Raw genomic sequence first — 68,276 nt, forward strand, 5'->3', positions numbered from 1 at the left:
ATGATAGCAGGAGGTTCAAGCCAGTCTCTGGCTCAGTACTGAATTGATGCTCCCTGTATGATGTCAGGGGCATCTGGGTTGCTGGAAGTGGACTCTTTTGGATGTTATGCATTATAAGAGCGCTACTGGTCATTAATAATTCCAGGCGGGAGGCATAAATTCCTGCGTCTTGACCAAATTACCTTCAACAGGGGTAATTACAGTCTGCCTTCCTAAAACTTCCCCTGTCATTTTTCAGTTGGGTAGAACAATCTTCACTTCCTGTCCTGTGTGGTATTGTCAAACAGCTCCACCCCAGAGGTGGCTGCATTTCAGAGGTTGATGATTCCCACTTGATTCTCTATTTATGAAAATATTTTGGGCTCTTCCTGGACACAAGGCATTATTGCCATCCCGTGGAGTGCTTTGTGATTAGTTGGATCAGGGGCTAGTTGGGAAATATTTAGTTCAGAGATGTTAAACAAATAAATGTTTAAACTCTTGCAAGGTGATCGTGGAGATGAGCATGATTTAAGTCTTAGACAGACTAGATAGGTAATTGTGTATTAAATTCCGTGATGACATTTTTGGATGATATGATTAAATTTAAAAAAAGGTTGCTTTTTTTTAAACAAAGTAATGAAATTACAACTTTATCAAGTTCCTCCACGACTAAAAGGCATCCGTAACAATAACAGCACCTCATCAGGAAAGGCAAGATAGGAAACTGTGTAACCCAGTGGGTAGAGCACCTACCTAGCTCTCCAGAGAGCTGGGTTCTGGTTCTGTTGTGTAGCCTCTTACAAGCTAGTTACTGCTCTGTGTCTTAGCTTTTCCCATCTGTGAAACGAGCAAAAAGATACTCTTCAAAATGCTTTACAAAGAAGAGAAGCACTACTAAACTAGGAATAAGAAAAGGAGGACTTGTGGCACCTTAGAGACTAACAAATTTATTTGAGCATAAGCTTTCGTCAGCCGGCTGCTACTCTTAAACTAGGAGTGTCCTTGTAACTCAAATAACCCCAAATAACCCCAACTGGGGAGGACCAGTTGGCAGCCAAAAATTGGGGTGGCAGCCCAGTTCCTAGTGAACAAATGTGTACGTTGACCAAACCAACTCCGGGCTGGAACTAACTGGGGTAGCAATGACCATAGTGGTGCTGTCTGTGCAATACCGTGGTGGGCACAGCATCTGGACATCCTTTTAGACTGTGAACTCCTTGGGGGCAGGGACAGCACCTAGAACAATGGGGCTCCTGGTCCATGAGTGGGACTCCAAGTCTATGATACAAATAATTGTGTAGCAGTCTCAGCAGAGAAGCTGAGGAAAGAGGAGAGGGCCTGATCCAGAGCTTGAAGCCAAGGAGAGTCCCAGTGACTTTGGGCTTTGGATCAGGCCCAGCATGGGCCTAGACACCATTAGAAATTGCTTTTCCGGATAAGGGACACTGTTCTCTGCAATCCTGTGTTTTATGGATAATTAAAGGCTCCTTGTCTGAAGTGCTCAGTGCCTGGGCTGCAAATTGCCTCTCTTGGTTTGAAGCTGCTTCTCTAACAGACCCTCATGTAGAACTGCTCCGAATGGTGCTCTGATAATGACAGACTGTTGTATGTGGAAATCCAATCAATGGTAATTAGGTGGAGACATGAATTAGTGCCTTGGAGACTGACTCTCTGAACTCTGATTGCAGTGGAGGTTGGGGGGAGGACGACGAAGCCCTGTAGAACAAGGCAGGTATTTAAATGCCGCTGGCTAGCTGCCCGCCCAGCTCCCTTGGTGGTTTGCCCAGTCAGAAGAGAGTTCATTGTGCACCTGAAACACACCACAAAAAGAAAGAGGCAGCTTCCGTTAACCGCTGGCCTGCTCCCTGGGAGCTGTTGAAGGACCACGCTTGCTGCTACCCACCCCCAACCGCACCTGTTCATGCACTGGCAGCAGCCTAGCACAGAAGGAAGAGGAGGTGTTTACAGCTTTGTAAGGGGACTCGAGGCTTTACTCCCAGTCCTGCCCGTCTTGATGGGGCGGGGGGGGAACCTTGGCCGTGTATAATAGGGGCAGGTTCTCAAGAGCTCAGCTGCCACAGTTGACCCTGGAATTTTTCCAAAGAGTTCAGCTTCCATTGTGAGGCTTATGGCCAGATTTTCATCACAGCTGTGCATCCAGCACACCGGGCTCCTCTGCAAACCTGGCCCTTCATCTCTCTGGGCTTGTCCTTCCCACTCTGTACATGGGGAGCATAACTTCCTACCTATCTTGTGGGGGAATTAGAGGGATAAATGAATTCATGGGGGAGGCTGCTCAGATATTCCAGTGGAGGTGGGGCTGTAGAAAAGCCTATCCCACTCCCCCAGCTTGACCTCCGGAAAACGCAACCCTCTACCTACATGAGGTGAAGGGGAGAAGACGGCAGTTGGCTTTTGAACCTCAGAGCAGCTGCTGCAGTTTTCTAACCAGTGCCTTCTGTTTGGGTTGGTGTGCTCTGCCCCCAAAGTCCAGAAAACCAGAGCAAGCCACTGAAATAGGAGGTGGTGGCTGCCATGCGTTAGTGGGCCGTGAAGCCTGAAGCAAGAGGTTCCCTGTAGGGCTTCCCATTCACTCTGCCTACTTGTGGAGGGACTGCAGGATCAGGGCCAGGACCTCTCGTGCTGCTGATTCCTTTTGAGATGTGCCCGTTACGTAGCAGCCTGCCAAGCCATTGCCAAGAGCTCCCAGGAGCCCTCGCTGCTGCAGTGGGGATGGGGGCAAACCATCACCAGGGAAACAAGAGTCTGACCGGATTAATAAAGTTAGAATTTTATTTCCTTACATTGTTGACATCACAAGTTTTTTTGGAAACTTATTACAGTGGAAAAAATCCCATGGGTCAGAGTCCCACTCACAACAAGATGGGGAGGAGAAGGACCTCCGTTAATATTTACAAGATGATGGAGTGGGGCTTACTAGGGACGGGGATCTTCCCCCTAGCAGCAGCCAGCTCTTTATACCACATGAGAGAGGACTGGGCCAGGTCACCCCAGTATACTGCTGGGCTGCAGGGAATGAAAAGTGGAACCAGCCCATGACCCACCCTGCAATCTCCAACTACAAAGCCATTCTGGGAACTGGGGTAGGAAAATGCTGTAAATCACCAGCCAGCTGCCTGTTGGCTCTCAGTATTGGGGACACAGAGTGAGACCCCTCTTGGACACTGTCTAGCATTCAGAGATGCCCCAGCAGCAGGGATCAAGCCTCTCCTAGTTTAAATCAGTGCCTCAAGGACTCCTACAAACTTTGATCCATGTTGGTCTTGCTCAGTCTCCCCTTGGCCTGCTCTCTGCCTTCTGCCTTGCTGTCCCCTTGAATTGCAAGTGATCTTTCCTATGGGCTTCCTTCCTCCCAGGCAGACCTGGCTGTTCTGCAAGGCCTGTCTGCACTATTGTCCAGATGCATTTCATGTGTGTTGATGGCTCTGTACCTGTTGGTACCTTGGAGAAGGACATGCAAGCCCTGAGATCCAAACTTGCCCACAGCTCGGGGATGACTGCACCCACAGCTTTGGCTCAGGCTCCACTCTAAGGATAAGCTCTCCAGGGCATGGACCGTCTCTTCTCCAGCTGTGTAGTTCTGACCACCGTAAAGCACTCTCTATAGAGCAGAAAGGGCCTGATCCTGAGAGGTGACAAGCAATTTCAGCTCCCATTGGCTTCAGAGTGGGTTGTAGGCACTCAGCACCTCTCAGGCCTTGTCCAGATGAGGATTTAGAAGGTGTTAACAGCCTAGTATGGTCAAGGCAGTGTGCTTTTAATACATGTTATACTGGTGCCTTGACCTAGGCTTTAACATGAGCCATGCAATATGTGTTAAAGGCACCCTGCCTTGTCTGCACCAGGCCATGAACACAAGTTAGCCAACACCTCCCAAATTCTGGTCTAGATAAGGCTGCAACGTCGAGCCCTGAGTACTTCCCCAGCACCCTGACCGGCTCCCCGACCTTCCTCTTACTTCCACTGTGGGATCCGACCAGTGTGAGGCAAACAAGCCTTTCCAACCCAACAGCTCAGGCTCTCAGCATGTCCTCACTCTACCCTCTCTCTCCCTCCTGCCCATGCACACGGCAATTATCTCCCCAGACTATCCTCCGCCGACAAGAACTGAAGGATATCAGCGGGAAAGTTGGCAGGCACTCATGGGAACCCAATTCGGAACATGTAACCCCATACCAAGAGTGATGCTTGTCCAGTCAGGGCCCCAAAACACCACCATGGGACCAATCAAAACAAATGAACATGACTCAATTTAAAGATTCTTCCCCCCACCCCCACCCAATGATGAATTGACTGCAAGTGGGCGACAGGCTGAGAATTTATTCGTAGGAATAATTTGATCATTTGTTCTGAGCCGCTGAATGAACCTGGGGAAATTGTGAGCTGCTGATGGACAAGTTGCAAATGGAAAGGGAAGAGAAACTCATCAAATCAATGTTCCCCTACAGAACAACTCACAGCAGCCTGTGGGGAACCTGTGCTGCTGGTTGTGGGGTGGGGGCTTGGCTCAGACAGCCCCACACCACCTCAGCGGACTTTCTAAAGGGCTGAAGGTGATCCAGTGGGGTAGAGATGAGATGACCGTAGCACCTTCTCTCCGGAGCTGTCCCCACTGCATCTTCTCACTCTCTGGAGATTGGGAGGGGAGGAGAAATACGAGAGAGTTTGTTTCCCACCTCTTAGCTCCACTGTGGTTATACATCAGTCAGCGTCCGTCTCTCCTTGGGTCTCACAGCCTGGGCTGCTCCCTAGTGAGCCAGCCGCAGCAAATATGCCCACTCTTTAGGGGTGCCAAGGGGCTGCTCCCTCTGTTCACAATTAAAAGATTTGCAGAAAGGTGCATTTCAGTTAAACCCCCTCTGGACAACAGAAATCCATTCGATCGGGATAAACCCGACATGTCTTTCCAGCGTTTGGCATCATCCCAGCCAGCAACAGAGCAAGGCCCCCTGGCCCAGGTGGTTCAGAGCAGAGACTTGCCAGGCCCTGCTGCAAGGAGACCGACCCACTGGGATGTGGACAGAGGGGCTGGCCCCTTTCCCCGGGAAGATGGTATACTGCTGCGGCAGCCAGGAGTGGAGGCACCAGGCTCGGGTCGTCAGCTGCTGCTGTCAGGAGACCTGGAGAAACAAAGCACACAGGGAGCCTGTGAATCCCCCCCCCCCCGTCATCCTTCTCTGCCTCCAACAGCCCTGGATGCTTTGGGGAAGGTCGGGGCCCTGGACAGGGGTTTTTGCACCCAGAGGCCCGTCTGCTGCCTCCTGCCTGGGGTGTCCCCACTCTTCAGTTAGCCCCTTCCCCTCCCCCCTCAGAGCATCGTCTCTGTGCTGTGAGCTTGACACTGTGGAAGGGTCTTTTTCAACTCTGTGATGGTGGGGATAGCCCAGTGCATAACAAAACCTCTGCCCCCTCTAGAAGGAAGACACCCCAAACCCAGATATCAGCAGATAAGAAGGGGGGGTGTCAGCCTACAGGGACAGGGGTGCAGGCTGCAGGGTCCGAACCAGAGGGGGACACTGAGCAGAGAGCCCTGGATAATGCGTGTGTGGAGTTTGAATGCCTGTGTCTAGCCACAGGGCAGATGCCACGGGGCAAGCTCGCCCCGCCACTCTGCTAAGGCGTCTCCACCCCGGCCCGGCAGGGTGAGAAGGGAGGTTGGCCTCCCTGCCCCGATCAGTCCTTGGCCTCGCTGAGGGCAGCTCCTGGGTCATGCACTTCACACTGGCCTGAGTGCAGCAAGGCCACCACATACTGCCCTTGGCTGGCCACCGCTCTGAGGCTGGGACTGTCGAAGGAGCCGCTGCCTCAGGGTGTTAGGTGCGCAAAGCCCAGGCTCTGGCACCAACTGCACCAGGCCAGATGTGAATGGGAAGCCAAGAGATGAGCGACTCTGTCTCATTCCCAGCGCCACAGGCCTACCAGCCCCCTCCTTCAGGCTGAATTTCTGAGGTGCTTTATGACTTGCACTGAGCACTGCTGGGTCCATGGAGCCAGGTGGTTCTGGGAGGCACAGAGCTGCCCACTGTATCCCCGTCACTGTATGGGCACTGGCAGGTATCCCGGGGTAGGGTGGTGATGGAGGGCAATGGGATGGTGGTGTGCTAGTGTCGAAGCTGCAGGAGGGGGCTGTGGGGCTCATTCCAGCCTTGCCATTTCAGCCAATGGCTGCTTGCATATTTTTGATGGTGAATCTGGCTCAGGATGAGTTTGGCTTTAGCTCTTTCTCGGTTATTGGAGGTTTTTAAGAACAGGTGAGACAAGCACCTGCCAGGGATGGTCTAGATAATACTTAGTCCTGCCATGAGTGCAGGGGACTGGACTAGATGACTCTCGAGGTCCCTTCCAGTCCTACAATTCTATGATTCTTTGTACAGAGGAAGGAAGATGGGAGCTGGGGAAAGAGAGGCATATGTTTACATGTACATACACACACACACACACTGGGAATTTTGGGGCCAGCTCTCCCCATGGGAGCAGCTCCCAGAGCAGACATGACTGGGGTGAGAGATGCCCTTTATTGAGCAGTCCCATAAGGTAGAATACGAAATGATCACTTTTCTATAGAGTTTCTTGACCCATCCTGGAGAATCTAATACAAGGTTCTGTCCCTTCAATGGGATGATGCCAAAAGCTATAGGAAGTGCCATTCTGTGCCCATTTCAATGGGGCTTTACAGCAATTTCTACAGAATCCTATTACATTTCTAAAAACCCCCACGGGTTTCACCCGATTAACATATCTAGGGTGTGGCCAGGCACCTCTGGAGAGCAAGGTCCCACATCTTTGGAACAGGTACAAGCATGGCTAAAACCCTGGCATGGCAACCCCATCTCCAGAGATGGGAGTTCAGTCTCCATCCAGTCAGTCCCCGGCACCTCTGCCGAGACCTGTCATTTGGTGTCAGTTATGACAGTGTGTGTCCACTAGGAACTAGAGTGAGACCCATCCGCTTATTGCACATAAACTTCTGATGGCAACGGCTCTTGGTGACGCACTCTCTGGACTGGAAATGAATATCAGCCCCCTGAGCCAAACAGCTCCCTGTTTCTTAAACGGTTGTAGACGACGTCATGCTTTTGGAAGCAAAGGTCTAGCGAGGAGTCTGGCTATGCTATACAATCAGCTCTATGCAGAGTCGCCCAGACAGACCTGCCAATGTAGCTCTCCCCTGACCTGCAATCTCATCTGCTATCTAGGTCGGGGCCTCCCCTGAGCTGGGGCTGCCAGCTGGCCCTCTCGACATGGTGGTATTGCATACAAATGTCTCCTGCAGATTAAGCCGGGAGCAGCAAATCAGTTTCACATGGGAACAAAGTGGCAATTTATCTCAGGTCCCCAAGAGCTGGCTGGTGCTTTACCCTGGTTGTCCTCTGAGAAACTTGTCTTTCAAGGCCCTGATCTTCTTGCTGAACTGAGACCCAGCCAACTCATCACACAGTCCACAGGCTTGTGCCAGAGTAGTTCTCTACCTTTTCCATATTGCAATCCCATTTTCAATAATCTAGCCTTGAGATTTACCAATAGGGGCAGGGCAAGGTGGTCATGACCCCCCTGACACCTGGTCATGACCTCCAATCAAGAACCTCTTCCCTAAGCCGGATGGTTAGAGCTTTGTCTAGCCAGTATCTTCCCTGTACCGATCTGCTTTTAGTTGGGCTTACTGAAGGAATTAGAGGCTCCTCCACAGGAATGAACTTTGAATCTCAAGGGGGTCAATAAGAAAGGCCCAGGACAAGAGGCACAGAGTTTGGAGGGAGAGCAGTGGGGCGTGCCACCCCTTTCAGACCTCCCGGAGAGAGGTTGTGGGTGTTTCTGTTTACTGTGATCCATTTGCTCCGGTGTGGTGGTTTCTCTGCTCCAGAAAGCAAGCAGGGTTCTGCGTTTCCCCCAACTCCTGGGGAGAAATGTGCAGATTCCACACCACCACCCAGGACATTTGAATATTTAAGTATACAAAACAGGGCTGTGCAAATGGGGCAGGAGGGCAGTTCTGAGACGGGGTCTGATCAGTATGAACGCGCCGCTCCTCTCCCCTGGCTCCCACTCCCAGTGTCCCAGGGCGGATTTATATTTCCTTTGCTTCCTGGAAATGGCACGCAGTTGGCTGTTCTCTGGAACAGTCAGGACCGTTTTACGCTGCACGCCAGGCTTTCACACCAGAGAGAGACACGCAGGGACCTGCAGGCTGAGTCAGAGGGATGGAAGGATGGGATCCTAGCCCAGCAGAGCCCCTAGCCATCCTAGACAAGGCCTGGGCTCCCCAAAAGTGAATCCACCCCCCATGAACAAGAGTCCTGATATTACAGACAGGGCTCCAGCCCTACCCAGACTTCTCCACCAGTCCCCAGTCTCTCAGAACAGCTTCAATCCTAAAACCAAACCCAGAGACAACTGCAGAAAAGACCCTGATCCAAACTCAGAGCTCAGCCTTATACAGAGACTCAGTCCTGACCATGCAGATAATGCCCTGACAATACAAAGGGTTCCATCCTTTTTAAACAGGACTCCATGGTCATAGGGGGATGGGGCTGGAAGGGATCTCCTGGGTCAAGTCCCCTGCTATCACCAGGGCTGGGGCTGGCAACCCAACCCTGCAAGGCAAAGCCCTGATAGCACACCCAGACCCAGACGGGACCCCAGCCCTGGATACAGAATCCTGAGGCTGCACATCAGGTCCTGACCACGCACTGATAGAGCTAATTAGATTCATGATTTTGCATGTCATTTGACGGTGGAACTCACTACCACATGAGGTCACTGAGGCTAAGAATTTAGCAGGATTAACAAAGGGATTGGACGTTTACAGAGATACCACGCATATCCCGATTTAGCGTACCGTAGTTATTGCTAACAGACGTTTTGGAAGGGCTAATCTCATGCTTCATGGCTTAAACTGATCTCAGGAGGAGACATAATGCAGGTTTCCCATAGCTGCCCACTACAGGGTTCTTGCACCTTCCTTTGAAGCAGCAGGTGCTGGTCACTGTTAGCAACAGGATACTGGGCTAGATGGGCACCTGGTTTGACCCAGTGTGGCCGTGTCTATGAAACTAAACAGGAAACTAAACTGTACTTCAAAGCCCAGAGGTCAGCCCTTCGCATGGGCATCTCATTCTAAACCAGCCAGAAGGCCGCGGTTTCTGCAAAGGCTCCGTCCAGCCCTAATTCCTCCCTGTGCAACAGAGGGTCCCTCCCACCAGGCCTTGAGACAAACCCGATAACGTGGAGATGGCTAGAGGCCAGGACAGCCGTGCTCACACGGCTGCCTTCCTGCCAGACAAACGGCCGTGGCCTGGCCATGCCTGTCTCCTCTGTGCTGCGGGGAGCGTAATTTGCTCTTTTCCAAACCTTAATGTCTCTGACATTAATAAAATATCCCGCTGCACTTCTGAGGCTCCCACCAGCAGCATCCAGCTCCCCGTTCATTGTCATGCACTGGCAAAGCTGACTGCAGAGCAGACTCCCGGGCCTCGCATGGAGGGAAGCTATGCAGCTGCTTCTGGAGCCAAGGGCTCGTTTGGGGGATGCGGCTACAGGAGTGTGCCACTTTGACAGCCTTCAGATGCAAGATACATAGACCCTCCTCCACCTGCATCCCCTCAGCCCTCCCCACAGCAGAGACCAGGGCTCCAGTCTTTCTCGGCTGCCTGTGAAGGGAAAGGCCGAGCAGCCTGACAGAATGGGCCCCAGCTCAAACCCTAGATCCGGACATCCCCAGATTTTTGGGAGGTGCCTGGAATCTGAACCTGGATCCAGATCTGAACCTCACAGCTGGCCCCATATCTAGAACAGGCCAGAACAGAACCACTGATCTCAACACCCCCAACGTGTGCGGTCAGAAAGGGTTCCAAATCTGGTTCCAGGTTTTACAGCTCGGGCTTGTCCATTCCCCACCAGCCTATAAAATATCCCCAAGTTCTGGTGGGCATTAGGAAAAGTATGCCCCCTTCCCTTCCCCCACGGCACTGCTGCTGTCCAGTGCCCTACAGCGCCCCCCTGCTGGGAATGGCAGGGACTGGGCGCTCCCCCACAGCCAGTGCTCTCGCCTTCTCCTTTACAGTTCCCGTGCTGAGAGAGGCTGGCACTAAACCAGCTGGGAACGAGTCTGCAGGTTTCAGACGTTTAAAATGACAGCATGTGTACCGGCCTATTCCAGGCTGCAGCCTGTGGCATGGGGGGGAGCCTGGCAGGCAGCCCCAATGGAGAAGAGGGCCTCTCCTTCGGGAAGACAAGGGAGCAGGTGCCAGAGCCGGTTGCCTGTGTTCCCTGCACTAGAAACAAAGCCGTGATGCATTTGTACTCGGACAAGGCAGAACCGAGCTGGGTCCATTCTATGATAATGCAGGGCCAGGGCTTGTACCAAAGGGACACCTCCCGTTTATCCCCTCCCTGGGGCAGAGATAGTGCTGAGTGGAGTCTGAGTGGGGGCTGGCAGGTGGGCACTAGACCTTCTCCTCTCCCTGGGGGATGGAGGTGTGTTCAAGAGCAGGGCCTGCAGGATCTGTTATTCTCTCCCTGGGTTAGCAAAGCTGATTCCCTTGGGTGTCAGCAGCTGCCTCCCTGTGCTCTCAGGGCAAGTGGAAGGAAAATACTGCGGGTTGGGATTTCATTGCAATTTCCATCAAAGCCCACTTTAGCCAGAGGTCTGTATTTCTTGGGGCTGTTTCTCCCATCGGGGTCTGTGCACGTTGCGTGGAGCAACCACAGTGCTCTGCCCACCTGTCTGGAGTAAGAGACAGCAAGCTCCCTTTCCCGCCATGCAAATATTCCCCCTTCCTGCCCTATACTTAAAGACTTGACCTTCCCCATACACACACGCATACTAGGAGAGGGATCATCTTGTGGTTAGCATTCAGGCCTAGGAGGCTGAAGTCTTGGCTCTCATTCTGACTGCCACTGAATCTGTGTGCGCAGGTCACATCCCCGCTCTGTGCCTCAGTTTCCCCATCACTCTAAGATGGGATAACAATTATGCAGACCTGTCCTACCCCTCACAGGCTCATTTGCGAGGTGCCTAGGTCCAGATCTTTAGGCTCCTAAATAGCTTTAACTCCATTCAAATCACTGGGAGTTGGGCTCCTAAATACTTTTGAGGATCCAGACCATCAATAATATGGTGCTTTTTAAGCCAGTCTTATGATTTTCGGGCGCCAGCCTCATGATCTTTGAATGCTTGGGGTTGACAGTGCAGGGAGAGGCCTGGAAATGCCCATCACCACTGAAGCGAAGGTCAGGCAATGGGAGTGACGGGAGGTGTAAAGAAATGGCAGTGAAATCAATTTCTCCAGCAAAGGAGCATCCAGCCCTACGGAGACATGTTTATAGCCTGTCCTAATTGGTTCCTGGAATAGCTCTCTGGGCAGAGCAGCTCAGGTTTTACTGGGAGTGCTCCCAAATGCATGAGCTGATGGGGGGGTGTCCTCACTCACCCATGGAGACAGACACCCCCCCCCCAGTGATTCACCTTCTTTCCCAGCTAACACCAATCCCCCCCTCTCCAGATACCTTCAAACCAAGACACCCTCCACCCCCACCCCCGGCTGGTTCCTTCTCCCATCTCAGTCGGGTTGGTTGCCAGGAGGCAGGAATTACTTACCGTGACAGTTTTTATTCGGCCCAATTGTCGAGTGCAGCTCCAGCCTGAACGATTTATTAACAAAGTGCACTGCTCCTCTTCGGCACAGGGCTCCATCCCGCACCACTGCTTACTGGCAATGAGCTGAGCTGCCACAGAGAGCGGGGGAGGTCACGGAGCATGGGGAGGGGAGGGAAAAATTAGAAGGGTTATGAAAAGAGGGAGGGAGAAAGAGAGGTAGGGTACAAAGGGGAAAAAGATGGGTGTATATAGGGATTGATAGAAAGGGATGGAGAGAGATGTGTATGGGGATGGATGGATAAATAGATGGGTTTATATAGAGATGGATGGATAGAAAGGTGTATATAGGGATGGATATAATATTGGAATGGAGAGACAGATGTGTATGGGGATGGATGAATAGACAGATGTGTATAGAGAGAGATGGATGGATAGATAGATGGGTGTATATAGAAATGGAGAGACAGATATGTATGGGGATGGATCGATAGATGGGTGTATATATAGCGACGGATGGATACATAAATCGGTATATATAGGGATGGATGGACAGAAAGGTGTATATAGAGATGGATGGATAGATAGGTAGGTGTGTGTGTATATAGACGTTGAGAGACAGATATGTATGGGGATGGATGGATAGATGGGTGTGTATAGGGAAAGAAAGATGGGTATATATAAGGATGGATGGATATGTATGGGGATGGGTGTATATATGGATCGATGGGTAGATATGTATGATGAGAGAGAGGGCACAAGATTAAACAAGAATAGGAACAAATAAGGAAAGTAAAATCAAAGGGTGTAGAAAGAAGGGTTGAGTTATCCAAAACAAGGAGATCAGGAGATAAAATAAGAGGAAAATAAAATGTGTCAAAGGGGCAGAGGACAAAGAGAGAAAATTGAGGCCATTAGGGACAGTTTATGCAGAAAGTTACAATCTGTATCACTGTAGCACCTACCAACACGAGATAACAGCCGACTGCAGGCCGGAGGCTTGGAGCAGCCTCTTGCGTTCCCCACGCATAGGGACACCTGCCACCTGTGAGGGACACATTCCCTACACACAGCAACCTGAGATGACATGTCCCTCCCTCACCAGGGCTGCCCGTGGCCCCTGACAGCTGCAGGGCATAACAACACTCCCACCTGGCAAGGCTTCCGGCAGGCACCGAAAGGATCAGTGGGGCTATCTTTGCAGAACTCTGCCCCAGCAGGGCCCCTGCACGGCTCATGCCTCCCTGCAATCGTGCAGTGCCTGGGAGTGGAGAGGAGTTTGCTTGTGAAGCTGGACTTCCCAGAGTTCAGAGCCAGATTTTCAAGGGCTCAGCACCCACAAACGGGCCAGATTTTCCAAAGAGCTTTGCACCCCCCCATCCCTAGGGGGTTCTTCCCCTCCCTTGCCCCCCATCTTGCTACCAACAGATATAAACCCTGATACAGCCGGACATTGCTGGACCATGAGTGTTCTCAATGAGCAGGCGCGTGTGTGTCACCATGGACCCCACCCAGGACAGTTTGACTGTGTGTCATGTCATCTGTATGGTTAGCTGCTCCCAGTGATGATAGGGGCCTGTGTTTCTGGGCCTGGAATGATTTGTAGAGTGGGGGGGGCTGAGAGTCATTGAACTAAACAGTAAACCCTGCATGTAACGGAAACCACTTCAAGACAGGGGGTGCGGCCCCGCCCCTAATTCCAGCACTTCTGGGAGCAGGAGGACCCGAGTTCTGTGGCTGCTGTCACCATAAAGTCCCAAGTGACCATGGAGAACCATGAAGCCACAGGTGGCCCCATGGCCCTGGCCCGTAGCTCTCTGGAGCAGTCAGAGCTCTCTTACCATCCACGCAGGCAGGTTTTGCCCTCATTGTGCCCGCAACTTGGCCTCTCCTGCAGGCACAGCGTGCTGTCTGCCGGGCGATCATCCTCCTGGGATGGCTGAGGTCTCTGTTCAGCGCTGTAATCTCACACATCCCCACCTCCAGCTCCTTGCCTGCAACGAGACAAGGGGACATCCAGCAGCCGCTGCGCAGCCAGAGCGTCGGGGCAGGGCACAGTCCTAGTAGCAAGAACAGGGAGGTGGGAGTCAGGGCGGCTGGGTCCTATGCTCAACTCTGTCACTGACTTGCTGTGTATTCTGGGCCAACAGAATCAAAAGAAGCCGCTGATTTTTGGATGCCTCTCTTTCTTGGGAGCCCAACCAGAGCCAGCTAGGGCCTGGTTTTCAGAGGGGCTAACAGCCTGATGCTGCCATGGTGAAAGGAACTAAACCCCACAGAAGTACAACTCCAGCAGTCGCTATTGAGTTCAGTGGGATCGGTTCCTCCATGGGACTGGAGCTTGAGTCAGGACAACTCTGGAGATGGCCCTTTCTAGAGAAAAGGCTTTTCACCTTCCCCCCGGCCAGACACTGAGCACCTTCCCTTAGCTCCTTTCCTGTCCCGTGGGGCCTGGGACTGGCTTACAACATAAGCAGGGTCCTTCTCCCAAGGGGAGGAGGGGGAGTCATTTGAACAGCTCTACGGTGATCCCTTAGCACCTCTGCGCAGGGGGAGGGCTGGTAACATGGGGACGGGAAGGCAAAGCCAGCAGGCGGGGTGCACACTGAGCCAAACTGCAGCAGCCGGCAAGGCTCAAAATCTCCAATCCAGCCCAGCGTAGGGCAAGGCCCAGTCTGCCTGGCCTGAGGAGACTCCTTGGTACCTAAAGCCGCCCTTCCTCCGCCCTTTGATCTGTAAAGGGAGCATGAGTGAATCCCACAGACAGGAAGGCTGGGCTGCATGCAAGACAGTCTGGGCTTCCTTGCTCTAAGGGGAAGGCTGCACTCAGCCGGAGCACACCTCCTCGTGCTCAGCCCGGAGCGTTCCCCTGCAGCTGGGCTCAGGGTCTGCGCTTGTCCTTGTTAAAATTTTGAATACCACCAGGCAGTTGGGCGAGAAGCAGCCGCACACGAGCGGCATCATCTCAGAGCCTTTTAAATACTCCGGCTGGCTCCCCTTGCGCTCTCCCTCTGCAGCCTGTCACAAGGGGCAGGCGCAGGCAGGCAGTTCAACATGACCCAATGCAGGGTGTTTAAAGGGTTCGGGTAGTTCTGCAGCACGCTGCCACCCGCAGCTCATGGCGGGAGCTGAAACCCTCAACTCTTGCTCTTCAGCCCAACACAACCCCCTGTTCTTTACCATTAAGTTCATACTTTCAGGGCCTGTTGCTGGAGGTGGATTGGAAATGTACTGTACGTGGCACATGCACAAGGCACCTTGGGTCTGTTTCCCCTCCCTGTTGCACTGGTGTAACTCTGTCTTCAGTGGGGTTACTCCTGGTTTACACTGGTGTAAGCAAGAAGAGAATCAAGTCCACTGTAAACCTGGGGCAGGATTCTGCTCTCGCATAGGGCTCAATTCAAAGCCCTGTGACCTAAACAGCCACTGGCTTCAGTGGGGTTTGGATCAGGGCTCAGAGATCCAGTGTACATTCACTGGGCCTGATCCTTCCCTCCTGCCACTTTTACGCCGCTGGAAGCCCACAAACTGCAGTGAAGTTACTCCAGATTTTCACCAGTGGATGTGAGAGGAGCATCAGGCCTTCAGTGGATTTACACTGCTGTACCTGAGATCAGAATCTGGCCCCTGGTATCCCACAGGCATAACAGGGTTCCCAAAACTCTTTCCGTTTCAGTGATCTAAGCTGTTCTGACTAACGCGGTATTAGGAAACCCCTTCCCTTTAAATGTATGGATGGTTACAAACAGGAGAACATGGCAAGATCTCTTACACAGCAATGTGAATGATTCCGCCAAGGCCTCTTTAACTCCTCGCAAGTACAGTCTGCAGCTGTGGTATCTCTCTATTTCTGACAGTCCTGCTCCTCTTTAACTCCTCGCAAGTACAGTCTGCAGCTGTGGTATCTCTCTATTTCTGACAGTCCTGCTCCTTCAAATGAGTGAAAAAACCCCGCCTGTTTGCTGTTTACCCTATTATCTGGATAAAAACATTTTTTGCTTCCCTTCATATTTTTTCCAAATTGCACAGATGAAAAGATATGAGGTCATTGGGATTTACATGGAAGGATTTGGCAGCCTTTTCCTATTTATTTGGCCTGTAATATATAAATTCAATCTGGACTCTCCCAGAGTAAGAGATTTATTATCTGAGTAAGTAGATGTGGGTGGGTCAGATGTTTCAATTAGAATGACATTCATTAGGTATGACTTGCCTCAGAGTGTGTTGTTTTATACCTTTGTTTTGATTAATTAGGGCCCAGTCCTTTATTCCTCATGACAGCCGTAGCACTGAAGTCAGTGGGGAATGGCCTGATGAGGAAGGATTCCAGGATCAGGCCCTTCATTTGGGCATGTCTACACAGCACACAAAAAAACCAACCAACCCTTCGGCAAGGAGTCTCAGAGCACGGATCAAACGACTCAGGCTCCCGAGGCTGGCACTGTGGGGCTAAAAATAGCCATGTAGATATCTGGGCTCAGGCTGGAGTTGCAGCTGTGAAACCTGGTGAACAGGGAGGGTCTCGGAGCCTGGGCTCTAGCCTGACCATCTACATGGCTATTTTTAGCCCTGCAGCGTCAGCCAGAGTCTGTTGATCTGGACTCTGAGACTCGGTGGGTTTATTTTTTGCTATGAGTAGATGGTTTGTTTGTGGGGAGGGTGTTGTGGGGTTTTCTGTTTGGCTTTTTAAACTTTGGGAAGCTAGCTATAAGGAGGAATGAGGAGGTGCAGTGGTCAGGGCTTTGTCCAGGGACCCAGGACACCTGGGACTTTGGGCAAGTCACTTAAGCCCAGATCCTCAAAGGTATTTAGGCACCTAATTCGCACTGATTTCAATGGGAGTTAGGCTCTGATCCTTATGTGTCTTAGTTTCTCTGTGCCTCGGTTCCCCATCTGTACAATGGGGATAGTAGCAGTGCCCTACCTCCCAGGGGCGTGAGGATAAACACATTAAAAATGGTGATGCACTTTGAGATCTACTGTTGAAAAGTGTGTGACAAAGTTCCTGCTCTACCTTGGTGGGTCTTGCGCTTATTGGTGGATTTGCTCACCTTGGAGCTTCACGGCAGCCCTCAGCTTGGCCATTTTTCTGAACCCACAGTCCACGTCGACAACTCCTCTGTCTGACCAGGAGTTGGGAGGTTTGGGGGGAACCCGGGCCCGCCCTCTGCTCCGGGTTCCAGCCCAGGGCCCTGTGGAATGCAGCTGTCTAGAGAGCCTCCCGGAACAGCTGTGCGACCTGATATTCTATGATATTCTATGATTCTGGCTACCTCCCCATGGCCTCCCCCCAACACCTTCTTTATCCTCCCCATAGGACCTTCCTCCTGGTGTCTGATAATGCTTGTACTCCTCAGTCCTCCAACAGTCCATGTTCTCACTCTCGGCTCCCAGTGCCTCTTGCTCCCAGCTCCTCACACGCACACCACAAACTGAAGTGAGCTCCTTTTTAAAACCCAGGTGCCCTGATTAGCCTGCCTTAATTGATTCTAGCAGCTTCTTGATTGGCTTCTGATGTTCTAATCAGCCTGTCTTAATTGTCTCCAGAAGGTTCCTGATTGTTCTGGAACCTTCCCTGTTACCTTACCCAGGAAAAAGGGACCTACTTAGCCTGGGGCTAATATGTCTGCCTTCTATTACTCTCCTATAGCCATCTGGCCCAACCCTGTCACAAGTGCTACAGAAGAGCAAGATATGATTATTCAAAGAGTGTGAGGCAGTTTGATGTTATGTTGATGCGGGCCATGTAAGTACCTACAATAGCTAGAGATGGGTCTCAATTGGGATTATTTAGCCTGCAGAAGAGAAGAATGAGGGGGGATTTGATAGCTGCTTTCAACTACCTGAAAGGGGGTTCCAAAGAGGATGGATCTAGGCAGTTCTCAGTGGTACCAGATGACAGAACGAGGAGTAATGGTCTCAAGTTGCTGTGGTGGAGCTTTAGGTTGGATATTAGGAAAAACTTTTTCACTAGGAGGGTGGTGAAGCACTGGAATGGGTTACCTAGGGAGGTGGTGGAATCTCCTTCCTTAGAAATGTTTAAGGTCAGGCTTGACAAAGCCCTGGCTGGGATGATTTAGTTGGGGATTGGTCCTGCTTTGAGCAGGGGGTTGGACTAGATGACCTCCTGAGGTCCCTTCCAATCCTAATATTCTATGATTCTATGATTCAATTCCCAAGCATTCGGGGCGACTGTGTAGAAAGCAAGAGCTAAACTCTGATCCAAATGGGCTGTCCGTGGAATGGACTGAACCAGTGAACTTTGTCAAATCTTAACACCTCCAAGCGCTGGAGCTGAATTTTAGCCCCAAAAGCAGATCTGCATTTGGTGGTGCGGGGTCATCAGGAAATACAAAAAAAAACATTGAAAATATTTTCTAAGTATGTTTACACTTCAATAATAAGCAAGGGGACCTATCCTACGAAGTGCTGAGCACCTTCAGCTCCTGCTCAAGTGAACAGGAGTTGGGCACTTGCCACATCACAGAATCAGGCCCTTAATTCATAGTAAACGGAGGGCAAAACATTACAAAGCTTTCAGAACTTCTTTGATCCTTAAATCTATGGTCCCCCTCTGGCCTCACATAACAATAGTATCTGAGCGTCTCACAGCCTTTTAATGTATTTATCCTTAGTCTTTTTTCTTTTTTTTAATTGATCTGAAAATATAGCCACTTCTTTCTTCAGCAACAGCTTTGGCCTGCAGTCATGCTGAGTAACTGGGATGCGACTGCTTTGTTAGTCTTGTGTGGCCTGCTGGCTCGAGCTTCCCTGTTATCCTGACGAATACTGAGGTGGCTCCTGCTCCCGCTAACAGGAGTAAAACAGGAGGGACTCCATTGAAGACAAGTGAGGAAGGCCTGGAAAGCTTGATTGGACTCACTGTCTGGTCTCTTCCAGCACCACCCAGCGCTTCTTCTGGATGAAAGCCAGCTGAAAACCTACAATGCTATGCCTGTGCCAGGCTCTCTGCACAAGGGTGAGTTTCCGGGATTCCCGGACAGCCTGTCTCACCAGCGCAGCCACATTTCCATGGACCGAGTGCCCTGCCCCTCAGGGCAGACTCTGGAGTGATGTGATCAGGCCTGACTCTCTTAAATGCTCCAGCTGGCCAGAAACCCCTGTGGGCCCGTGCTCTGCTCCACCTGCCTCTCCCTTGAACTGCAGGCTGCTTGGTTTCAATGCTGGGCCCAGTTTGAAACATGCCAGGGTCGGGAACTGTGGAATTCTCTGCTCGGAGCTCAGGATGAGCCTTGACGACATGAAGCAGCATCTCTTCGGACCTCATTCTCCTGCTCAAGGGAATAAGCCATCCAGCTCAGACTGTGTCTGTCTGTCCACTGCCTGGATGCTCAAGTGTTAGAGCAATTGCCATGGATGGACAGATAACTAGCTAGCATGGTTTTCAAACACACATTGATTCCATCCACTCCCTTCAGCTAAATCAGCTTAGAAACCAGTTTAGCTGGAACCATTATTCAAGCCAAGTTTACTCCCAGTTCCCTTTAACAGAGAGACAGTCTCATGGATGCCTCCCTTGCCATCTGTGCTTGAGGTCTGGACGGACACCCAGCCTTGTACCCAGCCCTGGGAGCTATGTACGTGCAGTTCCCCGTGCTGCGAAAGGCTTTCAGTACAGATGTGGGGTGAAATGGTGCTCCAGAGGGAAGTCAGTGGCAAAACACCCGCTGAGTTCAATGGACCCAGGCTATTGAACTTGGCATTTAAAGTGGAAGAGCGGGGGAATTCGTCCCCTGGAAGGTCTGGGTAACTGAGTCAACATAGATTTTAAATGCACATCAAAGGCAACATTGACGAATGCCAATGGACAGCTCCAGTTTGCACTTGGCTATGAATCCAAAGCCTCCGTTCCTCGGGGCAATTATTTAATTCACCGCTATCCCTCTCATTACATTGAGATGAATTGTGTGCCTGGCATTCAAAGTGTTCCTAGATTTAAAACAGCCACTCCTGCTTCTAGCTCCTCTCTCAATCAGCCCCTTGAAAATAGCACTGAAGAGACGGGGAGTTTTCTTCTCTCCTCTCCTTGGGTGATGAGAGCGAGACATCTTCAGGAGCCTCAGTCTGTATTAGACAGAGAAAAGCACCACGTGGAGAGAGACAGGAGCAGGAAAAATTCACTGGGCTGAGATGTGCACCCCATGGACCATTCCTAAGTGATGGGTCAATAACACTGACCGTCCCTCGTCATTACCAAATTTTTAAAAATGCCCGGACCAGTCACCGGGGAGAATCTGTTAGAAAGGGAGTCTGTGGATGAGTATTAGGGGCTTCGGCCATCATTCCCAGCCTCTGCTGGGTGCAGGCAGGGTCACTGCTGAAGATGCGACCCTACAGGGTGCTACAGGCAGTCACAAGTGTTTTATAGGCAGCTCCAGCGTAAGCCATGTTTGGCCTAGTGCTTGGTAGCTTTGAAGCCAATGCTGTTTGCTGTCCAGAGCCAGGCATCTTCTGGGCCAAATGCTGGCTCCAATAAAATCAGTGGGAGATTTGCCATTGATTCAGCAGGGATTATGGTTTGGTTTGGGATATGCCTTGGGAGTCTCTGGGATCTGCACCAGGGGGATGCACCATTTCCCCTTGCCCAGACATACGCTGCCAATTAGTTGTGACCATTTGGACAAAGGTTGATTTCAATAATGTCTGGAGGAGATATTATGAGTCACACGTTGCAAAATGCTCCAGCACAAGAATGAGGGCAGCTTGGAAAGCAGCTAATATGAATCCAAACTAAATCCTCCTCCTAAAGGAGCCGGCGCTGCCGGCTCTGCACTCATACACAACTGCACGCCACAAGGAATGCAAGAGAACTGCTCTGAGTTGTTTTATTCCATCAGAAGCAGTGTGAGAAGAAACTCTCAAGCAGGGCAAGGGCACTGAGAATCACGGCTCTGAACATGTTAGGGTCTCTCTGAAATTTTTCTGCTCAGGGGGTGTTCATTTCAAAATTTGCTCAGAGCCATTCAAATTCTATGCCCTCCAGTTACCCAGCCAGGACGGGGGGGTGTCTTTTTGTGCCACTGGTTTTTAAATGAGAACTCCCCCTTGAAATGACTGGAAACTACTTCCCTCTCCACTAGGGCACAGGCATGCACCCATCCACACGCACACACATCTGAGCATTATACTTAGCACTTGCCTAGAGAACATTAACTGATTAATCCTCCCAAACCACATCTGATGTAGCTAAGTGCAACTGTCCCCATTGTACAGATGGGAGCAACTAAAACACACACATGTCAAATTGAGAGAGGACCAAATTCTCACTTACTCCACTGTGAATCAGAAGTGACTCCACTTAAGTTACTCTGGATTTACACCTGTGTAACTCAGAGCATAAATTTGGCCCAGAAAGGTCACATGATTTCCTCAAACCCACCCAGTGAGTTAATGGCAGAGCTGAGATTTGAATTTAGGATTTCCTGGTTCAATCCGCTAGATTGTGCTGCCTCTCTGACGAGGCCTTCAATTTGCAATCTGGGGTGGCCCCTTACCTCTTAACAAGGATGAATAATGACAAGTAGTTCCCAGCTGCTTTACAAATTGCCCAGCAGGGGGTGCTGTGGAGTCAGGAGCATTGCACCCTCTAGCTGTTCTATCTTACAGCTCTGCCAACCCCAGCTGATGCTTTAGCAGTTCTAGCTTCTTCCATGCCCAAGGCCAGGCTTGAACTTGTCTCTTGCTTGGCTGAGTAATGCTGCATCATTTGAATTATTGCATAAATGTTTAGTCACAGTTGGTAATTGTGGCATTATTTATGGATCCACATGGCTCAGCAACGCTCCTCTCACGTCCTCATTTGCAAACGCAGCCTCTGGAGGGGCGGGAGACGCGGCGGGCTTGCTGAAGCACTCAATGTAACGGTGCCGATTCAGGGGGCGAGTAAGCGTCTTGGCATGGCTTATTCAGGTTGCTGCCAGCCCCGGCAGTCACGCGGCAAATTTAGCAGCAAGAAAGCGGAGGAGAAGATTGAACAGCAAATCAGTTACGTAGCACGGGGCCTGTCCTTTGAGGTGCCAAGCAACCTCAATTCATGCAGAATCATAGAATATTAGGGTTGGAAGAGACCTCAGGAGGTCATCTAGTCCAACCCCCTGCTCAGAGCAGGACCAATCCCCAACTAAATCATCCCAGCCAGGGCTTTGTCTAGCAGGCCTTAAAAACCTCTAAGGATGGAGATTCCACCACCTCTCTAGGTCAAGGGGCACAACACCCCCACAGGATTGAGCCCCACAAAAGGGGGGTGTTCTCAGCAATTTTTCACCCCAATTCCCATGCCATTTTAACAGCTTCTCTTCCAATTTCCCACTGTCTTTCCTTGGGTCATGTGTGAAACCCTCCTCCCCCATGTTGGCAGCAATTTGGGTACAGACCAAGCAGTGCGAGACATGAATTTCATTCAGCTATAAGAAGGATCAGTACTGCATGAGATACCATCAAAAGACAATGGAGAGAGAGATTCCAGCTCTCATTCAATATACATGCCTGGCCATCCCCAAGAGCCTTCTGGAAACCAGCTGGGACAACATTGGAAAGTGGGACACTGAACTAGACAAAGTTCAGTCACTGTGAAACATACAGCGCCCCCCAGTTTGAAGAAAAAGGGAAACTGACAATGCTGTTCAGGGTTGGTTGGTTTTTTAACCTGGCAGTTTTCCTTTCTCTGTCCTACTTTCACTTCTCTCCCTCCATCCCCCTTGTCTGGGAGAAGAGTCACCCTGGGAACCCAAGCTGCAATCCACACTATATGGGACTCTGTACAATTAAAGAGAGTTCATTCTCCAGGCAGCTTATTTTAATTTATCCCATGTAAATATAACAGTACCAGCCCCCATGGCAATAATATTTTGCACTTTGTAGTCCCTTTCACCTAAGTGCTTTACCCCTGTTAATAAAGAATCCTCAGTAAACAGAGGTACAATGATCTCCAGTTCACAGATGGGAAACCAAGGCAGAGAGGGACTAAGTGACTTGCCCAAGGTTCCACAGAAAGTCTGTGGCAGAGCCAAGGGTTGACTCCAGACTTCCTAACTCCCAGTCCTGTGCTTCAGACCCTAGAGCAGACTCTTCCCCAGGGTATCCTCACATCTTAAGGGAGAGATTGTCCTATGAGCACATCCCCACTCATGATGGCGCAGACTACTTCCCTTCCCACTGGATGACACCGCAATTGCCTTGCATGGAGAGGACTCATTAGGGTAGTACTGACTGTATCTCATGCTCTTTCTAATGTGATTTAGCAGCTGGTAACAGGGAGGAGAGGCAGCCCCATCTCTTGGGCCAGCTCTGACCTACCGGTATTTGACCCAGTGCATCACGCAGGCCCAGCAGACCCGGGAAGGAAGGGCAGCCCCAGTTTCCTTGCTGAACGTCTCAGCTCGCAAGGCTTATCAGTCCCCCAGACTCCCAGTTCACAGAGGTGAATCCTCCCCCTACCGCAGGCCAGCGCCTCTCAATTTGAAAACCAGTCCAGGCACCCGGCAGCCAAAGACTGAGTCCAGTGGGAGACTGAACCTCTTCCCCTCTGGGGAGCCCCTTGCTGAAAAGTTTTCCCCCAGCCCCTCCAGCAGGCGATGCTAACTCTGTGATGCAAAATCCCAGAGAGGAAGGGGATCCCTGCTGGTTGCATGGCACCAGATGGCTCTGATGCAGGCTCTCTGGGGTGGCATGTGGCAGAAGGGGACACAACCCCTTTAAACCCTCTCCCCCTGCCCCGGCTGGCACAAGCCAGCAGCCTTGGCAGGAGTATGATACGGCGGAGACTTTACCTTCCTTAGGTGGCTGAGAATACAAGAGCCAGAAGAAGAGGAGGAAGCAAAGCGTGGCACCAATCCCTGCAGAGAGCTCTCTCCAGCCGGCCAGCATCCTGAGTGGGCTGGGAGGGGGGCGGGGAGGCAGAGCTGGACCCCCCTCTCACGCTGCAGGGTCCCCTCTAAATCCAACTACCAGGGATGTTTCCACCTGGCACAGGGCAGCCCAGCATGGCTGGGGAGCAGCTGCATTCCCTTCAGAGCAGGAGGGCTGGAGCCATTTGTCGGGGGGGGGGGGGAAAGGGGGGGCTGAGAGCTGTTGAACCAAACTGTCAACCCTGGATATGATGGAAACCACGTCAGGCCAGGAGGGGCGGCAGCCCCCCTAGTCCCAGCCCCTCTGAGCAGGAGAAAAGCTGCAGCCGGGGAGCCCCCAGCTCCAGCCACGCAGGAAAGCTGCAGCTCCAGGGGGGCACAGGCTGGTTCCTTTAGTACCCGGGTCACCACATCCCAGCCTTGAAGGGGGACCCCACGTGCGGGGGGGGGGGGAATCTGCCCCTCTCGAGGGTGGCTCCTTGTCACAGCGGTCCTGTGCTCCTGGTCCAGGCAGGGTCAGACTCTCACCCACAGCGGGCTGGGTTTTTTTCCAAAGCCCAGTGTCTTGCAGCTGATGAAAGTAGCCAGAAGACGCAGCCCGTCCACCCGGCTTCTCTCTGGGGGCCAAACGCCTCTGCTGCCCGGCAGGGGCCGGAGGGAGCCCGGATCCCTGGGCAGCTCCTTTGCATTCAGCCCGCAGAGCGGCGGCTAATATCTCCCCCCGGCTGGGTGCAGTTTGCCAGGCGAAAGCCGAGCGGCAATTCCCTCTCCGGCACCGCACGCAGCAACTGTGCGCTTCCCTCCTGCAGCTGGGCAGGGAGCGAGGCAGGCAGCAGGAGGGTTCATGGTAGGGATGGGGAGGGCTAGCAGATCCCCCCCCCCGCCTGCACCGTGGCAATGTGACTTGCTCCGCTGGGCGGGTGGTCCTTCCCGGCCGGGGGGCGCCAAGCTCGCTGCCCGGGACTAGGCTCTCGAACCTGTGGGGGGTACCCAGGAGCCAACAGCCCCCGCCACCCCGGCTCAGCTCAACAAGCGGCAGGGGAATCCCGGGAAGCGCAGCTGGAGGGGGGGGAATCAGCCCCGGTAGGTCCCCCCCCCGGCCCTGCAAGCTGAGACTTGCCCCAAAGCCCCCCCCCTTCCCCCTCTCCTCTTGGGGTGTCAGCTCGCTGCAGTCTGTGGATTGCAACCCCCCGCCCCGGAGCTGCTGCAACCCCGCGCCCCACGGCTAGGAGCGGCGGCGTCTCCGCAGCCAGCTGCGGGTGGGGGGGACCCGCGGCCGCTCCCCCCTCCTCGGAGCATCCCCCGCGGCTCCGGCAGAGCCTCCGTCTCCCCCCCCCCGGCAGTGCAAGGGGCCCCCCCGGGGGCTGCCTCCCCTCCCCCTGCGGAGCCGCAGCCCGGGGGCAGGTGGCCCGGCGGCTCCCGGCGCAGGGGAAAGTTTCCCGGCGCGCGGCGGCGGCTCCCGGGAGCCCGAGCTCCCCCCCCCGCCCCGGGAAGGGCCCGCGCTGCAGCGCCCCCTGCAGCCGCCCGGCCCGAGCTGCCGCAGCCTGGCCGGGTCCGCCTGGGAAGGGGGGGGCGCCTCCTGAGCCGGGGGGGGCGCGCCCCCCGGCAGCATTTCTCCGCTCCAGCCCGGCCAGAGAGGGAGCCCGCGGCTGGGATGCAGCCTTGGACGGGTGAGCGGCGTGGGGCTGGGACGCCCAGCTCCGGGGGGGGGTGTCTGGGATGCCAAGTGCTGGGGGTGGGGGTCTGGGATGCCCAGGGGGAGGGACTGGGACGCCCAGCTCCGGGGGGGGGGCGTCTGGGATGCCCAGGGGGAGGGACTGGGATGCCCAGCTCCGGGGGGGGGGCGTCTGGGATCCCCAGGGGGAGGGATCTGGGATGCCAAGTGCTGGGGGTGGGGGTCTGGGATGCCCAGGGGGAGGGGCTGGAATGCCCAGCTCGGGGGTGGGGGCGTGGGATGCCCAGGGGAGGGGCTGGGATACCCAGCTCCCAGGGTGGGGGTCTGGGATGCCCAGTGCTGGGGGTGGAGGTCTGGGATGCCCAATGCTGTGGGGGGCATCGGGGATGCCCAGGGGGAGGGGCTGGGATGCCCAGGGGGAGGGGCGGGGGGTCTGGAATGCCCAGCTCTGGGGGGGGTCTGGGATGCCAGGGGGAGGGGCTGGGATGCCCAGCGCTGGGGGAGGGAAGGGGGGCTGGGACACCTCTGCTGGGGCTGCTGTTGTGGTGCCCAGGCTTCACGCAGGTGGAGACGCTGCACACCGGCAGCGATACCCGTCTAGTCCAGCTCTCTGGCTGTGGGGGGATGGCTGCTGTGTGACTGCTGCTGGGGCCCCTGTGGGTTTTTTTGTGTCTGAGAGCTCCAGACTACTTGGTCACGGTGCAGAGGGAGGCGGGATATGCTAGGATCCCGAACGGCAGGGCCTCTTGGCCGAGACCCCACACGCTCATCACAGCTGCCTGACTTAGGTTTCGATGGGATGTAAGGCCCCAGTTCCCAGAAAACAAGGCAAGAGAGAGAAAGGTACAAAACTGGAGATGGGCTTGAACAAAACTCCTGGCCCAGTCCCTAGCCCCCAAACCTGGATCTGAATCTGAATGGACTCCTATCTTTATAATGGTCTGGACCAATCCTCCAGGTCTGAACACCCCCCCAAAATGGGACCTGGATCTGGGCGGGGAAGGTGACGGGGAGTCCATCTCATCCCTGGCACCGATGGAGAACCGGCACCAGCCTCATGCCCTCTGTCTAGTGCCCCAGATTCTGTGCTCTCCCCATTCAAACACAGGGATGGGAGCTAGTTCATTACCTCGGGGAGCTCCAGTTTTTACCCCCGCTGACCTCCCCCCCCCACACACACCTTCTCAGCCCTCTCCTTTGATTTGGGGGAAATCGATACATGTTTTCCACCACAGCAGCACCTGTGACTAGTTTGTTAACTATGGGGACTCCTGAATGAATAGCGCTCAGGCAGGTAATTTACCAGAAGATCTGAGAGGGGATAAAGGGAAACCAATATAAATAGTCAGTAATACAACTGTTTACTGACACCGGGCCTTCTTTTAATGAGATTTGTATGCAGGGGAGGGCGCCTCTGATAAGCTCTCCAGTTTACAATTATTAACTCTTGTCCAGGGGAGCCACAAAGCAGGGAGAGACCATCTTCATAAAGCCCCTGATCCCATTAATCGGGAAGGGAGCTGGAACAGAGTTGAAAAGGAGCCAGGGCACGAGTCAGTGTTATTAGTGCTGCTCAGAGAGCAGCCCTTAGTGCTGCTAGGACGGGCCACCAGCAGCACTGAACTAGAATCATAGAAGATTAGGGTTGGAAGAGACCTCAGGAGGTCATCTAATCCCACCCCCTGCTCAAAGCAGGACCAACCCCAACTAAATCAACCCAGCCAGGGCTTTGTCAAGCCCTTAAAAACCTCTAAGGATGGAGATTTCACCACCTCCTTTGGCAACCCATTCCAGTGCTTCACCACCGTGCTAGGCTAGGCCACCTGATCCTTGCTCAGAGAAGTGCTTGCTGCATACATAACCCCTCACGCTGATTGCATTCCTTTCAGCTCTCAGTGGGGAAAAGAAATATGACAGCCCCTTCCCAAATAGCAGTGCCGAGATTGCTGGGTAGATGAGCATGGGGAAGACATAGACTGGCAGATGCCTTAAGCTGGCAGGATCTGGACAGCTGTCTTCACTAGAGCGGCTTTGTTATAGGTTGGACTAGACCTTAATGAATTGGAAAAGGGGGCGGGGATGTAACTGCTGCCCTTCATTTAAGATAGTTGGAGCTTAATTGTTTCTTACTTTTATGGAATCAGATAGCTGAAACATCAGCAGCCTCCACCCAAAACACAGGTACATGGAGGGGTTTCACTGGCTATTCTGTGCGGGTTTGTGGGTCTGTGTAAGAGAGACGGAAAGGCCAGAAGAGCAGAGAAAGAGGCAGGCGATAACACAAGACAGCAGGGGCCAAAAAGCCCCTGTACAAGTCCTGTGAATGTGGCCCTGAGAAAAGCTTTTGGGCTAGATGCTGGCTAGAAAGGGTTTTGGAGTTGGGTGACCATACGTCCTGTTTTGGCTGAGACAGTCCCCTTTTTAAGCCCTGTCCTGGCTGCCCAGACCTTTTCTGCATTTGTCCCGCTTTTGATCAGTTGGCAAGAGCAAATGGGGCAAGTGCCCACTTTTGTCAAAAAAGTGGAGTGTGGAGAAATGTGCGGGGGGTGAGCGGAGATGCCAGCCCTATGTGGGAGGGCAAGGCTGGGTGGGAGGGCAACGGTCCAGCATGCGAGGGGCTGGCAGGGTTCCGGCAACAGCCTCTGTGGTGGGGGCCTTAGGTGAGCAGCTGGGGGTGTCCCGTTTTCCCTTTGGGGAAATATAGTCACCCTGTCTTGGAACTGCAAGCACAGAAACTGTCTCCTGTTGTGTGATTTCTCCTGCATTCAGGGAAATAGGACTTTGTACATCCTTTGTAAATAATCACCATTGGATCAAAGAAAGCTGAGTCCCTCATCAATTTCTCCTGCTACCGGAAACCACCCTCAGCACCCCAGTTGGACTAACCGCTCGGATCAGAAAGGGATAACACTTTCATTTGCACTGAGGGCCCAGCCTTACGCTCGTTCAAGCTCAGAGTGTGGGTACCAGCAAGCAAAGAACAGGCTTTATAGTGAGTTGCTGCATCTCCAGGAGCAAAACCCCTTCTGAGCCCCACCATGAAGGGTTCTTGTCTGTGCAGTGGCTGCTGGTGCTAGCTGCAGAGATCTGTCCTTGTTGTCCGAAGCACCTGGAACTGGAGGAGCTTGTTTGAGCGGTCGTGGTGGGCGAACCTTGGGAAGCAAACTAAGTGGGCAGAAGGCGAGGGTTTCTTTTATAAAGTGCTTGTAGAGAGGACTAATGAGACCCTAATTAAAGTCAGTGGGGAGAAATTAAGAGGGGGAAGAATTACGGCAGCAGAGACACAAAGGGAAAAACACCCTCCTCTAAAAACCAGAGGAGAGGAGATCAAAGGAGAGCTGGGGAACGGCAGGAAAACATGTTTCCTAATTGTGCTTAGAGCTTTTTCTCTCTGAGGTATGCCCACCCCTCCCCAGCATCTGGCATGGAGGCAGGTCCTGCTGAGGCAGGCATGCAGCTGGGCGTCTCTGGCATGGAAGCGTTTCCCTTTGTAGACACTAGTTATCCATGGGAGCGCCCACAATCGATATCGACAGTGGTTCCCTTGAGCTCATCCTTCCCCAGGGCAAGATCAGGGCTTGAGCCACTCTCAGTCTGTCACCCGGCCTCACTGGTGGCGTCTGCCGACATACCAGCGAGGTGTCACTTTGCCCCCATCTCAGTCCCTGGGAGTTGGACTCCAAAGCAAAGCTAGGCCAGTGCTGAGCATGTATGAAAATCCTGCCCTCCAGGTGGAGCAGAGGCAGCCCCTTAATGGCCACACCTTCATCGCTCCCTCAAAGCTCGTGTTGCCTCTGGGACTTAAAGTGCGGTTCTGCTCCAGGACGTGACTGTGAAAATGGCACCACAGGGTTCCCTGACTGTCATCTCTGCATGGATTTCTGATCAAGTTTGCTCAGCTTACTAGCAAAGAAAAGGGTTTTTCCCCCCCTAACTGCCAGCCCTCCAAATTCATGGGATGCACCAGCATCAACTCAATTCCCCTTTTTGTTTTGAAACCCATTGGGATGCAGGACATCTCCACTTTCACTGGGGGAAATTCACCCTGGGCAGAGAGCCAGCACGGGCCCACACATGATTTAAAACCCTAGACTGCTTCAGGGTGTCAACCAAGCTGTAACGACAAAGGGATCTGGAGGAGATTTCCCTGTGGGACTGATTGTCCCACATCTGCCAACTATGTGGTTTCCTGCACCTTCCTCGGAAGCATCCGGTGCTGGCCACTGGATCCTGGGCTAAATAGTGCATCCAGTCTGACGATCTGTATTTTTTATTTTTTAAATGTCACCCCGTGATGGTGGTTATTTATTGCTGTTGTTGCCTCAAAGGCACAGAGGGGCAGGAGGCATGGTGATTGGATCTCTGTGAGAAGTCGCATGGGTATTTGATGACAGCGGGTTAGCATTCCAGGAGCGTCACATAGCACCATGCCCTGTAAAATACACCTTCTGGGAAAGAAGCCCCGATCAGGCGGTGACAAACCAATCCCCAAATAACTAGCTGCAGCCTCACATTCAGGGTACGTGTACACTAGGATGACCAGATAGCAAGTGTGAAAAATCAGGATAGGGGATGCGGGGTAATAGGTGCCTATATAAGAAAAAGCCCCAAATATCAGGATTATCCCTATAAAATCGGGACATCTGGTCACCCTAATCTATGTTGCAAAGTGAAGGTGTGACTGTAGTACAGGTAGTAACCTAGCTAGCACGGGTCACAACAGTAGTGATGATGTGATGGCACGCCAGGGATTCTGGGTATGCACTCAGGTTGCTAGTGTGCACTGAAGCCCAGGCTGCTAGGTCTTGACTACTGTGGTTAGCTCCACTAGCTAGCTGAAAGCTAGCCCGGGTTTGCTACAATCACACCTTCACTCTGCGTTGGCAATTGTGGGCACCCTCTTACTTAACCTTTCTTGAGCAAATCCCTTAATGCCTCTTTGGAACAGAACCCAAATCCCCGGTCAGTGCTCTAACCCCATGGCCGTTCTTCCTAGGCCAGCTCTTGGCTCTGCTATTGGCTTGGGCCTGGACCTAGCAAAGCACTTAAGCACATGCTTAATTTAAGCATGTGACTCATCCCCATGCCTTCAGTTGGATTACTCACAGACTTACTGTTAAGCAGGGCTTAAGTGTTTGGCTGGCTTGGTTCCATACTGCACGGAGGCCATTAAGTGAAACACAGGATGGGAACCTCAGACGTCGGTGGGTTCAGAATCTAGATGCAGCTGGCACCTGTTTTTATTGTGGGTTGAAGCGATGTAGCTCTGAACAACCCCAGAACCTTCGAGGCACGTGTCTGTTGTCACCTGGGTCCAAACAGTGCAGCTTGCGAGTGTCTGGGGAAATGTGATTGTGAAACCAGCTAACATTTAATCTAGGGAAAGGCCCAAAGTGTGGGGCGGGTAGTGGGAGAAATCTGAGCTCCAGACTTTGTGGCTCACTGAAAGCAGTCGCTCCACCTCCCAGAAAAGTCTAAGAAGGCACCTGCAAATATATTGTACATTATTTCGTATCATATCAGTTAGGCAGGAGGGGAAAAAACGTGCCTGACCTGTTAGACTGACAAGTATTTTGATGCTGGAGTATAATAGCCAACAGTTCAGTGGGAAAACTCATTAACCAAATTAGCCTCCCGCAGATGAGTTCTGACCCAGGGAAAGGGCACGAAGGAATAGCAGCTCTTTTAATTTAATTTTAAATTATTCTGAAACACTCTCAAGCGTTTAGACCCCCGGAGCTTTCATTTATTTGAGTTTCAACCTGAGCGGCTTGGAAAGGAAACGCCAGGTTGGAACAGACTGGTGACTTATCTAGTTAGTGACTAAGCCTGGCTATTGGGGAGCTGGTCATAATGCAATTAACTAGGCTGTGCCCTCTCATAGGGCGGTAGGAGATTTCATGCTTCTATCATTCAGGAAGTAAGTGGGCCATTATCTGTTTATTGCCAGTACCTATAGGGCTCCCATGGTCAGAGTGTGTGAGCACTTCACAACCTGGGCAGCAGGGCAGTACTATTATTCTCTTTTTTCAGATGGGGAACTGAGGCCTAGATCCTCAAAAGGATTTAGGATCCCAGGTGAGTTAGGAACCTAAATACCTTTCAGGATCAGGCCCAGAGAGATTAAACAATAATAAGTAGCTCTTAGAAAGCGGCTTTACAAAGGAAGGAAGCCTCGTTGTCCGTAATTTAGAGGTGGGAAAAATGAGGCACAGGGACTTAGCTGAGGTCACCCAGCAGCAAAGCAGAGAATAGAAGCCAGACCACCTGAGTCCCAGTCCAGTGCTCTGTCCACTAGGCCATACTGCCACCCTTGCCCAAACTCACCCAGGAAGTCTGTGGCAGAGGAGGGAGTTGAACAAGGGTCTCCTGAGTCATAGTCTAGTGCTCTACCCTCCTGGACAAGCCTTCCTCTATCAGCTCCTCTTTTTTCCTAATTGGAACTGGATAAGTTGGGTCTGGATCCAGTGCCTGCTAGGTGGAAAGACTCCCACTGACTTCAGTGGGTACTGGATAATGCCCTTTGTGGCCATTAATCAATAACCTTTGCAGCTCTAATAATATGTAATTAGATGTTCAATTCAGCCTCAAGCTTCCAGGGTGTGTGAACTGATCTGTCAGACCAGCAGCTGCACTTTTAAAATGGTTTGAGTCCTTACGCGCATGATAGATAATGATTTGATTTCTGTAGCAGCTTCCATAATATGCAGGGGCTTTGCGGAGTTGTAGCCCACAGCATCATAGAAGAAAAGTAGCTATGGTCCTTTTTAAACATCACCTACCTGATCTTTGCAGCTTTAAAGAGGCCACCAAACAGACTTTCATGTAAAGTGATAACGTGGAGACCACCTGGGGAGAGGAGAAGGAGGGCGGCCTAGAGAAACATTACGCAGAACCATCGAGAAAGACTCCACCTCCGTCAACATGACACTCGGAAGCTGACACAGACCATCACAAGGCTGAAATAAAGGGCGGAAATTGGTGGACACCTGATGGTCCTGAGAGTGTAGGAGGAGAGCAAGAGACAGAAGAGGTAATGGTAACCATTGGGTCAGTGGAGACTTATTAACTCAGTTATGTGACCGGTGACTTTTTATTACCCATGTCAGGTGATCGAGGCTGGGAATGAAAAGTCCAATCTCTGAGTAGCACTATCCTGTGTCATGGCTTTATTACATCCTTGGTAGCGTCCCTGCCCCTTGGCCCTGATCATTGAAGTCAATGGAAAGATTCATTGTGCCTCCTATGGATTTTGGATCAGGCCCCCTATCATTATGCATAGCGGTGGGTCCCAGTAATCCCAGTTCTAGCGGCACCTCCACTGGTTGTTCTGTGAGATGAGAAATAACCTCATTAAGGTTCCTGGGGGGAGATTTGTCGTAGGCAGAGAGGGCAGCGGGGTCCCAACTCCCATTGGAAGTTAATGAGAGATGGGTGCCTCCCTCCCAGATGTGCCTTTAGCACTCTCCCGCATCAGCATTTACTCCACCCGAGACATGCCAGTCCCACCAAGGCCAATGGGATGATTCACATGCTTAAAGTTAAGCACCTGCTTAAGTATTTGGCGGAAGCGGGGCCTAAGGTCTTAGAGTCCAAGGTCCACTGACATCAACGCAAAGCATTGGAGAAGGCCCCTTCTAGGTAAAGAAATTCACGCTAGGAGACTTGCTCTGGGGCAGCATGAAGACTGAAGGGTCAGTGGCCATGCGTGCAAGCCAGCCTTGATACCATATGTTTCTTCTCCCCTGTGCCAGCTGAGCAGCAGCATCTGGATGCAATGGGGCGCGGGAACTGAATTTCCCAGGCTGCAGTCAGGCCTTTAACATTATTTGAATGTATTTTTTTAGTCTTTATTACATCAGCAGTCACCTCAGGCGTGAATTTGTGACCTTTAATCAAAGCTCTCCACTACCTGACCCTCTCTCAGGCAGAAACTTTGTGCCCATTATAATATTGATTAACTGTGCATTGCTGGTGGAGAAGGAAAGGAGACTGAAATGAGATAAATTGCACAAAGTGCCTGACTATATTTGGATGTGATGTTATGGTACATTCCGAACTAATTTAGTGGCTCCTCCTAACCTTCTTATAAAGGTCACCCCATATGGGGTGAAGTGTTCTCATTTGAAGGAGCCTCAGCCTTCGGCGTGGGAAGATTGATGTGTCTAGCGTGGGCGGGTGGAATACATGCGATCCCATTTCCATTGGGACAAGGGCTCTGGGGAATGTTCTCCATTTCAGGCCAGCTGACGCTAGGACTGTGAGCTGTGGAGTACTCTGCTGTCAGCTGACATGTGCACGAAGATAGATCAAAAGGGTGCTGGATACTGGCTGGTTTGGAGGACAAATGGCTTTTTGGACAAATCCAAACAGTTTTGTGAAACAGTTTCATGTTTGAAATTTTCCTTTTTTTTCCCCTTCGACCAAAACATTTGAAATGAAAATGTTTGATTCTGATTAAGAACCAGTCTGGGGGCGTTACGCTCCTTTCTCTCCAGTGGAGAACTGAAGGGAAGGGGATGGCAGAAAACGGAGGGGAACCCCTACACCAACTGTTTGCCCATTTCAATTCTGTGTGATGTGAATCAACATAATAATAATTTTAAAAAATGGTTGAAATCCTTTTGTTGAAAAATCTGGAAAAATTTCCAAACGAAACGAACATTTTTCATTTCACTCAAGATTTTTCATGGAAAAAATACCCAGGGTTTTGATTTTTTTTTTTCTTTTTGACCAGTCCTAATTGATTGGCTGGCAGTGCCTACAGTGATCCCCAGTGGAACTGTCAACCATCACCATAGAGCGCCTTCACTAGGGCCCTGATCCTGCCATCAGCTCCATGCTAGCAGACCCCTGTGCCGGGCTGGAGCCCCAATAGGCAGGGGTTTGCCCTCGTGGAGAGCATTACAGGCTAGAAGGCTAATGCCACCAAAGAGCGATTCTCACTGGCTTAGTAAAAAGAAAAGGAGTACTTGTGGCACTTTAGAGACTAACCAATTTGGGGGCTTCTGGCTGGGGGTGAGCAGTAACATGCTTTGTGGGCTCTGGAAAGGCAGCATTTTCCAGCAGACAGATGATTTTATTGGTGTGGTGGCATTTTACGCCCATCTCTTAGGGCTTATCATCTAAAAAAGGAACGTTTTCTGGTTTCCTTTCAATAGCATCTCTTCCCCCGCCCCCATTTTTCCTCCAAAGATTTATCTCAGCTCATTTCCTTTTAATGGAAGGAATCAGTTAGGTCTCTGTTATTACAGCCTTTCAGGCTTAATGCTTTAATAAAGTCCTGATCTTATCTGCAGAAGAGGGTTGCAAATATGGTTGCATTTAGTGAGTTGTTTATTGTAATGAATGTGGGACGAGAGAGGAGTAATACAATTTTCCCTTGTTAATTCCATAACTGCTTCGTTCAGGATCAAGGACCAACCCTGAAATTTACTTTCTTGTTATTCAATTTCACTAAGAGCCTCTTGAAGTATGTCTTTAGAAAAACAAAAGATGGGGAGGTGGGAATATTTTAAAATTATTATTATTTATTATACGTCTTATATGATAGCACCTTGAGGCCCCGACCAGGAATAGGGTCCCATTGTGCAGACGCTACACACCCTCATAGCGAGAGGCAGTCCCAGCCCCAAAGAACTGCCACTCAAAGACAGATAAAGGGTGGGAAACTGAGGCATAGAGAAGTTAGGTGTCTTGCCCAAAGTTGTGCATCAGGCCAGTGGCTGAGCTGGGAACAGAAACCAGGGCCCGTGACTCCTGATCCATTAAAAGCAGATCAGATAATGGATTTGAACCAGCGTCTGATCTATAAACAGGCTTGGGACCCCCAGACATGATTGGGAGAGGTGCTGAGGCCCACAGCTCCCATTGATGTCAACTGAAGTTGTGGGTGCTCAGCGCCTGTGACAGTCAGAGCCCCCACGGATTAAATCCTCTGAAGTCAGTGGGACTGCACCAGTGTAAATGAGAGAATTTAACTCTCTCTCTTCATTCTGTTTAGGTCAGCGGTCTCCAGTCCTTTTCTGGTTGAGCGCCAGTTACCAAGGATTAGGTACTTCTGCTAGGACCTCTCAATCCATACCTGGCGAAGTTGCCACCATCTTTGGTATCCCACCCCCCACCTTTCTGTTTTCTCTCTGTTGTCCTTTCCTGCTTCTGGTCTGCCTTGAGGACTGATGTCCGGATCTTCAAAGATCTATTGGTTTCAGTGGGACTTAGGCACCCAACTATGCTTGAGGATCTATGCCTGAGCCCCTCCCCGGTTTATACACGCAGTGCTTCTAAGGGACGTTGCAAATAGTCAATATCCCATTGGTACTGATGAACCCACGCCACTGCTTGGGTTGGAAATGGCTTGGAAATGGCTTGGAAATACTTGTGCGATTACAGCCAAGGCTGGGGAGTTGGGAATGGGGAGAAGTTCGTTCCTGGTGAGAAAATGCAGCTTCTTGATATGGACCATTTGGAATATCCCGTTGAAGCATTCACCCAGCCTGGGTTCACCCCCTGCCTTGTTTGGTTACATTGGCAACTAGAGCTGGGTGATGTTTTTCAGCTGATACATTTTTTTCAGCAACAAAGGCAGATTTGGCTCGACCGAAACGTTTGGCAAATTCGTGGCGAGTTCAGCGAATTGCTTCGGTTGCGGCGGGAAACGAAATTGGCAGTGTTGAAATGGTTCCTAATATTTCAATTTTTCGGGCAACATTCACAAGGGGAAAAGGGGGAGGAGGTGCCGCTGTTTCTGTCGTGCCCAATAGCCCAGTGCTTAGGGCACTCACCTGGGATTGGAGAGACCGGGTTGAATCCTTGCTCTGGAGCGGAGCCTTGAACACAGATTTCCCCTATTCCTGGTGAGTGCCCCAGTCACGGGGCTATCGGGTATTCCTGGGTGGGGCTCTCCATTATGTGGCGTATAAAATACTTGAACAGCCATTAGGCCAGAGAGAGAGAATGCGAATGACTCTATAGCAGTGGTTCTCAACCTGTGGCCCGCGAGCCGCTTGCGGGCCAATCAGCACAGAGGTGCGGCCCGTGTGATATCCTCAGGACCAGACAGGTAGTACTGGATGTGGCCCCCAGTGGTAAATAGGCTGAGAGCTACAGCTCTATAGCATGTGCGCTAGCAATGCATTGTTAGGCATTGGTACAGGAGAGGGTCACTCAGCTCACCTGTCAGGGAGCAGGTCCATGTTCCATAGCTCACAAAAGTGTCATGTCCTGGCTACTGTGCATGTGAATTCCTGCCCTCTACTGGCCAGAATGAGATCTGCTCAGCCATGTGTCACAGGCCCCGTATGGCTGAGAGCCTGCAGAGATTCTCGCTGCGGTGGCAGGGGGCCTGTGCTTTGGGTACAGGAGGCTCAGAGTTCTTCTGCTGTTGAGAAAAGTCCTGAACAGATGCCACATAGCAGCAGCCATTAAATCTGAAGGGTTACAATATCCTATTAAACAACATCAGCTCTCACTCACGAGTGGCCCCTTCTGGGCAAATCCACCTCTATTTTGCCATGGTAAATGACTTCTCAGAAACAGTTGAGTCAGGAAATCGACACCATCAGCAACCCTGCTCAGGATAAAGTCATTAATTCCACGTCATTCCATGCTCCCTCCTTTCCTTCTTGGGTCCCTCATTCCCGGTCTTTGTTCCACATCCAGCCCTCAGGAAGTTGATGGGTTAGGGGATGTCAAACAGCCACTTCTCTATCCTGGCACTGCGTTTGTATGTGCTGTAAATTGTCTAGCTTTTCTTCTGGGCGGGCGGGGGAAGAGAGGTAAACAATGAAGACTTGCTCTGCGCAAAGGCAATTGGGGAATGCTGACCTGGGTGTGCCATAAGCAGCCTTTTGTATGTCTACTTATACATGGAGCCTTTTGTTTTTTAACATAGGAAACTGAAGTAGCCCTTTTGCCAGAGAATTCAAATGTGACGAGCTAAGAACATTGATTCCCCTCCGCTCATCCCCAGAAGCCATGTAATCTCATGCAGCTTCCTTCCCCTCCATTGTGCAGGCTGATGTAGCGATAACAGAAATAAAAACCCGAAGACCCTTTCTTTCTTTTAGATCTGGCTGGCACGTTAATTGCATTCTTCAGTCTGGCGCTGTCCCAGTACATTTAAAATTCTAATAGATCAACAATTACAGCCCTATACTGCGGGGAAGGATTAAATTGATTCCTGTTAATGTGGGGACTCTGAACGGCGGGGAGTTGGGGATGTCTTCAATGCCGTTACGCGTTGCAACATTTTGGCCTGGTCTATACTATGAAGTTAGGTCCACGTCAGTTGCCTTGTGTTACCCGATGTGTGCATGTGTCTACACTCAGATTTGTCACTGGATGATGTCAGAGCCCGTGACAGCGATGAGGTGAAACCACCTCCCCAAAGGCATACTGACATTGACTCAGTGCGACTGTAGACATTGCCCGACCTGCACTTACCCTAAAAGTCCTCCAGCAGCTGGTCCACATTCCCTGCGGCAATCACAATTTAAAACTCCACAGACCCCCAGGGGTCAAGAGTTCTGCATGTCCCCACGTACTTTGCTCACAAAGACCCTAGAGTTAAGGTGATGCATGGCAGAGGTTAGATGGTCTATGCTCTGCCCCCGCGTCATGTCTTGTCTTTCTTCTTTCAGCTCTGATCACTGCCCCTGTCCCTTTCTATTCTTAATCAGCCGTGGAGCTGATTGACGAATATAACCTTTTTCTGAGCAGCGATGTGGCCATACGCCCCAGCGAGCGTTCTGACCGGCGCCCACAGAGAAACGCCGCTGTGCAGTGTGCCGGGACTTCGCGTGTGACCGTTACCAAACGCTACAGGCCAGCGTGGCTGAAAAGGAAGGTTCAGAAGACACGAAACAAGCAAACAAGGTGCCTTTAGCACTGGACATGTGCCCTCAAAAGCCCACATCAACCGTGGCATGGATGCAAACGGCTTTCTAAGTCCCTAAAGGGAGATTAAATTGCGCTGTGAAATGCCCGGGTGATTTATCGCTCGTCACGGCGTGCTTGGCTCTCGTGGCAATTTCCAGTTGTTTCCATGGCAGAAGCCATCGCTGGAGAAGGAGAGAGCCAATCAGCAGCCACAAACAGCTGTCAAATGGCCAGAAGGGCTAGCCGGGTGGCTGGCTCTCCTCGTTCAGGGAACGTAGGTGGGTCCCACATTGCACCTTTTCTACTCTGTTTCGGGGGAGCGGGGGAGAAGGCTGTTGTGGCTTCGGTTACTGGGGAGCTTCTTAAATCAAAGCCTGGGACTTGACGCTGGGGGTGGGGCATACACAGAAGCCTCGTTGCCCCTGTCTGCACTGTGTGCGCACCCGCGTGGCCCAGCTTGAATGCCCGAAGTCCCCTCCCCGCAGGTAGTGTGGGGGAGATTTCCGGGGGCTGGCCTCTTCTCTGGTTGTGTCAAAGTGCCGGCGAGGCGTCTGGAAGGGATGGCCCCGTGGCCTTCATCTTACATGGTGGTGCAGTGCTTCCTTGGGCAGAGCCAGCAGGCAGAAGGATTTTAGGGAGAAGTTTGGGACTGTATCTGGATTAGATTGGGGAGGGGCACCAAAATTGTACAGGATTTCTACCTCCATGGGCTGGATCTGAACCGGACCAAGAAAATCGGCCCTTTTATGGTTTTTATCTAGTTTGGTTTATGCCCAGGTGTTTGAATCCGACCCCATTTCCCCCGCCCCAAATCAAGGGTTGGGGAGGAGCATGTGAAGCTCCCTTTGGGCCCCTTTTTGCTTTAAAGCCAGAATAGCTCCACTTTCATGTAGATATGTGACCATGACCTGTGCTATAGGAGAACGTTACCAGCTTGCGGCTTGATCTCCGGAGATCCTGAGCGATTGCAGCTCCTGCAGAGGTCATTGGGTGGTGCCATCAGCACCAATCAGATTCAAGCCCTTTGTAACGGGGCGAGGGAGAGGAATTAAACCCTGGTTCATGCGGCTCCCAAAGGATGGACTCCTGGAAACTACCAGCCAGGAGGAAGACAATGGCAGGGAACCAGAAGATCAGGACCCACTAACGATTCCCTGCATGGGTCATCAGCTGAGTTTGAATACAGGAGCTTCAGCGGAGGCCTCTGTCTCTTAAGCAAAAGGAGTAATTCCTTTAGACGGTAGCACTAGTAGGTTGTTGCTCTTTAATGGATGCAACACACATTTGTCCACTGCAACCACCAATTCGGGGGAGAGCTCCCACAGGTTTTATCTGTCTCCTCACTTCTGCCCTGCAGGTTTATTTGCCGTTGGTTTGGAATATGCTCTGGTGATGCCAGGTGGTGGGCTCAATCCCAGCTGTCTACTGGAATCTTCCCTTTCTAGAGCATCTTCCATCCCAATGCGCTTTACAGCCTGGCAAAACAAAGCACCCCCGAAATGCAGCTGCTTCTGGGTTGCACAAGCCGGCACACTAACTGAACTCGCAGTGGGAACAAAGCGAATGGCAGAGCCCCCTGGTGACAAACCCAGCTGGGAAGCTGGTTGGCACAGTCACCATTTATCCAAAGAATGCACTACATTGCCCAGGGCTACGGTGTGACACATACCCCCGCCCTGCCACATCCACAGGGCCAGGGATGATGCAGGCTTCAGGCTTACGCATTAGCATCCCATGCTACACTGGACTCTGCTTGGGCCAGCAGCCCCCTTGGGTCTCCCTACTATCACACAGCTGTTTCCTTTTACTCCCCTTAAGTGGCGCTATAGTAGCGCCACGGGGCAAAGTCTTAAAGGGGCGGTACTCTGGTTGTGAAACATTAAAAGAGTGGATGAGGGTTTCTAAACAGGGAATGAGAAACAGGAGCCGAGGAAAATGGCCAGGAGAATATTTAGATTGCAAACTCTTTGCGGCTGACACCTGCCTTCTTATATGGTTGTAAATCATCATGCAAATCTATGACACTGAATGACGAGGGATAATTAGAGAAGGAGAAATAGAAAGACTCACAGTGTACAAATCCAGGCTCAGGAAAGCCGATTCCTTTCTGCATATGATGTCTTCTCACTCTCTCCCAGAAGTGCCAGCAGCAATTTAAACCCTGGACAACTCCAGGAGGTTGATGGACATTACAAAGAGGGAAGCATGCAGCAAGCTCCAAGTGCTGTGGAAAGCCTGGCTCCTGGTTGGGATCTGGGCTTTCTTTTATGAGTTCCTCCTGTAATTTCAGGTTCGTAATCTGACACATCTGTTCTTAGGCGCTCAGAGAAGGGAACGGAAAGCCCAGTTTTTCCTTGCAAGATTGTCTTCACACAGGGCAGGGGGTGTGTGTTCCGGTTCAGCTGGGGTTGCAGAGAGAGCTTTACAGGAAGCAGAGATGGGCTCAGCAAAAGGAAGACCCAGCTTTTGCTGGCTGCAAACCAGGGGTGTGTTTTCGGAGGTGGGGGGCTGATTTCTTTCCAAAGATAAAGGTTGAGATTTTTTGGTGGCGACTGGGGGTTTCCCATGGAATGGGAGGTCTGCAGCCTCTGTCCGGAAATTCAGCCCAAAGCTTCTGGCAAAATTCAATGCCCAACAACTGGACATATCAAACAACCCCACACTTCCAGGGGCAGCTATTGGGTTTATGTCTCCCACAGACCAGGCTGGCTGTGCTCAAGATTGGCCCGGAGGACAGATGATGCAGTAGCAGGACCCCTGCCTTGATTTTGGTTTGGTCCTGGTTCAAGGCGAAATGCGCCTGGCTTAGGGTTTCCTTACAGCTGTGCTAGATTTCTTCATGTTATATTTTGGCCACAGGCACAACCACTGGGAGGGGAGATGGAAGGGGCAGGTTCCTCTAACTAACAGCGGTTCATTTTCCCTCTCACCCCACAGTACTGGACTTTATTATGTGGCTGCACTTCAGGATTAAACTGGATCCTTTCTTCGGGCAACAGGAACAGGCTTAGCATTTTGCTTTCTTCTCTTCCACCCCGCTGGTATTGCAATCACTCGCTTCTGCTCTGTTCTGTTAGCAATGGATTCAACACTGGAGCACACCGATGTCTGGAAATGAGATGTCGCTTACCACGCAGACATGCAGCAGGAGCGGGGTCTGCAGGAAAAGGTGTATGGCCGGTTTGCTCCAGGCAGAGGCGCTGCTCTGCATTTTGAGAGGGGAAACTCAGGCCTTTCTGACTCCAGAGATGACCCCAACTCCGCAGTATCATTCGGCGTTGTAACACTGCCAGTGTGATAGCAGAGCATGATAGGAGAACTTCTGGTCACTCCGGCCGCTGGGCAGTAAAGTTCAAAAAGGTTAGCAGACAGGTCACTGCTGAAGGGAGCAGTACGGCATTGGATTGCAGTGGAAGGACTTTGTGTAGCGATAGAGCTTTGGCATGCACACTGCCATTGCACCCATTCCAGCAGCCTGGGCTGGTGGTGCTCTGACAAGGGGAAGTCCCTGAGGTCGCCGACACAAGTGGGGACACAGGGCTGCCTCCCTCGCGACAAGAGGAATTCTACTGGTGCAACTGTCATGTGTAAGCCAGACCTTAGTGTTGACAAGGCCACGCTGAGCCTTGCTCCTACTTGCAATCAAGGCAAAACCCAGCTTGCCTTTGTCTGGGCTCAGTCCTGGGGGCAGCTATGCGGATGACTGAACCAGGCAATACCTGAGTGTGGACAAGATTCTGGCACTTCCACTCTCCTTTTGGGGTGGGGCAGGGGGATGGATGTGGCTAACAAAATAATAGGGAGGAAGAATAGAAAACCCCCCCCCCCCCCAGCCTGAGTTGTGACTTCCCAGGAGCTGCTGAGCTGGAAACTCGCAGGCCAGAGGGTCAAGAGGGCGTTGAGAAGTGGGTGGGCTGCCGGGAGAGAGCCGCTGGCTGCTGCTTTTGGCCACAAGCTGTTGTGGGCCCATTCCCTCTCTCTCTGCTAGGTTTCCTCATTCATCAGGAAAAGCTGATATTTGCCTACACAGAAGAACCACCCTCTCCATCCACATGCCTTCAGGCACCAGTGGGATGCTAGGAGCGGAAAGGACTTGGGAAAGGGAGGGGACTGTTTTCGGGCCGAGCTTTTCCAACCTGCCTCAGAGACTTGCGGGTGCAAGCGAAGGAGCAGGTTTACACGTCTTGACCCAGTGCTGTCCCCATCAGCTTGCAATTCAGAGAGGCGCCGCTTGCTGTCAGGAATAAATCCGGGCTGCAAAAAGCTCTTCAGCATGAGAAATGCCTTTTTGCAAAAGCACCAAGGACTGGCTGCTGCTGCTTAGGGAAGAGGTGTCTGGGGAGAGAGAGACAGATGCTGCAACGTGTTGCAAAGATTAACCTGTTCGTGAATCCAGTGGAGGATCCGAGCAGGGAATTCACCCATTAGGGTCCACCGGAGATACTCCATTGGTTGCTCACAGCCCAGCATGATGCTTGGCAACTAACGCTCCACTATCTTGTCGCCTGTCTTTAAACTGGCCCGGTGAGACCATTTTCCGAAGGTGGGGGGAGACCCTGTGCAATGATCAATTCAGCCTAGGTAGGTCAGTACCGTTCGCTGCCTTTTACAGAGCCGGGCGGAAATGCAGCAGAGAGAATCTAAGGTCCTGTATCCTTCAGCGAGCTCAAGGGGTGTGATTCAATGGAATGAATTACGCCACTTGTTCTAACTTCAGTGGAGTCAGTGCTGTGAGCGACGCCCTGTGTTCACCCAGGAGCGATGCTGCACCGTTTGGGTATTGGGGCAGAGCTTCACAGTGCCCGCATGGATCCCTGATTCCCAACACTGTGGTCTGGCATGGGGCATTCTGGGTAATTTTCCATGGTTTCATGGGATACTTTCAGAGTAGGCCCAGGGGAATTGTGGGAGAAGAGGCTCAAAGTCCCCTGGTTTCCCAAGAGTTTTGCTGACGCTAGATCTCTGCAGTACTCCCCACCAGTGGAAGGACACGTTGGCCAGTTGCTGTCTCTGACAGACACCAGGGCCTCAAGACCTAATTTTCCTAATCAGCACGTGCAGAAAATTGCACACACAGTTGCCCACCTAATTTGCATGCCCCATTCCCATGTCTGCTGGGGCAAACCAGGTAAGTGTGCGAGCCGATGATTATTTGTATTGTGGTGGTACCCAGGGCGTGCTGGACGTTTGCCAAACCCAAGAGCAGAGACAGTCACTGCCCCAAAGTAGGGGGCAGTCCAGAACCACGAAGGCAGACGGAAGGGATATAACAGACATGCAAAGCGATCAGGTGCATGGTTCATGGCTTAAGATGGTCTAAATGAACTGCCTCCCCACCCCAAGCCTGCGACACCTTGCCAGGAGGGTGTTTTCCCTGATATCTGGCTGTCTAGGTCTTTCCTTGCTTAATTTGATTTCCTTGCTGTTAATTCAACTACCCTTGCCACGCCCCCTCCCTCAGGAATCCCACTGCCCCCTCGCGGTCATTACACCCAGCAGCCCAGTGATCTGGCACCATGGTGTTAATGGGGTAACGGCTGCTGGGTGGGAAAAGGGAGTAGCACCATGGGAAGGAAGGACCAGGAAAGCCAGTGTTTCTGAACCTGTTAGGGCAGCGCCCCCTCCCTCCCAGCCAAAGTCCCGAATCCCTGCGACCCCTTGACATTTACTTTATAAGGCAGAGTAAATCATGGCTCAGTGCTACCCCTAGAGACTTGGGCTGTATGTGTGTTTTGAGGGGCTGACGGAGCATACTGCCCTTGAAGGGCCGGGGTGTGTGGGGGATTAGGGGTGGGAGATTTGCTTTGCTTCAGACTGTAATAACATTTTAACAGTGAGGGTAATTAACCACTGAGCCAGTTTACCAAGGGCCATGGTGGATTCTCCATCACTGACAAAGTTTACATTGAGAGTGCATGCAGCTTTGCAAAAAGCTCGGATCTAGGATTTTATTTGGGGGCGGGTCTCTGGCCTGTGCTAGACAGGAGGTCAGATCAGTGGCGCTGGAACATTTTTCATAGTGGGGGTGCTGAAATCCAGCCCCTTACCCTGTCGTCCCCCCTCCCCAGGGCTGGGGCCAGGAGCAGGGCTGTGTCTCCGGGGGGGCCCAGAGAGAGGTAAGGAGGCCGAGGCTGGGGCCACAACTGGGGGCGGGCGCAGGACCAGCAGCGGAGCCTCGGGCGCGGGACCGGGAGCCCCAGGAGCAGGGCTGGCAGCCGGGACCCCGTGGGGGGTGCCAGAAGTGGAGCCCTGTGTAAAACTTGGGAGTGCTGCAGCAACCCCTAGTTCCTGCACCTATGGATCAGATGAGATCACAATGGTTCTTTCTGGCCTTAGAATCTATGAATCAACATCTCACATCTGTCCTCCTGCCATCGAGTGGTCTTTCAGCCCCCCCAACGCCCCCGGAGGCACAACCCTCCAGTGGACAAACAGCTGTCCAGTAGGGAGAACAGTAGCTTGAGGCTTGGGAGACATGGGCTTGATTTCCAGCTCAGCTACAAATTTTCTGTGTGATGTTGGGTGAGTGACCTAGCCCACTCTGGGCCTCAGTTCCCCATCTGCAGCAGGGGGAAAGTCTATCCCTGCCTCCCAGGGCTAGGTAAAAATCTGTTGCTGTTTGGGAGAGGCTCTGCTACACTGCTGATGGGGACTGTATAACTACCTGGGGCTGTGATTTGCAAAAGGGAACCAGGGAGTTGGAAAATCCCCCCCTTGCTGGGCACAGATCCCTGCTCCTTCATAGAAATCATAGGGTTGGAAGGGACCTCAGGAGGTTTCTAGTCCAACCCCCTGCTCAAAGCAGGACCCATCTCCAATTTTTGCCCTAGATCCCAAATGGCCCCCTCAAGGATTGAACTCACAACCTTGGGGTTTAGCAGGCCAATGCTAAAAACCACTGAGCTATCCTTCCCCCAGAAATCACCTATTCCCCTCTGCATGGCCACCTTGGGTTGTCAGCGGCTTGCTTTTGCAGCAAAGCGCACCCCAACCTCCTCATGAGGGCGGAGGAATTCCTCCTTCAGCGGGAGTGTCAGAGTTAGTTAAAAGAAAAGGAGAACTTGTGGCACCTTAGAGACTAACAAAGCTTTCCTTCCCGAGTAGCAAAGCAAACAAGCCAGTTTCCATGGCAACTCGGGCAAGGATCACTTCAGACAGCAAAACAGGACAAAACTGCAACCTACGGAGCTTGGACATAGAAGGGAGGAGTAAGAGAGAGTGGAATTCCTTCAGAGAGCAGGAGAGGAAAGCCCATCAGTGTGGGAGGATACAGTAGATTTCAGAGTAGCAGCCGTGTTAGTCTGTATTCGCAAAAAGAACAGGAGGACTTGTGGCACCTTAGAGACTAACGCATATATTAGAGCATAAGCTTTCGTGAGCTACAGCCCACTTCGTCGGATGCATAGAATGGAACATATAGTAAGAAGATATTTATACACAGAGAGAATATGAAAAGGTGGAAGTACCCATGCCAACTGTAAGAGGCTAATTAATTAAGAGGAGCTATTATCAGCAAGGGGGAAAAAAAACTTTTGAAGTGATAGGTTTCAGAGTAGCAGCCGTGTTAGTCTGTATCCGCAAAAAGAACAGGAGGACTTGTGGCACCTTAGAGACTAACGCATTTATTAGAGCATAAGCTTTCCTGAGCTACAGGCATCCAATGAAGTGAGCTGTAGCTCACGAAAGCTTATGCTCTAATAAATGCGTTAGTCTCTAAGGTGCCACAAGTCCTCCTGTTCTTTTTGCGGATACAGACTAACGCATTTATTAGAGCATAAGCTTTCGTGAGCTACAGCTCACTTCATTGGATGCCTGTAGCTCAGGAAAGCTTATGCTCTAATAAATTTGTTAGTCGCTAAGGTGCCACAAGTCCTCCTGTTCTTTTTGAAGTGATAATCAAGATGGTCCATTTCGGACAGTTGAAAAGAAGGTGTGAGGATACTTAACATGGGGAAATAGATTAAATTAGTGTAATGACCGAGCCATTCCCAGTCTCTGTTCAAACCTAAGTTAATGGTATCTAGTTCGCTTCTCTCTGATAATAGTTTGTCCTCCTAGAGAGTGTTTCCACTCCTAGGGCTTCCCAACACCCTTGTAGGTCAGGGATATAAATTGTTATGAGCTGGGTGCAACCTTGTTATGGGTTGAATTAAAACCCCATTGAGATTGATAGGTGTGAACTCAGCCTTCAATTAACATAACTGGAAACATAACACCCTTTGCCTCCCTGCACAGAACAAAAGGTGTGTATGACTGTGCTCAGGAGCTTTTCCCTGAGTATTGTTTTGTGTAGGGGTGTGTGTGTGTGTGTGTGTGTAAGAAGAGAGAACACACAGAAACTGAGAACAGAGAGAGAGCCAGAGACAAAAAGCTAAAAAGCCAAGCAGTAACCTGTGAGCAGAGCTCAGTGTGATGCTGGAAGAAGCTAGAGAGAGCGAGCTCTTGGGTCTGCTGGCTAAAGAGGCTTGGGGCTGTAGGCTTTTGGGTTTTGTCCCTCCTGTATTCAGAGCAGCAGGCCCTAGTACATTCCTTGTAAGCAAACAAGATTGCCTCAAAGAAAATAAGACCCCATCACTTTCTTCTTTCATTTCCAGGGCTCCAACATTTGACTAGCTGCTCAGATCAAAAAGGGGGGGGCACTCTTTTGCAGCATCAAAGGTATCCGAAAGAATGAGGTAAGTTCCAACAACCTTGAACGCCGCTGAGCCGGTGAGACACGGGAAATTGCTCTGCCGGGAACACTGCACACCAGTTTAGGAAGGAGGAGGCCACATTCAGTGGAAACTGCAAGGGGGAGAATTTAGGCAGGCAGAATATAATGACCCTTGATTAAATCCAGGCCTGGCACCAGGGTTAACCAAAAGCACAGAATCATAGAAATGCAGGGCCGGAAGTGGGAGAGGCTCTGGAAGGGAGGCTGGTGGGGGAAGGGTGGGAAATAGGGGTGGGCTCCCGGCCAGGCCATGGTGAAGGGAGGAAATAGTGCCCTAGAAAATGTGCCGGTGTGTGTGTGTGGGGGGGGAGGCGGGGGGGCAGGCACAGCAGCAGCCCCCTGCCCGGGCACACGTGTGCGGCTGCTTGGGAACTCCGGGCGGCAGTGACCGAGTGCTCGGTACCCGCTGTTACTGGGAGCTTAACGCAGCCCGACTCAGAGGCAGTGACTGTAAGACAGCCACTGACACGGGTCCTGGGTGGGAGCTGGGGCGCAGCCTGGCAGGGTCGGCCTATGTGAGGGGGGGCACTAATCGGTGCAAAGGGTCATTTTCTCAGCCTATCTCTTTCAGGAAGAATTTCCTGGCTTTGGCTCTCACAGTACCCAGCCCTTCCCCACTGGCACTCAGCAGCGCCAGTACTGCCACAGCTTCCCAAGGACCAGGCCCTGCTCAGGGGAGCAGCCCGCCCCTCTAGGCCCCATGGAGGGTGTCACATGGGGAGCCACTGGGCTTTCCCTAGAAGCAGCGTCTGGCTCGGCAGCTCATTTCCTAGACACGGTCCTGCAGAAACAGCCCTGGGGAGCCACCCGCTACATTTCACCAACCCATCATAGACCCACCTGCCCAAGCTCCTCTTGCATTGATGCTGCTGGCAGCTCCATTGAGACAGCTACAGCTCCCTGAAACTTTCCTTTGCTGACCCACCCATGGCCTCTCTGGCACGGCACCTCAGTGCTGCACTGGGCCCCTGCATCCTTCTCTCCAGCCACCCAAGCAATCCCTGACCTCAGTTCAAATGCTGGCCCAAGGTTTCTCTGGCCCTGAATCCCTACAGTCCCCTTCCTATCCCTGAGTCTCTCCAGGCTCCACACAGATTCCTCCCTGACCCCACCTTTGCCTCTGTCCTGCCCCGCTGTAGGAGCCGTACCTGAGTTATGTAATTGACCCGCTGACACCCCTGACTCCTAGTGAATGGCTCAAAGTGGTGGATATTTATCCCAGCACATACACCAGTAATTGCAGGCAGTGTGTACAAAACACTCGGCTCTGAGCCCAGAGATGCTACTTTGGCAAGAAAGAAAACAATGATAATCATAATTCTACAGCTGGGTTTCTTGAAACCACATTTTAAAGGACTGGAAATGTACCCTGCAGCAGAGCCTGTGTGACATGCACCAGGTATCTGCTCCCCCACCCAACCCTTAAGATGGCTGCAAGAGAGAATCTGGGGACAAGGCCTGCCTGCTGGTTCCCATGCAGCATCACCGACTGTCCCTGGTGGGTGCAAGGCCTGCCTGCTTGGGAGACCCTGAGAGCAGCTGGTGCATGGACTTGCAGCGTTCCTGGGAGATGACTAAGCAGGCGAGTGGGTAAGAGACTCAGGGTATATACCAGACTAGGTGCTGTGTGCTGAGAAAATGCACCATGCATCATACATCCCCTAGACACTCCAGGGACGTGCACTTTAGAGGTGCGTTGTGTTATCGCTGATGTCAGCTGAGACCTGATGAAGAGCTCCAGGTGGCTCGAAAGCTTGTGTCCAGTAAAAGCTTTCATCTCCCCCACCGTGTCTCGCCAACTGAACAGAATAGGTGGGAGTGGATAAATGCAACACTCCCAAGGCAGCATCTGGGATTCGGCTAAGGAGGAAATATCAGGGGGCTAGTGATCTGTCCCCCTTCCCAGACCTGGCTCTGTGCCACAGCGGAGAATAATGAGCTCCACCACCTGGACTTGCATCTCCCACTCAGAAACCTGACATCAGTGGCAGCTTGGACACTCCAGCACCTCTCAGGATCAGGCCTCATGCCATGGGGAGAGCGCTCACATGGCCAGGGGATTCTGAAGCACTGTAAGTGGACAGCAGATGTTTGGTGAGGGGCTGAAACTCCAGGTGGCCTTTGCTACCAGTGAGCAGGGCCATTGCTTCTGTCAATTAGTCTGCCTTTCCAGTTGGATTCAGCAAGGAGCAGGCAATCCCTCTCCCACCTCCCCCTGCCCGCTCTGAGTTTAGCAGGCAGCTCTCATGCTTGTCCGTCCTCAGGAGGGGGAACGCGAGACGGTATGGGTTGCCAATGAGTGCCAGAGCCGCTTCACAGAGGCATCAGTCACTGGCACCCGCTTTCTGCACAGGGGCCAAGTGTGTGCTCAGACGAGTAAACAAGCTGGACGTGGCCATCGCCGCAGGACCAGCTGTGGGCAGCTAGCTGTCTTCAAACCAAAGTCACTAGCACTAAAATAACAGCAACAACACTCTGCATCTCAGCAGGCCTGTTTATCTGACAATCTCTACGTGCTTTACAGACAGTAGCCCCACCCGCCAGCCCTTCAGGAGGCAGGTACTTTCTGTTAGCCCTGTATTACAGATGGGGAAACTGAGGCACAGGAAAGCTAAGTGACTTATACCAGGTCACAAAGTGTTAGGGTCGAGGCTAGACTCCAGAAGTCCTGAAGCCCTGTCCTTTTCTCTCACTAACAGGTCACCCTCCTTTCTGGAGTGATACTGCCTGGTCCCGCCCCTTTGGCTCTCCTTGAATGTATTAGGCCAAAGGAACCAAATTGCTCAGCAGATAATAGCTGAGGGTGGTGCAGAAGAAGCTCATAATCAGCTGATTGTAAGCCACACTGTGTCCCCCTGTAGTGGTGACTAGGATTCATACACAAGAGGGTGCGGGTGCTACAAGCCTTTGGGTCCTGCTTTGAGATCCCGCGGTCGCGGGCTCGGTCCCTGCTCGGTGACCCAGTCAGGGGCACGGTGGAACAGTAGCAATATTAATTCTCTGACACTCTTTATAGCGGGCCCCCCCTTGAGGCCTTCTGAACTCATGACAATGTCTCAAGCCTAGAAAAGCTGTCAGGAGTGAGTCTGAGGACCCGCTGGCGGGGGGGAATGGGTTTATGATACTTGTTGGGTGAGGCTGGCACCCCGGCACCCAATGGGGCCTGCTCAGCATCCGAAACACTCGCTCCCCCAGATGAAAACATTGGGAGGAAGGGGAGCCGCTCTGGCGCAGCGCGGGATGACATTTTGAAATCCACCTGTCGGGATTTGACCTTTAATCTAGAGCAATGTTGACATTTCTAGGATGTCAGAAGAAATCAAGCCTGCTTGATTAAGTGCAGAGCAGGACAGGGATTGGAGGGGGTTGAAATGGCAGCGTGATGCTACTGGAGATGGGGTTGGGAAGGGGTGTCGCTCCCTCGATGCCTGCATCCACAGGAACTGGGGCTCTTGCCAGCCAGGAGCTGAGTGCTAACCCACACACAGATACAGCAACCAGCACCGGTGCTTATGGCCCATGAGGCTCCTGTGCAGCCTGCAGAGGACCCAGAGCCTGATCCTGTGCAGTACTGAGCTCCCCCAGTTCACACAGGTGTCGGTGGGAGTGGTATTGATTTAATGGGCCAAAATAGCTTTGAGGATCTGGGCCTCTCAGGATCAGTCCCTTACAGACCCCCTGACACTCGGCCAGGCTTTAATCTCCTCCACATCCACACAGATTCGTTTGGGGGGGGCATAATTTGCCTCATACCCGCGCACTAGACCGAGGTCCTGTTCCCAGTCAAGTCCAATGGCAAAACAGCTCTTAACATCAAGGAGAAAAGTAATAGGTGCTTTATGCCACACTGGAGGCAGTGTGGCCTAGTGGAGGGAGCCTGGGACTCAGGAGACCTGGGTTCTAATCCTACCTCTCGCTTGCTGGGTGATCTTGGGCACGTCACAGCCCCGCTCTATGCCTCAGTTTCCCTAGATGCAAAATGGAGAGAATGTTCCTGACCCCCTTTGTAAAGCACTTTGAGATTATGGATGAAAAGAGCTAGGCATTACTAGATTAACCTGCTCCCCGGAGAGCGTTAATTACTCACCTCCCCCACACCCCATGCTGTTGTAACTCCCATTTCTGTTTCTTATTTCCTGGGGTTCAGCCCGTAACCCTTATGGCTGTAATTCCAGCTGCTGTTGCTAGTGGTGCTCCCACAGGAGGCAACACAGAGCCTGGCGGGAGGGCAGTTGCCATTTCAGCCCCCTAGAGGGAGCGTGGGAAGTTGGTAGCTGTTTGGAAGCTGGTGTGGAAGGCGCCAGTAAGGGCAGCATCCCTGCATGTGCCCACATCTCCCCTTAGTTAGAAGCTGGGAGCTCTGCCGGGGTCAGGTGCAGCCTAGACCTGCAGGGAGGAGGCAGAGCTGCCAGGGGTGACCCAGACTGAGCTGTGGGGTGGATCTCAGTGCAGTTCCCTCTAATTGCATGGGTTAGTTGGACGTTACGGGTCTGCAGCAGGCAGTGCTATGTGAAGGTTTCTGTACAGTCCTTAGTCCCAAGAAAGAAAATAAGTTGCTTTTTATATTACGGTGGATTAGGGAGTGGGAAATTTGCTACTTGCCTAAAAGGCTGGGGCCTTACCCATGTTAGAAGTAAGTAGCTTTCAGTGATAGCCGTGTAAGTAAGTGGGGTAGTTGTGTTTGTGGGACTGTATCTATTGTGGAAGCACAAAGCATGACCCAGCCCTGCAGGGAGAAGATAGAGCTGCTGGGGGTAACCCAGACAGATCTGTGGGTTGGATCTAGGGTTCCGGGCAGTGCCTCATTACAAGGGACGTCTCTTGTCTTTTCATTGTTGTACCACAAGAACGGGAGTTGCTGAGTGCTGCAAAAAGCAGCAAGAAATATCCCTGGTGAAAGTAAGTGAGTCCTGCTTAGTAGTATTATTAATAATGGTGATAATAATAATATCAGGAGGGGGAGGTGCTAAGAAAACAATCCCTTGTTTTGAAATACAATGTTGGCAAGCCTAGTTGGATCTCCATACAGTTTCCTGTAATTTTACACAAATCAGTGGGATTGAGATGGGGAAAACCCCATAAAGGCATAATTGCAGACTGGAGGCCAGATGTCTTCAGGAGGTGTGCCACATCACTGAACCAGAGACAGTGCGTGAGCCTGACAACTACACGCATTGTCGAATTTTAGAGGGACGTAAGCATCCAGTGCCCTTAGGCAGCTTTGTAATAATCAGCCTTGATTCTTAGAAGATCCTCAGAGGAAAGATATCCCTGAGAGAGGAAGGATAGAATATTTCCTCCCCTGAGTCTCTCCAGGGCTGTCACCTGTGCTGTCATGGTGCCTCTGGTAGCTCGCTCTTTGCAATGGGTGACGTGGGGCTTTACTGGCCTTCCCATTCTGCAGAGCACTTTGTAAGAGAAGGGTCTCCACTGCTTGGTGGCTAAGATATTTCCCGCCGCAGGTCCAGCACGGAGAGCTCCATGGGCCACAAGTAACCCATTGGTCACTGCCTCATCAGAGACCACTTACAAACTGGGGCAGGATATTGCAGTCCCACCACGGGGACCTCGGTGACACACAAGAGTTTAGTCTCCTGAGGCCTGAAACGCTTTAGTTTAACCCAAGTCACTAGGGTCAGTGCAGGAGAAACAGAGTGAAATCGACGGGGTTGTGATGGGAGGTTGGGCGAGATGATTTGGCGGTCCCTTCTGCCCTGAAACTCTCTGGAACTGTGATGCACACGCTTGGAAACAATAACTACGTAACTGCCGACAGAAATCTTGATAGCACTAAGGCAGTCAGTGTGCTGCGTCCACTGTTGGTGATATTGACCAGTATTGTCTGGTTGTTTCCTTGTGCTTCCCTGTCTGTATCCACCTGTTGGCCCTTGCCTTATACTTAAATTGTAAAGTCTTTGAGGCAGGGACTGTCTTTTTGTTCCATGTTTATACAGCCCTAGCCCAGAGGGGACCTGGTCTAAGACTGCGGTTCCTGGGTACTACTGCATTACAAATAATGAATTATAATAATCAGTCATAATAATGGCAGGGTGCTATTAAGCAGCTGCCAGGTCTCATCCAGAGGTGGCTGCATCTGAGTGGTGGGCAAAGCAATCCTTATGCATGAGTTATATATTAGAATGACAGCCACACTCTACAGTGTTCTCTGTTCTCAAACATCTTTCCTTCGAGGATCGCACGCTGCCTTGCTGTGACAGAATGCCTTCACACCTGGCACACTATTTTGTAATAATCTTTGTACAAAATATGCCTTGTAAAGTATCATTTGAAAACCAATAACTTGCTGATCAATAATGTCATGGTGAAACTCTGGAGACTTTTAAATAGGGTCATCTGAGCTATTTTATCCAGTGGTCCGAATGGAAACTGCGTGGGGTGCCCTCCCTCCCCCACCCCAAACAACCAATTCACTACTTTTCCCTGTCAAAAACTAACCTGGAATAACAACAACAATGGTCTGGCATTTGTGGCAACCCTACAGTAAACAAATCAGTGAAGGAACAGCAATCTAGATGCAGGACTAGCTGCCACAGAGCTGTAACAGGGCAGTGGGATTTATCTTACAGACAGAATCAGCATCTGTCTCGCTGATGATTTATAGCCCTGACAGCTCAGGCTTGCTCTGGCTAGAGTGAACCACATTTGTCTGTGTCCATGCCCCTCTCTGAATCAGGAATTCAGCCTTTATCTGGACCAGTGTGGTCCAATGGATAAAGCACTGGCCTGGGAGTCCGGAGAGCTGGGTTCAAGCCCAGCTGTGTTACAAACTGAGTGTGTGTCCTTTAGCAAATCAATCTGCCACTCCTGCCTTGTCTCTTTAGACTAGAAACTCTTCAGGGTAGGGACTGGCTGTTCCCACTGTCATGCACAGCACCTTACATGAATTAGTTATCGTCAAAAGGCACTGATGAAATACTGACAGTGGCAGGAGCCCCCCAGACAGCTGCTAGGCGCTCTGCTGTTGTGAATGGGGCTGGATAGCCTCGATTCCTCATTTTAACCCAGCGCCTTAAACTTCCCGCAATGCGTGCCGTGTGGTTGAACTGGCTCAGCCTTCGATTTACTTCAGCAGCAGCTTCCCCAGACAGCTGCCAGGGTTGCCTTTCAGGCGTCCTCGGTCTTTTCTAATCAGCCTCACTTGGTTGGCACATCCGAGGCTTTGCTTGGGAATACAATTCAATTAAGGCTTTCACGCTTTTGAAATGGAAATTCCTCCACCAGCTGATGGGCCTTCCTGCCAGTGTGCTCTGCGGTACCTGACAGCAACCTCCTGGGAGATGGGGGGGAATAAAGGAAACCCTGTTGGTTTCTTGGGAAGGGGTTGGCCTGCTTCCTCGCAGTTTGACTTTCTGCTCTCCCTTGCCACAGAGCTCCGCTCCTCAGCTCCTGAGCAATGACACAAGGTCTCCGGCGCATCTGGGAGGTGTCAGAGCAGGGATCTGATCTCTGCTTTCTAAGGGAACTCATGTCACAGCAGCCTCCTTCCCTCTGTCTCTCTATACATACCGCAAAGGAGGAGTAAGCAGAAAGGGTCGGACATCAAGAGCAGATGGATGGAGCTAGCCAAGTTCTCTCCCGCCCTCACCTCCCTGCTGTATATTTCAGTCCTTCCCCCATGTGCCTGATCTCTTTTCAACCACATTTATGGCATTTGCTTTGATGGTCTCTCTCAGCAACTTAACCCCTTGTTTACTTCCTTCTGGTGGTATGGGTCGGCTTGAAATGCCCCACGCAACCTTTCCTCCCAGGGCACAGCTCTTTGACAGCACGGAAATCGTCCAGGATTGTTTTTATGCCCAAACATCCTGCTGCTGGAAAGGGGAGCAGAAGAACTCAGCCTCTCCTAGAGAAAGGCAGAGGAGGTTGGTGATTTGTATTCGCTCCTCCTGTGGCTGCATCTAACGCTAACCCTAAACCGAGCCTTTTCTACTGCAGCCAGGTACCAGGCTGAGAGTTAAAAGGTTTGCTCCCCCCGAACCCTTGAGCTGCCTGGAGGGGGCCCGAAGCATTGGTTTGCTTTCCTGTAAACAAAAGGAGTTAGAGGGAGGGAAATGAATACTTGGGCTGCTCATTCCGAGGAGTTATTTTTGGCTCGTTGATCTTCACAGGTAGGCATGTCAGGTTAGCTTCAGCTGCTCTGTAACCGCCCCACTGAGCTGACAGCGCCCAGACTACAGCCCCCTGGGCCTGCATGGCACCCCATTGACTTCAGAGCTCATGGCAGGATCAGGCCCCAGAATCTTCTTTATCATCCTCTGCCTACCTGGAGCCCCAGTTCAAATCTGATCCGAAGCCCACTGGGAGTCTCTGTGTTGACTCAGGGAGCGGTGTCCTGCTTCAGTGCACTTCCCATATGGTACTTCAATATAATTGCACCAAGCTCTTACATAAGGCTTTTCATCCATAGATCCCAAAGAAGCGCTTTACAAAGCAGGTCAGGATCATGATCCTGGGGGAACCGAGGAACCAGACTGGGGAAACTGAGGAACCAGGAGGTGAAGTGACTTGCCCAAGGTCACCCAGTAGCAGAGCTGGCACTAGCACCCAGGTGTCCTGAGTTCTAGGCCAGTGCTCTGTCTTGTAGGCTATTCTATCTAGTCTTGAAACTCCAGTGCTCTGTTCAAAATCATTTTAGAATAGCCATGGTCCGTTTACCTGTTAGAGAATTATAGAAATGTGGGGCTGGAAGGGACCTTGAGAGGTAATTTACCCCATCCCCCCATGCTGAGCCAGGTTTAAGTAACCCCGGACCAGTGTTTCTCAACAACCAGTTCATGAACTGGCACCGATCCCTGAGATTTTTCTGACACAGTTTAGGAACGCAGCAAGCTGGCCCTGGTATCTAAAAGGGTGAGAAACACTGACCAAGACCATCCCTGACAGGTATTTGTCTAACCTCGTCTTTAAAACCACCAACCACAGGGATTCCACATCCCCCTCAGTAACCTGTCCCCGTGCTTAGCAATCTTTAGAGTTAGAAAGTTTTTCCTAATACCCAGCTTCAATCTCCTTTCTTGCAAAGTAAGCTGCTTCCTTCTTGTCCTGCCCTTGGTGGACATGGGAAACAATGGATCGCCGTTCTAACCCTCACCTCTTCTCATTGACAAAGAAGGAATCGTAACCACGAGTTGACTCAGCACTTTTGATGCTGTTCTCTTCCTTGCTGCATTTCACTCCATTTGAGCCAGGCAGACGGTTAATGGCTTTGCAGCCAGGTCACCATGTGCAGCCCTGGGCCTGGCCTGATTTCATGCCGGGAATTTAGCATCTCAAGAAAGGGAGCTGTTCACTTTAGCACAGTTGATTTCCCCCATCAAGGGTGTCCAGTGCAAAGAAGGAGCAGAGCCAGGATTCTACCCACCGAGCTAGCGCTTCTCCCCTCCCCCATCCTTAAACCAATAAGCACAAAAGGGGAAACTTCTCAAGTGTGTTTGACAACCTTAAGGTCCTTGTCAATTCAGGGCATTTGTCTCCATTCCGGGCAGCTGCACCCGTGTGAACCCCTAGTGCAGAGAGGCAAAGCTCTTTGCACCGATGCTCACTTTTGCTTGAAACTTGCCACCGCAAGGTGTCTCCTTGGTGGTCCCTCGGCCTCTCCTGTTCTTTGCCTGGGGCACGCACAGTTGACTCCCGAGGACTGAAATGCTTTAGTTGAACTCAAGTTATTTGGGCTCAGTGCGGAGGGATTTGGGTGCAATGGAAAGGCCTTTGCTATGCAGGAGGTCAGCTCTATGCATCTATGAAACTGGGATCAAGTCCCCCTGGTGCAAATGGCAGCTTTGTCTATCTGTGTGAGGGGCTGGCCTCAATGCAGGTGCCACCAGTGGCTGGAATTGGGGCAGATCCCCACTGCAGCTGAGGCCTCAATATCTCCTCAGCATGTCCTTCTTGAACATCACCAATCAGAAAGGCTCAATGGCACCAATTCTACCTTCAACACCTCCTATCGAGACCCCCTCTCTGGCATTGCCTCTGATGGATTTCCGTTGCTATAACCGCCTGGGGGTAAGCAAGTGATTCCAGTGCAGATTCACAAGTGGGAATAGACTCCAGCTTGCTCTTGCCTGAGCTCTGCCGGGTGAAGGAGCATAAAAGGCAGGAAAGATCTTATTTATCACTGAGGCCAGCGGGTAGGAGTGACCCCCACTGGGAACAGATCTGTTGGGTAGCATAGGGCCGTTCTACATCGTTGCTTTTCAAAACAGAACTGCCCTGAAAGCGACAGAGGCAAATGTGTTAAGCAACGCATCTGCTCTGCATCCCCTTGCAGCTTGCGGTCGTAGGTCAAGCGTGAGGTGCGAGAGGCAGCCGGAGTACAGCAGAGAAGGTTGGAGCTGCTAACGGGGGCGTTCAGAGAGGATGCAGTGAGGTGGGACCAGACCCAGCTGTAGGATGGAAAGCAGCCGAGGGGGTAACGCGGCCCAGGAGAAGAGCAGAGGGTATCGTCCACAGCGCAATAACAGAGGCGGTTGGGCCCCTGCAGCTGGGACATGGCCCGATATGGCAGAAGGAAAAGCAGCCTAGCCACAGCCAGATGTGACCAAACAGGCCAGAAAGTGGCAAAGGTGCAGGCTGGGGACTGAAGAAAAATCCCCATCTCTGAGAGCCGTCTGCTTTCCCGATATCTGCGGCGGTATTAATTAGATAATGCGAGAGCGAAGCAGGCCATTAGCAATCAATTACAACAAAACACTGGCAATAAATGCAAATAATTAGGCTCCCAAAAAGTAATTACGTTTGTTCCACTCCAGTGAACTTTTTATTTTAATAGTAATTAACTCCGGCTAGGGGCAGGGAGGAGAGGTTTTCATGACCTGCTGTGACCAGCCCAGTCTGCATGAAAAATGGAGGGTGTCTTCTTCCAGCTATGGATTTTCCCTGCTCTCCTTGAAACTTTTATATGCTGGAGGCCGCTCCAAACAGATCTATTTTGGGTCATGTTTTCCAGATAGGCGTCACCTAGGACGTGGAACCTGAGGATTTACCACAGATCAATGCTCTTTTGCCTGGTCAAACCATCCCTGAAGTTTCCTAAAGCCTCGTGGGATAATTTACTTGGAGATATGGGCGGCAGCTTTCATTGCCACTGAACGTGGCCAATGAGGGTGCTGCTAATGAGAGTGCCATCAGCTGATTTATCTCTTTGAGTAGAGGAACTTCTATGACCCTGTCGCATGAGTCCACAGAGCAGCTGTCTGTGCCCCTGGACCTGTTCTCCAAGAGGAAATGTTTATAAACTACATTAATTTTTCAGGCTCGCCTGAGGAGCCAGTTGGCCTTTTGCTCACTCACGCATTATTCAAACCACAATCAGCCCTATGACCGAGTGACAGCAACCTCTCTGTCTCTGTTTAAAAGAAACTCCACATCAAAGGGTATCCCTCCAAGCCAAGGAAGGCCTTCGTATATATTTGAAAACACAATAACGTAGGAATTATGAAACATACAGGCTTCAAAGCGGCAACATCCCTTCCCCTGCCTACAGAACATCATGTGATCAATACAGCTTAACCTCCCACCAAAAGACTTGAGTGAATTTGGTGTTGATGAAACGTGGTGGATTGACAGCCTTGGGCTAGTTCTGCACTAGAGATCTGAGCCATTGGTAATCTGACTGGTACCATTGCATTTAGGGTAAATTGGCTGAAATTGGCAACAAGGGGCCAGTTGCCGTGATGGGTGCGGCTGATAAAAGTGGATCGCAAAGTCTCATTACGAGTGAGAATGATTAGAGTAAACTTCAGAGGATGCACACAGCCACCTCTGATGTAAGACCTTTTTCAACTGTACATTCATAATAAGTCTCCCTTAACTCATGTGTTCAGTTTCTGTTACTTGAAAACTTGGTGTTAAAGTATAAATATTATAGCCAGTTACTTCATTCTGTCATTCATTCTATCATTCATTTATTGTGTGTTGTGTGATGTTATGTTTACCTAACATACCATGTAATATATAATCATTGTATGTTGAATAGACAGAAGTGGTAGAAGTGCGAAAAATTAGCCTTAAGATTCATTGTAGATCACAAAATGCCCGAGAGGTACCTTTTTTCTAACACATGCCTTAACCGCAGGATACAGGTGGTGCATCAGTACTAATGAAATAAAAAGAACTATACACAACCTATGAGCAATGCGGTGCCCCAATATTCTTGGAGACACAATATGAATGAGGAAAAAGAGGGTTGACACTTTCACACACAGGCATAGTCAGAATCACATTGAAAAAGAGGGTGCCCAGATTGGGAAAATTGAGTTCCCTACGGGAAAATTCCAGCAGGAACCATCCCTCTCCTGATGATCAATTAATGAGAGATCCATCAGACCATAAGACTATCTAGGAGGATGTGAATATGACTGTAGCTATAATTTGTGTGTGGATATATGTAGGATTTATCTGTGCTTGGATAACCATAACTTTGCTGGTAGCTTTAATAAAATTTAGAAAGGCTATTAGACATTGTTCTTGTGACTGTCTGTGTTGCTTTCCTTGTTCCTACAGGCTCTAGATCCGAAACAAGTGGCAGAGGTAACTTTCATTCTATTGAGATTGAGACTGTAGCCAGTGGTGTAAAACAACATTATTAAATCCACTTTAACTAAAATAAAAGGTCACAATATGCCTGCATTCTGGTCTTAAACGATGGGAATCAAGCAGCATGGATACAATGCATCAGAAGAGAAGAAAGCATGCCATATAAAGAGGTGTGACCAAAGCATTTCTGGAACTCACATCTATGGAATGCAGGTAGGAAGGACTCTTGGTCTCTTGACCCCTTCAGTATTTCTGTTCTTCGAAACAAGCACAAGGAATTATCACGTAGAGTTTACTAAGGGCCACATTCTTAGCTGGTATAAACTGGGGTAGCTTCATTCTTCACCTCAATCGAGCTACACCATTTTACACCAACTAAGAATCTGGCCCTAGACACATACATTGTTCTGATTCTCCACCCACGCTGTTCAGTGTTAATCAGGATTGGAACCTGGAAGAAAGAAGAACATAAAGTTTCCATGCTCATTCATTTCTAGGAACTTTTTAGTCTAGTTGATGAAACACCAGACACCCTTTCTGTGCTAACTGTTATGGCTTTTCATGATTAAAATGATCACCCCTTCCTGCTAGATACTGAAAGCATAAATTTGTTCCACTTATACCTCTGAGAAGATTTAGAACATTGCTCTGCTGTGTCTGCAGGATAATTATTATGATTAAAACACATATATAGCACTGTAAATAGCTAGCGTCAAGTAGGTTCCTCTTCAGTCTTCAGCATTCTGATGCCGAACTGATTATCCTTTAAATTACATGTGGTATATAACCGAATTCTGTATCCACTCCCAGATCTTGATTGTGTCAATATTCCTGTCTAGATTTCCTTGCCATTCTTTATTTCTGTGCTTTGGAAAATAAGACTATAGCTCTGTGCATTACTAGCTGAGGGGAGGGTACAGCCAGGGGTGAGCTAGAACCGGTTGTTAAATGTAGAACTGATTCTAAAAGGGCTTCTACATTTAACAACCGGCCAAAAGTGGCGCCTTAGGCACCGACTCCGTGGGTGCTCCGGGGCTGGGAAATTTTCCACGGGGAAAATTTGGTGGGTGGAGAGCACCCACCGCCAGCTCCCCATCCCGCCCTGCGCCCGGCCCCAGCTCACCTCTGCTCCATCTCTGCCCCTGAACGCGCCGAAGCACCCACGGAGTCCTTTTGATGTGATCAGTGGGGGGAAGGAGCGGCTTCTCCTCCTGCTCCCCCCTGCCCCTAGGAGCCAGAGGGACCTGCCGGATGCTTCCTGGGAGCTGCCCCAGGTAAGCACCCCCTGGGACTCCCCATCTCGCCCCCCGGCAGGTCCCTCTGGCTCTTAGGGATGGGGTGGGCACCCACTACAGTGGCACACAAGACCCTTCTGCCCAGTTCTGGGGGCAGTCAGGGGACAGGGAAGGGGGGTGGATGGGGCAGGGGTCCGGGGGGGGGCATCAAGGAATGCGGCGGGTTGGATGGGGCAGGAGTCCCGAGGGGCAGGGGTGGGCCACGACCACCTTGTGTGGTGAGGAGGGAACCGGTTGTTAAGATTTTGGCAGCTCATCACTGGGTACAGCACCTCTCTTAAGGTCTGGTCCACAATGGTTGTTTATCCCCATTTCAGCTACTGTGTTTGCTGCACAAGTGCAAACCCTTAGCATAGACAGGGGTAAATTGCTATCAATCACTGTTTTCATCCATGCATCTAATACTGGTTTCAAGCAAGGGTAAATTGCACCAGTGCAAATTGCAGTTTATAGCCTGTCTACCTAGGAGTTTGCACCCGTGCAGCTGTACTGGGGGCTGTCTAGCAGTGGCTTAAACCTCCCATGTAGCCACGGTCTTCGATTCAGTTAGAAGCCTGGCACATAAATTGCCATATGCTGTTGAGACTGGAGAGGAACTAAGCATTTCATGTTTCAGAGTAGCAGCCGTGTTAGTCTGTATTCGCAAAAAGAAAAGGAGGACTTGTGGCACCTTAGAGACTAACAAATTTATTAGAGCATAAGCTTTCGTGAGCTACAGCTCACTTCATCGGATGCATTTGGTAGAAAAAACAGAGGGGAGATTGATATACACACACAGAGAACATGAAATAATGGGTTTATCATACACACTGCAAGGAGAGTGATCACTTAAGATAAGCCATCACCAGCGGGGGGGGGGGGGGGGGGGGAAGGAGGAAAACCTTTCATGGTGACAAGCAAGGTAGGCTAATTCCAGCAGTTAACAAGAATATCTGAGGAACAGTGGGGGGTGGGGTGGGGGGAGAAATAACATGGGGAAATAGTTTTACTTTGTGTAATGACTCATCCACTCCTAGTCTCTATTCAAGCCTAAATTAATTGTATCCAGTTTGCAAATTAATTCCAATTCAGCAGTCTCTCGCTGGAGTCTGTTTTTGAAGCTTTTTTGTTGAAGGATAGCCACTCTTAGGGCTGTAATCGAGTGACCAGAGAGATTGAAGTGTTCTCCCACTGGTTTTTGAATGTTATAATTCTTGACGTCTGATTTGTGTCCATTCATTCTTTTACGTAGAGACTGTCCAGTTTGGCCAATGTACATGGCAGAGGGGCATTGCTGGCACATGATGGCATATATCACATTGGTAGACACGCAAGTGAATGAGCCTCTGATAGTGTGGCTGATGTGATTAGGCCCTATGATGGTATCCCCTGAATAGATATGTGGACAGAGTTGGCAACGGGCTTTGTTGCAAGGATAGGTTCCTGGGTTAGTGGTTCTGTTGTGTGGTGTGTGGTTGCTGGTGAGTATTTGCTTCAGATTGGGGGGCTGTCTGTAAGCAAGGACTGGCCTGTCTCCCAAGATCTGTGAGAGTGATGGGTCGTCCTTCAGGATAGGTTGTAGATCCTTGATGATGTGTTGGAGAGGTTTTAGTTGGGGGCTGAAGGTGGTGGCTAGTGGCGTTCTGTTATTTTCTTTGTTGGGCCTATCCTGTAGTAGGTGACTTCTGGGTACCCTTCTGGCTCTGTCAATCTGTTTCTTCACTTCAGCAGGTGGGTATTGTAGTTGTAGGAATGCATGATAGAGATCTTGTAGGTGTTTGTCTCTGTCTGAGGGGTTGGAGCAAATGCGGTTATATCGTAGAGCTTGGCTGTAGGCAATGGATCGTGTGATATGATCTGGATGAAAGCTAGAGGCATGTAGGTAGGAAAAGCGGTCAGCAGGTTTCCGATATAGGGTGATATAGGGTAATTAAGATGAGCTGTTATCAGCAGAAGAAAAAAACTTTTGTAGCTCATCTTAATTAATTAGCCTCTTACAGTTGGTATGGCTACTTCCACCTTTTGATGTTCTCTATATGTGTGTGTATATATATCTATATATTCTTACTGTATGTTCCATTCTATGCATCCGATGAAGTGGGCTGTAGCCCACGAAAGCTTATGCTCAAATAAATGTATTAGTCTTTAAGGTGCCACAAGTACTCCTGTTCTTTTTATAGTCTGGATTATTGTTCTTTTTATTCAAGGTTTCCCAAGTAGATACTGGCCAATTTCTCTGTCAAGACAAGTAATAGGGAAGTAAACCATCACCTGTTGGCTTCAAACAAGCCCTTTACCACAGTGGCTTTCAACCTGTGGTCCACAGACCCCTGCAGACTATGTCTAAGATTTCCAAAGGGGTCTGCACCCCCATTAAAATATTTTTTAGGGGTCTGCAAATGAAAAAAGGTTAAAAACCACTGCTCTACTGCTTCCTTCATAGCGATAACCACGTCAGAGCAGACCTGTTGGAGCGCTTTGTGTCTCAGCCTAATGACTGCTGTCGGATATAAAAAAACGAGAGCTCCTATCCGTTCTACTGCAGCTTGCTTCTCATCCTCCAGCTATGATGGACAACCGCAGGAGAATACAGAAACCTTGGACAACCACCCTGGGGCATGTTCCACACATGGACTGCAACACCCATCATGCCACATGGGACGGGTCACCCCACAGCTGACATCCGCATGATGGATTTTGCTCACATCACTTATAAAGGTTCTAAGAAGAAAAGGAGGACTTGTGGCACCTTAGAGACTAACATTTATTAGAGCATAAGCTTTCGTGAGCTACAGCTCACTTCATCGGATGCATTTGGTGGAAAAAATGGTTTTTGTTAGTCTCTAAGGTGCCACAAGTCCTCCTTTTCTTTTTGCGAATACAGATTAACACGGCTGCTACTCTGAAACCAAAGGTTCTAAGAATATTCATGGGATGGGCCAGACCAGGGCTCCATGTTCAGTTTAAAATCTGGTCTGGCCCTACCCAGCACGCTGGAGGCAGGTCAGGGCTAGGAGCATGCACCAGGCTCTGCCCCCTGCACCCCCACCTTCCACTGCTCCCAGCCATAGGGGGCTCTCAGGGCACATGTCAATGTCAGGCTCGAGCCCCTTCAGCGCATGCGTATCCGACTCCTTAGCCGCAGCTCCTGCCCAAAGCACATGGCTTCGCTGGACTGTGCTGCGCATGCGCCAGCTGAACGACGGCCGCTCTGAGTGCGCACGCACCTTCAGCTCTAAGCGGGGGTTTCCCACTCGGCCCCCGTAGCTTTGAATTATTTTCGCGAGCTCATTGGCCCACTCAGAGTCACGTGTCCTGTGAATCGCTCCGGCCGGGTGCGTGACCCCGGTGAGCCCCGGGCCCAAGATGGCGGCCACCCGCTGCCGGCCGCTTCCGGAGCTCGGCGAGGAGGGGCCGGTGCAGGAGACCAAGCGGGGCCGGCAGCTGGGCGGCAGCGGGGGAGACCAGGCCCCCGGGAGCGGGGCAGCAGCCAGGGGAGCGCCGCGGGGCGGGAGCGCCTCGCCTGTGCCGGGGGGGCCGGGGAGAGAGAGAGACAGCCACGGCCCGCGCCTCGCAGCCCCCCCGCTACTCCCTGAGACCCCCCCACACCTGTACCCCCGCCCCCTCTTCCGCCCCCCGCCCCTCACCCCCCACACCTGTACCCCCCGCCCCCTCTACCGCCCCCGCCCCTCACCCCCCCACCTGTACCCACCTGCCCCCTCTTCCGCCCCCCGCCCCTCACACCCCCTACACCTGCCCCCCCACCCCTCTTCTCTCTGCCCCCCGCCCCTCACACCCCACACCTGTACCCCCTGCCTCCCTCTCACCGCTCTTCTCTCTGCCCCCCACCCCTCACACCCCCTACACCTGTACCCCCTGCACCTCCCTCATCTCCTTCTCTTTGCCCCCCCGCCCCTCACACCCCCACACCTGTACCCCCTGCACCCCTCACCCCTCTTCTCTCTGCCCCCCGCCCCTCACACCCCCTACACCTGTACCCCCTGCACCCCCTCACCCTCTTCTCTCCTCTCTGCCCCCCGCCCCTCACACCCCCTACACCTGTACCCCCTGCACCCCCCCTCACCCCTCTTCTCTCTGCCCCCCGCCCCTCACACCTGTACCCCCTGCACCCCCCCACCCGCCTCGACTCTCCTCTCTGCCCCCCCACCCCTCACACCCCCTACACCTGTACCCCCTGCACCTCCCTCATCTCCTTCTCTTTGCCCCCCCGCCCCTCACACCCCCACACCTGTACCCCCTGCACCCCTCACCCCTCTTCTCTCTGCCCCCCGCCCCTCACACCCCCTACACCTGTACCCCCTGCACCCCCTCACCCCTCTTCTCTCCTCTCTGCCCCCCGCCCCTCACACCCCCTACACCTGTACCCCCTGCACCCCCCTCACCCCTCTTCTCTCTGCCCCCCGCCCCTCACACCTGTACCCCCTGCACCCCCCCACCCGCCTCGACTCTCCTCTCTGCCCCCCCACCCCTCACACCCCCTACACCTGTACCGCGTGCACCCCCCTCACCCCCTCTTCTCTCCTCTCTGCCCCCCGCCCCTCACAGCCCCTACACCTGTACCCCGTGCACCCCCCTCACCCCATTTCTCTCCTATCTGCCGCCCCTCACACCCCCCTACACCTGTACCCCCTTCAGCCCCCTCACCCCTCTTCTCTCATCTCTGCCCCGTGGCCCCTCACAGCCCCCCCATACACCTGTACCCCATGCACCCTTCTTCAGCCGCCTCTTCTCTTCTCTCTGCCTGCTGTCACTGCCCCCCACCTCTAACAGCCCCCCTACACCTGTACCCTTAACACACCCCTTCAGCCACCTCATCTTATATCTCTGCCTGCAGTCACTGCTGCTCACGGTCCCCCCCTTACACCTGTACCCCGTGCACCTCCCTTCATCCACCTAGTCTCTCCTCTCTGCCTGCAGTCACTGCCCCCCAAAGCCCCCCTTACACCTGTACCCCTTACACACCCCATCAGCCACCTCTTCTCGCCTCTCTGCCTGCAGTCACTGCCCCCCCAGCCCCTCACAGCCCTCCTTATACCTGTACCCCGTTCACACCCCTTCAGCCATCCTTTCTCTCATCTCTGCCTGCAGTCACTGCCCTCCCCGGCCCCTCACAGCACCCCCCACACTCCGCTACTTCCTGACACCTGCACACCCACAGCCACCCCCGGCTTATCTCCTCCTCACATCTGCTCACTACCACTGCCCTACAGCTCCCCCGACGACCCCCCCAGTCACCCCCTTACACCTATATCCATCCCCCACACACCCCTTTAGCCACCTCTTCTCTTACATCTCTACCTACAGCCACTGCTCCCCTGTCTCTCGTCCGTTTTATGCACATGATTAAGATTTGCTGGGGGGGTTTTCTTCAGTGCTGTCTGCTAGACATGTGGGTTGCTCTTTGTCGCTTGTTGAAATGTTTCCACTTTAATTATTAATTGGGCCAAAGCAAGAGGTAGCTCTGAGAGGATTTCCGTAGTTCAGTGGTTATGGCACTGAGCTGTGATGTTGGAGGCCTTTGTTCAATTCCCACCTCTTCCTGCTATGAAGGGATTTGCTACCTAAGCTGTTTTGTTTTGATTTTTTAATTAAGTGGGCACAAGAGGAAAAAACTTAAAAATGAATCACTCTTGTCCCGGACCCCTGCCCAGGCTGTGGGCGATCCAGTCCCCCCTCTGCCAGGGGACTTGAACGTGGATCTCCCACATCCCAGGGACTGCCCCACCCTCTGATCACCCCACCCGGTGGGTGGTGGTTAATTCAAGCCCCCTTCCTGTCTCAGGAAGACAATGCTCCTGTGAATGAGAGGGGATTTAAACAAGGACCTGTCACCTGGGAGAGAGGAGAACCCTCTTCAAACCCCTTCTAAGGGGCAGAGGGAGGACTCAAACCGAGATCGCCTGCATTCTGGGCGAGAGTCCTAACCATGGGACTGTAGAGTGATTCTAGCTTTTTAGTTGGCCCAATGAGTAGTTAATTAAAGTGGAACTGCCTCAATAGGCAAGACTGAGGGAAGCTCCCTGTTTGGATCCCATCTCCTCATCAGGCAGAGGGGGGAATTGAACTAGGGTTGCTAGCATCCCAGAAGCAGACCCTAACCACCATGCTAGAGAGGGCTCCTCATGTCTGAGACTTGCTTGGGTTCAATTAATAGTGAATTAAAGTGGAACAGCTTCAATAGGAAAGCTTGGGGGAGCTTGTTCTACATGAACACTGCTCATTTTTGCCCATAGCATTGTGCAAGAGTGATTTCGTCCCATCCCAAGAACAAGCATGAAATATCAGCTGGGGTGTGTCAGTAACCTAACTGCATGCTGTCATTTATAAACCTGCTCCCATTACCTACAGAGTGAGCAGTTTTGACGGCAGAGAGGCAAAAGACTCGGACCTGGTCATCTATCAAAGGTGATCCAACCGTCTTGGGGGGTAGCTACCTCTCTGCCTGTTGATGGCTTTCTAAATTAGGACCATTACTTTGAATTCGTGGCATAGACAGACCTGACCTAACCAGACAGATAAAGCACCAAGCAGTAGCTGACAAGTAGTCCTTATCATTAGCAAGATTTGAAGGTAGGCAACTGCAAGACAAGGCAACTGCACTTTTTCAGCATCAGCAGCCTGTGACTCACTGGTATCTTTATTGTACTGTGGGGAGAAGCAAGCATCTCTGGATAACATGCACTAAGACAAGTGAGAAACTGTCACCAACAATAGCCTCCTTCAGGCAGCACCTGAAAGGTGCAAATCATCAGTCATACATAACAGAATCATGCAACAGTTCAGTATCTTCAGGTGTCCCGTCAACAGGGGATGAGCAATAGATAGCATGGGCCAGCAGGCTTCTACAGTGGTGGTGCTGCCACCTGCTCCAGCAGCTATCCTCCTCTTTCTGCAGTGTAGGTGTGCAACAAGGAGATATAAATGCTGCAGGGAAGATGTGGGGGGCCTTGGAGGCACACAGCTGTGACAGTGATGAGTGTAGCAAATGTGTATTGAACACATCAGACACATTCTGAGGGGTGTGTTAGAAACATTCAACTCTCTGCCACTTACTGTGACTTTTTCTGAGTGAATATAGCTCAAAGGAGTGTTGCATTAGACATGCAGTAACTCATAATGATATGTAGAGTTACATAAGAGTATGTGGTTATACTTTGTTATTCACACATGACAGTCTACAGCCCTTCTACTAAGCGTCATTACTGTTCTGTAAGTAATTTACATGTACTGTTCTTGTATTCAGTGATAGGACAGAAGAATCCCATGCACCACTACAGACTAGGGCCCGAACGGCTAGACAGCAGTTCTGTAGAAAAGGACCTAGGGGTTACAGTGGACGAGAAGCTGGATATTTTGGGCTGTATAAGTAGGGGCATTGCCAGCAGATCGAGGGACGTGATTGTTCCTCTCTATTTGACATTGATGAGGCTTCATCTGGAGTATCCAGTTCATCTGTGTCCAGCTTTGGGCCCCACGCTACAAGAAAGATGTGAAAAAATTGGAAAGCGTGCACCAAAGGGTAACAAAAATGATTAGGGGACTGGAACATATGACTTCTGAGGAGAGGCTGAGGGAACTGGGATTGTTTAGTCTGCAGAAGAGAAGAATGAGGGGGGATTTGAGAGCTGCTTTTAATTATGTGAAAGGGGGTCCAAAGAGGATGGATCTAGACTGTTCTCAGTGGTTGCAGATG

The 68,276-nt window shown here is 51.5% G+C and overlaps 1 protein-coding gene and 1 long non-coding RNA gene across 5 annotated transcripts; one reads left to right on the forward strand and one right to left on the reverse strand.

Annotated features, from left to right (window-relative positions):
* Positions 1 to 2,761: 2,761 nt before the first annotated feature.
* On the reverse strand, positions 2,762 to 40,336 carry LOC119846241 (chemokine-like protein TAFA-5). Of its 3 annotated transcripts, XM_043500374.1 has the most exons (5): positions 40,088 to 40,336; positions 31,921 to 31,987; positions 13,438 to 13,590; positions 11,600 to 11,727; positions 2,762 to 5,123 (listed from the first exon to the last, which is right to left on the reverse strand). In XM_043500374.1, the coding sequence occupies exons 2-5, from the start codon at positions 31,961 to 31,963 to the stop codon at positions 5,115 to 5,117; spliced, it is 333 nt and encodes a 110-aa protein (XP_043356309.1). In that variant the 5' UTR covers positions 31,964 to 31,987; positions 40,088 to 40,336; the 3' UTR covers positions 2,762 to 5,114. The 3 variants fall into 3 exon arrangements, with proteins under 3 accessions (XP_043356309.1, XP_038235562.1, XP_043356307.1); XM_038379634.2 differs by lacking the exons at positions 31,921 to 31,987; positions 40,088 to 40,336 and adding an exon at positions 23,386 to 24,359; XM_043500372.1 differs by lacking the exons at positions 2,762 to 5,123; positions 31,921 to 31,987; positions 40,088 to 40,336 and adding exons at positions 5,130 to 10,955; positions 23,386 to 24,333.
* Positions 24,635 to 49,133, forward strand: LOC119846242. 2 transcript variants are annotated; one of them, XR_005289816.2, is made up of 5 exons: positions 24,635 to 25,133; positions 31,934 to 32,171; positions 37,780 to 38,295; positions 46,612 to 46,692; positions 47,302 to 49,133. It is a non-coding gene; the product is annotated as an uncharacterized LOC119846242 (long non-coding RNA). The 2 variants fall into 2 exon arrangements; XR_006276462.1 differs by lacking the exon at positions 37,780 to 38,295.
* Positions 49,134 to 68,276: the final 19,143 nt, after the last annotated feature.

The sequence above is a fragment of the Dermochelys coriacea genome, chromosome 21 (genome assembly GCF_009764565.3).
Source record: "Dermochelys coriacea isolate rDerCor1 chromosome 21, rDerCor1.pri.v4, whole genome shotgun sequence".
In the NCBI taxonomy this organism is placed as follows: Eukaryota; Metazoa; Chordata; order Testudines; family Dermochelyidae; genus Dermochelys; species Dermochelys coriacea.

Bases quoted from the DNA above. Each gene is read 5' to 3' on its own strand.
- LOC119846241 (XM_043500372.1), bottom strand. From the start codon at position 23,482: ATGCTGGCCGGCTGGAGAGAGCTCTCTGCAGGGATTGGTGCCACGCTT. The intron at 13,591-23,385 runs GTAAAGTCTCCG...GTCTCGTTGCAG, and splicing joins TTCTCAGCCACCTAAGGAAG to GCAAGGAGCTGGAGGTGGGG. The intron at 11,728-13,437 runs GTAAGAGAGCTC...TCTCTGTGGCAG, and splicing joins AAAACCTGCCTGCGTGGATG to CTCAGCTCATTGCCAGTAAG.